General features: G+C 35.1%; 2 protein-coding genes across 3 annotated transcripts; both read right to left on the bottom strand.

Annotated features, from left to right (window-relative positions):
- Positions 1-19,376: 19,376 nt before the first annotated feature.
- On the bottom strand, positions 19,377-22,298 carry LOC131036279 (pentatricopeptide repeat-containing protein At4g02750). 2 transcript variants are annotated; one of them, XM_057968144.2, is made up of 2 exons: positions 20,311-22,298; positions 19,377-20,142 (listed from the first exon to the last, which is right to left on the bottom strand). In XM_057968144.2, the coding sequence occupies exons 1-2, from the start codon at positions 21,983-21,985 to the stop codon at positions 19,571-19,573; spliced, it is 2,247 nt and encodes a 748-aa protein (XP_057824127.2). In that variant the 5' UTR covers positions 21,986-22,298; the 3' UTR covers positions 19,377-19,570. The 2 variants fall into 2 exon arrangements, with proteins under 2 accessions (XP_057824127.2, XP_057824120.2); XM_057968137.2 differs by having other exon boundaries at positions 19,377-20,538; positions 20,677-22,298.
- A 3,891-nt stretch (positions 22,299-26,189) lies between these two features.
- LOC131036294 (UBP1-associated protein 2A) lies at positions 26,190-68,640 on the bottom strand. Its single transcript, XM_059212904.1, has 5 exons — positions 67,753-68,640; positions 46,039-46,323; positions 30,191-30,429; positions 27,063-27,195; positions 26,190-26,733 (listed from the first exon to the last, which is right to left on the bottom strand). The coding sequence occupies exons 1-4, from the start codon at positions 68,572-68,574 to the stop codon at positions 27,138-27,140; spliced, it is 1,404 nt and encodes a 467-aa protein (XP_059068887.1). The 5' UTR covers positions 68,575-68,640; the 3' UTR covers positions 26,190-26,733; positions 27,063-27,137.
- Between the last annotated feature and the right edge of the window lie 3,449 nt (positions 68,641-72,089).

The raw sequence follows: 72,089 nt of genomic DNA, 5'->3' as shown, positions 1-72,089 counted from the left end.
CTGATTTAGGAACTCATTTGAAACATAAATTTCATTTTCTAAATCTACATTCTAAGTGCTTGCATTGGTTAAAATTAAACATTTCCTTCTATTTTGCATGTGTTATCATTTGAAAGAGGAAAATTGTTGTCATGATGCATTCATTTCATAGATGTGATAATGGGTTAGCTTCCCTTGTTTCAATTTTTCCTTCTCCTAAAGAACCTCCCCCCATCTATAATGACATTTTAGTTTTTAAAAGAGTTGCTACCAATCCCTTTGAGACTCTCCCATGCTCTAAGGATGAAGACTTTAAGAGTGATCTTGACAATTCTCCTAAAATGTGCCCTTCCTATTTAGCTATCCTAGAGGAAGAGAATGATATCATAAACACCTTTCTTAATGTTACTTCACCTTCCCTACATGATGCCTCTCTAAGTGAAAAGGTATTGATGGACATTGACTTATTTTCTCCTAAAGTTGGTCCTTCCAATGGGGGCATGTTAGTGCAACAAGAGGTTATGAACACTTCTTTCAAAGATCTCCTTCCTAAGCATGAATCTTTGGAGAAATATGTTCATGTCCCTCCTAAAAAAAACTCCCTTCATGAGGATCCTTTTGTGCAAGAAGATGACATTATCCCTACATTTCCTAGTGATGGCATTTCCTTTTCCAACAAAATTCCCACTAGAGATGATGAATTAATGATAAATGCTTACCCTTCTCCTAAAGTTTGTCTTACCCATAAGCATCCCTTAGAGAAAGAAGATGAAATAATAAGCAATTTCCTTAATTCTCTCTCCCCTAAAGATAATATTGAACATATTTTGAGGAAAGAGGATGAGTTTAACACATCTATTGATGCTCTCCCTCCTAAGGATGAGGAATTAATAAACAATGTTATCTCCTCTCCCAAAATTGACAATACTTCAAGCATTCCTTTCAACAACTTCGCTATTTGGGATGAACCATTAGAAGAAGGTGTAGATTATTCTCTTCCCCATGAGAGAACCCTAGCCAAAGGGGATGAAATCAAGATTGAAAACTCCCTTGATAGTTTCTCACCTTCCTTGAATCTCAATCATTCTCCCTCTAAAAATAAAGCATCTCCCTCTCCTCAACTTGGTTCTACTCATAAGGAAACCCTAGTTCAAAGCAAGATGGTTAACATCTCTTTCAAAGATCTCCCTCTCAAAAGTGAGACTTTAGAGAGTAATGTTGATCCTTCTCCCAGAGAGTTTATTCCCCATGTAGACCCTTTGATGATAGAGGATGATATGACCTTTCCTAGTATTACTCTGCCTACTAGAACATCAATGCCTACCCCTTGTCTCTCTCCTAAAATTGATTTAATCCATGATGAGATTTTAGTGCAAGAGAAGACTATCAATAATTCTTCCAACACTTTTGTTCATTCCTCTAAACCATCCTCAATCAATTTGATACATGTGAATGAAACACCAAACAAACCTCTCTTCATTGTCCAAGGTGCTTGTCCTTCTCAAAATTCTCAACCTTTAAATAAGCCTATCTTAGTGGTTCAAGGTGGTTATGCTAATGATTCTTTTTGCACTCCTAAGAAACCTATTATTACTGTGCAAGGAGGTTATTCTACTAAGAGCCCTTATGAGTATGCTAAGCAACTGACTAGAGAGAGTTATAATGCGGTTGCTCATACCTATAATACTAGAAATAATAGGCAGCCTAATCCTCCTCTAGTTATCCCAACTTCACTTCCTCCTTCCCAACCTATTCTTCCTCAAGCTCCTCGTATTTCACAAGTTCTTGGTAAGGAATATGATCTCATAGAACAACTTAAAGCTACCCCTGCTAAGATATCCCTTTGGGATTTGATCCAAACTTCTTCCGCTCATCATGGAATGTTACAAGATGCCTTGAAAGATTTGAATGTTCCTCCACCTAATACATCTAGTAATATAGTGTCTTTGGTTAACTCTGTGATGAATCCTAAAGCTCAAATTGTGTTTACTCAAGATGAGTTGCCTACTAGTGAAATTCAACATCAATATGATCCCTTGATGATTGTGGTTATCATAAATGACATTGTTGTAAGACGAACACTAGTAGATAATGGTTCTGGCCTTAATGTGTGTAGCATTAATCTATTGCATAAGATGAATGTGGATACATCCCTTATTGAGCCTGACTCTCATCCCATTCGAGGCTTTGATAATGTGGCTAAGTCTTCATTAGGTATTATCACCTTACCCATCACAGTGGGACCTATTACTTTGCCTACTCCTATCCATGTTATGTCGGGAAATCTAACATACAACTTGTTATTAGGGAGACCTTGGATTCACAGTATGCAAGCTGCCCCCTCTACTTTGCATAGACAAGTTAAATTTATTTATAATAATAAGACATATACCTTGATAGGTGATACTAATTTTCAAGCTTGTTTGCAAACATCTACTTCCAAAGGGAGTTCTTCTAAGCCTTCCTCCTCTAGTGATGACTCGTTAAACAAGATACCTATGGATGAATCATCACCCTCTGATAATCAAAATTCTTTGGATGAGTCTAAAGTTCCTGAAGAAGATTTTTCTCAACTTGAATCTACACATGAAAAGGCTTTTAATCCTAAAAAGGTTCTCGCAGAAGACGATTGGGGACCTCTTGATTTTAATCCCACCTTTGTAGGTGAGTATAGGGTTCCTCCTAGAGAGCTTAAAGTTAAAAAGAAGGAAGAAACTAGAGATCAATCAGTCTTACCTGAACCTATGAGTAATAATTTTGTGGCCGCTTCTCAAACTTCTGCTCCTCACACCTCTAATTCTGAAGAATTTGATTCTTTGTCTTATGAAAAACCACCTTTTCTTTCTGAAATGGCTAATCGTTATGGTCGTGGTTTTCATATTTTGGCTAAGAGTGGCTATAGTGGAAATGGTTGTGGCGCAAATGAACAAGGAATTAAAGTTCCTTTAGAACATAACATGCATGAATATTCATTTGGACTTGGATATAATCTTTCTAAGCCCACCAAAGCATCTAAAAGACCATCTCTCAATGTGAATGCTATATTTAGTAGTGATGATGATCTCACTTCAACTAAATCATCTTCTACTTCTATCAACTCTCATTCCCCTCATGAGGGAATCTTGGCGATGAACAAATCTCTTTATGAATCCCCTCAAATTTCTAAATCCACTTATGAATCTTTATCTCCTATTCATCATAAAGTCCTTTCCTCCAGGGATAAGGCTCTAATAAATTACACTCATCTCTCTTCTAAGATTTCTCGTAACTTCCCTTCTTCAATTTTTATCATTTTATACATGTTTTTGATCTTACTTATAGTTGAGCATTTAGCATGTCATATTCAAATACCTCATTCAATCTATCATGTCTTTAAATAACATTAATGGCTATTATGTTGCTCATCATTATGTGACATTGGTAGCTCACTTACTGGGGGCTCATTGTCATTCATGATGGTACAATTTCAAGTGCAATCATATTTTTGAAGCAACATAATAGCCTAATTTTTCTATGTTATCTCATGTTCCTATGAGGTAATAGTATGGAAATATTGATCATCTTTTCTTTAGAATCCTCTTTTTCTAGATATGGGAGAAGATGTGTATTCTCTTTCTTATCCTACCCACTTCTTGTGAGGAGCATTTTACATACACTAATGTCTTGCTTGCATGAACTCATGTGAGTATGTAGTACATTTTGCTTATGTCTAAATCTCTCCCTAGAAGATTGTGTAAGTCCTTCTCATTGACCTTATCCTTGGGAGGCAATGATCTTTTCTTATTTTTATCTAAGGATCCACTTTTTCCTATTTTGTGGATGGTGTGAACTTTATTACTTGATGTTATTCCTTGTATGCATTTGTTGTTGTTTGTTAAAGGATTCTCTCTTACAAGAGGTGTAAGTCCTTGACTACAACCTCTTTCGCACTTGGTAAAATACATCCATAATGAATTCACTCTCCCAATTGGGTTAAAAAGAGCGTCATCCTTCATTAAGAATCACTTTCACCTCGCAAAAGAAGGAAGTATTGCATTCTTATTCTCTTCTTTGTCTTATTCTAGAAGATGTTATATTTGTCTAAGACAATTCCTCTCGGGGATAGGTGTCTTTTGTACAAAGATCTCTTCCCCTCTAAGGATCTCCTTTACACATACTACAAGATATCCCTTTTCAACTATCTTATCCTTGCTTAAAGAGTGCAAAACTCTCTTGCTTGGATCTATGACATTGTTGCATTTTTGGGGTATCTTCTTTTGTGATGAAGGTAGGTATCCTTGTTCTACTTTACTTATGACATAAACATTACACTTTTTGAGCAATGGGTCATTCTCGGAACCAGAGCACAAACTCTTAGAGCGAGATGTCTCCATTTTTCTTTTATGCAAGGTGATTATTCTCGGAACCAGAGCACAAACTCTTAGAGCGAGATGTCACGCTTTTTTACTATACATATACAGGTTGTAGCATACTCGGGCATAGACTCCTATGAGGTGCTTCTAACCTCACTTACACACACATGCATGAGGTTGAGTGGAACTAGCGGCATAAGGCTAGACTTTCTCACTCTCCTCCCTTACATGGATCACCTAGACAGACTCTAGGGGCTAGTTTTCCATGTACTTTTTCCCATGGATCACCTAGACAAGATCTAGGGGCGAGAAGTCCATGTTTTCTCTCTCACTATTCTTTTCATGGATCACCAATGTGTGTATTCATGTTTTTTTCCTTTCTTTTCTTCTCTTTGCATTTTGTTTCCATTTACATCCTTCATCTTGTGTTAGAGAACTCTCAAATCCTCACACTCTTTGTTGTGTTGGAATTGAGATTTAGTCCTCTTTCTTACCAAATGATTCTCCATTAGTTTTTTATCAAATCTTCTTGTGAGCATTTGTCATCAATATTCTTTAACAATTCCAAGTGGTAAACATGATACCCTGTTTCAACTCACTAAAATTAGCAAGCCGAAACAGGGGGGGGCATATAGCTACCCTCGAATTTTCATCACCTTCCTTAGTAAGCATTAGGTGATTTTGTGATCTAACATGTGGTTTTGTAGGTTGTGATTCTTAACTGAGTACTGCAGATGTCACTGGGGGCTTCATCCGACAACTTATGGATATATCCTTTTTCAAATAATGTTTACTTTTCTGTACTTTAGCTTGCATATGCACGTAGTGTTCATATGACCGCTAAAGTGGGGGCTAAATGTAGTGTCGTAAATTGTACGCACTTGCTAAAAGGGTACAATTTCACACCTAGTTTAGCACCCGCCTTGGCGCATTTTGCATTTTGCATTGCATTTTCCCTTTAGCACTTAATTAATCAAATTAATTAGGTCTAAGGTTCTATTTTATCATCTTCCACATCATAAAGTTGGGCCCTTTCATTAAAGTGTGCCCCTTTCACTTTATTCCTCCAATACATCATTTAATCAAAAACCCTAATTAGGTCCTATTTTGAACTTTGGGGGCTTGATTTCGGGGGTCAAAACATCTCAAAATCACCTGTAACTTCGGGATTCTCTCTAAAATCATCATATCCGACGGCCCTGAAAATTTGGTGAAAAGTTGCCAGGACCATGGCGCCCGGAGTGCACATGGTCCCGGACATTTTTTCTGAAATTTTAGGAGCGCGATCCAATCATAAAATAAAGCTTAACCCCAAGAAATTGGCGGGAAATTCAATCTCTAGGTCGGCCAAAAGTTGAAATTAAGACCTAGGGTTTTATATATAAGAGCTCTCTTTCTTCATTTGAAGGGATTGGAATTTTGGGTTTCAAGGACCTTCTATGCAGCGAAAGAGCAGATCTTTGAAGACTTCAACAACATTCAACATCCATCCATCAAGCATCTATCGATTTCATTCATCCATTTAGGGCTTTGAAGGCATTGAAGAACAATAAGGGATCACCGACTGAAGATTGGCTTGTACCCCTCCCTTGGGGTTGGGTATGATTTCATGTTGTTTTCATGTCTTTGCATAAGCCTCATTATATCATTTGTATTCATGCTTTAGATCACTTTGCATCTTGATTTGGCGCATTTACATTATCATTTGCAAGCAATTAGGGTTTACTTTCTAGGTTGCTCTAGTTTGCTTACTTTCATTTTAGGATCTTGCACACACACTACTTTTACAATACAACTTGGCTATTCGTGGAGGTGGAAATCACCAAAGCGGGGGTTTGACTAAGGCAAAACCCTATATAGCCGCCCACCATACCTTTTCAGATATAAGTGCAGATTTCAGGATTCGAACGACGCCACACATTGCAGATCCGACGGAAGCGGACCGAGACAGAACTTCACACCAAATTTCAGTGCAAAAGACCAGGACAGGGGCGTGGGGCGCCCTGGTCCTGCCAAGACAGGGGCACTGGGCGCCCTGGTCCCTGGGACAGGGGCGCTGGGCGCCCTGGTCCTTCTGTCAAATAACAATTTTTAGCATTTCCGACAATTTTCCAGGTTGTAAAACAGCAGTTTCAGGAGCAGTTTCAGGTGCAGAATCAGGACAGTGGCGCCTGCGCCCCCATCTCGAACATTTCCACTCAGATTTTAACCCCAGGTACACATCTGCATTCTCCTTTTATCCTTGTGTGTACAACTTTTCATCACTTAATCTCAATCTTGCAATCTTGTTACTAGTTCATACTTGCACTCTAGGGCTAGTAGTTGAATTTGCATCATTTTATCTATCATTTGCAACAAAGGAATAGAAATCCTAATAGGTAGCCCGTGGCTCTCTCTTCTACAAAAAGAAGTAGCCAATTGTGTGATACCTCTAGGCTCTTTCGTATTCCACAAGTGTGTGATTGAAAGTGAGATTAGGGCATGTTTGCTTAGTGTCTCGCTTTTTCCCCCACACAATATTAACTTGAATATCTGCAAATAAAACCAAAATATATCAGTACTCATATTGGACAACCAATCAAAACCATGATAGCCGACGCAGCAAATGGCAAAAACCCACCTCCCCAAGCAAAACTGACCTTATCCTATGTATTTTTCTACATTCGCAAATCATCCTATCTTGTAAAAACTATTGCATGCGCTAATTAAATTTGGCTACGCGCTAAACCATATCCACGCACTACCCTGTTTTCTCCACGCGCTATCCTATCTACCCTATGCGCTAGACTAACTCTACGCACTACCCTTTTTTATCCGTGCGCCAACTAATCTACCCTAAGTGCTAAACCCAATCCATGTGCTAACCTATCCCGCGTCTATGCTACCTATTTAACCTTATGCGCTAGGTCTAACCTACGTGCTACATCCCCCTGCCCATGCAACCCCCTGTGAACCCGATGCGCTAGGTTTACCCGATGCGCTACCCTTTTAACCCTAAGCACTACCATGTGTCCCTCATACGCTAACCTAAAAACTTCATGCGCTATCTTAAATATTTTTGGACGCTGCCCTAAATTACAACCCTATGTGCTACGAAATTTTTCATATGCGCTAAACTAAGACCCCTATGCGCCAAAACGTGAAAACCGGATTTCAAAATTCAAAAACTGACCAAAAACAATCAAATTAAAAATCAAAAAGGGGTCAAAAAGGTTGACTTACCAGTGGTCCATACGTGGTAGGCCTCTAATACCTCTGAACGCGCTTGAATCGATGCGTAGAATAGGGAATAGGCATTTTGTCTTCTCTCCAAAAGTCTCGTTCTCAAGGTCAACAAGCACAAATGAGACAAAATAATGCACTTTTTCCCTTTTATAGGATAAAATAAAATTAGGGTTAGGGAAATAAGCATGAAATTTGCTCGCAGTCTCCCTCATACCCTCGCACGCATCCATTATCGGGAGATGAATCAATTTAAACATTCCACCTAGCCAAAATTTTGAACAACAAACACAATTATCAAATCAAATTAAATTTTCCAAAATTTTGATTCATCTCCCGAGGGGGCATTATCACCATCACACATCAAATCCGGGGCATCACACATCAAATCTCGGGCACGACATGGAAATCCATAAAAACAACATTGATCATAAAATCGTAACGACACATCATTTTCTTTGAAATAACATGTGCACGCACGTCACTTCAAAGAGGGGCAAAATGTAGACGTATAAAAATGACTATATTCTTAAATGAATATTTTATGTTCATTTCTCTATTTAATTAAATCCAATTTAATTAAATTACCCGCATTCTTCTATTTAATTAAGTAAATTACTCAATTAAATTCACTATACCTCTTTTACCATTTAATAGAATAAATTCATTTTATTCAATTAAAGCCCCTATCCACTTTTTAATTAAATTCAAATTTAATTAAAATGTTTATCCTAAATTGAATAAATCTAATTTATTTAATTGCAACCAAATTGAATTAAATTCAATTAAAACCCATTATCCCTTCATCCACTTGCAAAATCCTACATCTCCCACTTGCATCCTAACCCTCTTCCTAATTTCTTCTAAAATCCATCTAATCCTAATCAATTAACCGAAACCCATTCATTATCCCCTTTCCCTAAATTTGAGGAGGTCACTTCTCAAATTTGGAGTAAAGTCTTCTAAAAGCATTAAAGTCTTTATCCATTCAACAAGCTAACTTGTTGAATACCCCCAAATTTGGAAGGACTCTTACAAATTTGTCCCCAAAGTCTTCATAACCATTAATGGTTAACTCAACCCTTTAGCATGGTTAAAGAATTTCCCTAAACTCAACCTCCATGTAACCCAAGGGTCTCATCAAGCATTTATTGCTTTGACCATGGTTATCCTTAATCCTTTGCACAAGAATTTATCCTTTGGATAAAAGCTTTATCCAATGGGTAATCTTAACTTAACTTTAACCCTTAACCCTTAGGGTAACCATGAGGTCTTCTCAAGCATTTAATGCTTCTTACATCTCCTCTCAACCAACCTTATGTTGAAAATTGTCACCATTTCATTGGTGCCAATTGTAAACATGGATTCCCAACTTTCAAACTTAGCCCTTGATTAACTCTTTCAATCCTGACCATCCTTGCCCTATTTTTTCTATAAATAGAGCTCTCATTCCTCCATTTTCAAAGATCCAAGTCTTTAGCATCATACTTATACTAAAATCTATCCAAGCTTTAATATATCATTTGTGCTCATCATTTAGCCTCTCTTTTCAATAGGAATTAATCTAAATATGCATGTTTAGAGTATTTTCTTTATCATTTAGCTTAATCATAGACCAGTATATCATGCTAGGATAGTCTTGCTACTAATATTGTCATCTTATAACTAGTTTATTGCATTTATAGGATCATGCATAGCTTAGGATGCATTTCATCTTAAAATCAAACAAAGCATCCCTCGTTCTTGCATTTGTCATCCCTAAACCACTTTGCTCGGTGATCTAAGAGCAAAGACATTGGTTTGAGGGACCTTGTGAGATAGAGAACCATGGAACCAACCGTAGGAAGCTGAGCCATACTTCATGACTCCATAGCTTGCACCAAGAAGTCATGTGGGTGTGTGAGCAAGGCTCCCTAGAACTCCATTTTTCACATTTCAAGTTCTATCGACCCGCTTCTCCCACATACAGCCGGTAAGGAAGAAATATATATTCTCACCATCAACCAAGGGTACTCTGCATGATTTTTAACTTTCTGCAATACCCCCAAAATGGGTTACTTCTCAGTTGGATGAAGAATCTCCTGTCGGTGGAGTATTACTTTGTTCTACCAGTGCAGAGACAGTTTCATCAACATTCAGATCTCTCTTTCTAATCCATTGTTTTGAAAATTCTTGCTTTACCTCATTTACCTTTTCTTTACCTTTCAAACTGGATCCTTTATTGTTTACTGGTGAAGTCTTACTTCTACAAAATTTTGCAATATGTCCAATCTTGTTACAAGCATAATAAGTTACATTATTCTGCTGAATAACCTTTCCATATCCTATGCCGGATTGTGTTCTGCATTGATTAGATAAGTGTCCAAATCTTTGAAAAACATAGCATCTCACATTCATTCTGTAGTTTTTTGAATTATGGCCAACTTTGTTGCATTTGGAACATTGACCGGTGGGTGCATTAATGTTCTGATTGTTTCTAAATCTACACTAATTTTCTCTATGACCATACTTGTTACAGTTAAATCATTTCCTATTAAATTTATAAGAACTAGGTGTCTTATCGGTTTACAGTGATCATGATTGTTTGCAGTATCAAAACTTTCTCCAACTTCAAATCCAAGTCCATTAGTATCTCCATTAGGTTTCTGATTTTTCAGCATATCATCAAGTTCCTCTGAACTTTTCTTGAATTTTTCTTTATGTTTATTTGCATTATCCAGCTCATTTTCATAATCCCCTTTTGTCTCATAAGCTCAGTTATATCATGTTGCATGTGAATTAAATCTGTCTTCAGCATATCATTTTCATGACTAAGTCTTAGATTTTCATTTCCAGCATCATTGAGTCTCCTAGTCAAGTCTTCTTCATTCTTCTTCCTATCTTCAATGTCTTTACATAACCTCGTAGTCATATCTTGCATTTTATTTTTCATGTTACCGTTCTTTATTCTCAACTTGTTCACTAGTTCATTAAGAGTTTCCTTTTCATCATCATCTTTCTGCATCTTCTCATGAAGTTCTTTTCTTTTATTTCAAGCTATAGTAAGATTCTCCTAAAGTCCTTGAATGAATTCCTGTGCAGTCCTCAGATCATCTTCAAGTTTGATATTCTTCAATTTCTCTACATCATAGTCTACAAGAGCTCCTTCCATTTGTTTTCTTAAGTTCTCCATCTATATCGATGTCAGAATCTTTCTCAAGATGTTAGGCTTTTGAAAATAGAGGACCGGACTCTAATACCAATTGTTAGGATTAATGATAGTCCCAAAGACACTGAGAGGGGGGGTGAATCAGTGTCTAACTGGTTTACAGAATATTTAAACTTATTAAGAACTTTGCATATCAAAACAGTGTACCGGTAAATAAGAATTAATGCAACAAATAGGAATAATAGAGACAACATAGAGAACACACCATAACACAAGATATTTAACGAGGAAACCTAGTGTGGGAAAAAACTCGGTGGGATTTGTGACCCACAATATTCACTCACTGGCCAATGAGTAAATATTACTTACAATGAGGGGCCAACACATGCAGGAAGGCCAACTGCCTAGAGCTCACTGCTCAATAAGAGTCACACTGACTACAAAAATGAATTATGAAATCCAATACAATGTACTACTTCAAATCAGCATCAACTATGCTAGGTTCAGTACCGGTTTAAGCTCAGTCTATAACCAAAACCTTACACAAAATTTTCCTTATGCATTCACATATAACATCCTTCCTTTTTCTTATTTTCTACATTCTCTCATCTATACCGTACATTATTTTCTCATATATTTGACTTGCAAGATCTCATACATATATGAGTCTTTTACAATATGCCATGTCGGTTTTACAAAAGATAATTACATTAAACACAATAAACAAAAGTTTATTCCCTATCGGCTGGAGTGTCGGTATGCATTGTTGCCATTGTCGGTGAAGTGCATGTCGGTGTATGTAGAGGTCCATTGTTAGTACCAGTAACTATTGGTGGCTTACCAGATGAATTCCAGTTGGTTGCCATCAGTGACAATATCAACTATTCTCATAAGAGTGTAGAATGCCAACAGGCATAGGATATTTTGTCATATAAACTTTGATAACATTGTTAAAGTGAGTAAGTCTAAGACAGTGAGAGGTTTGTCTCAATTAGACAAACCGGTTAATGCTCTTTGCAATGAATTTCAGTTAGGAAAGATGACTTCTTCAACTTTCAAAAGCAAATCATTTTCAACGGAGCACTTGTTAGATTTGGTTCATATAGATCTTTATGGACCAATAAGAACAAAAAACATTCAAGGTGACAGATATTTTATGATTCTCATTGATTATTTCTCAAGGATGATGTGGGTTACATTTTTTAAGGATAAGACTAAAGCTTTTGGTAAGTTGAAGTCATTCAGGGCCTTAGCTAAGAAAGAAAGCGGCAAGATGATAAAATTTTTGAGGACAGATCAAGGCGGTGAATTTACTTCTGAGGAATTCACTAGGTATTGTGAAGAGAATGGTATCAAACGGCAGCTTTCTGCATCGAGGACACCTCAACAAAATGGTATCGCAGAAAGGAACAATCGGTTAGTTGTTGAAGCTGCTAGGACAATGTTGATACAAGGAGGTATAGCGAAAACCTTTTGGAAAGAAGTTGTCAGCACAACTATCTACACAATGAACCGAGTTCTGGTAAAGAGAGGTAAGGAAAAGACTCCTTATGAATATTGGTATGGAAGATCACCTGATGTTAGCTATGTTTTATTAAGAGAGATGATTACATTAGCATATTTGAGGCTACGAGTGATGAAGGCATATTTCTTGGCTATTCCACCAAGAGTAAGGCCTACAAATGTTTTAACAATTGGACACAGAGAATTGTTGAGAGTGTTGATGTTCGAGTGGATGAATTTCCTGAAGTCTCAGAAGGAACCGATTCAGAAAAAAAGGATGAAGATCCTTGCATTTTATTTTTGGAACCAGAAACTGTGAAATCTGAAACTAGCAAAGCAAATTTTGATGCACCAGTCCAACCGAAATAGATAAATTCAGAAGAAGATGATGACAACAAAGAAGTTGAACCTGAAGATAATGATCATGTTATTCCTAGATATGTGAGACTGAATCACAATCCTGAGCAGATTATTGGAGATAAAGATGTTAGAGTGCTAACGAGAAGAAGAATCAAAGAGAATTCTTGCATGATCTCCACCATTCAACAAAGAACCTCTAAGGAGGAATTTGGTGATGATCATTGAGTTAAAGCTATGGAGGAGGAATTGGATCAAATTGAGAAGATCAACACTTGGACCCTAGTACCCCGACCGGTAAATAAGAATGTTATAGGTACTAAATGGGTATACAGGAACAAGTTGAATGAAGATGGTGTTGTAGTTCGTAACAAGGCAAGATTAGTCTGCAAGGGTTATGCATAAGAAGAAGGAGAAGATTATGGAGAAACTTTTGCACTAGTAGCAAGACTTGAAGGTGTCAGAACTTTACTTGCATTTGCAGCCCATAAAAAGTTCAAGGTATATCAAATGGATGTTAAGTCTGCATTTTTTAATGGGATATTGGAAGAAGAGGTATACATAGAGCAGCCAGATGGTTATGCTTTGACTGATGAGAAAGACATGGTTTACAGATTGCATAAGGATTTATATGGATTAAAGAAGACACCCAGAGCATGGTATGAAAGGCTTCATACACATCTAATGAAGATAGGCTTTTTAAGAACCAGTAATGATAGTAACATATATCTCAAGTCTAAAGGAGATGAAATATTGGTCAGTGAACTATTTGTTGATGATATTATATTTGAAGGTAATGATGTCATGAGCAACAGTTTTGTAGATGAAATGAAAAATGAGTTTGAAATGTCTTTAGTAGGGGAAATAAAATCTTTCATAGGTTTGCAGATACAACAAATGAAGAATGGCATTTTCATTACACAGTCTAAGTATGTGAAAGAGGTTTTGAAGACATTTGGCATGAGTGACTATAAACCAGTTGGGACACCAATGGTTACAGGTTGTAAGTTGTCCAAGGAAGATGAATCTAAGTCTGTTGATGAGAAGGAATACATGTCAATGATTGGCAAATTGCACTATGTTGTTCACAGCAGACTAGACATAGCCCATGCGGTTGGCATAGTTGCTAGATTCTAGAAGAATCCTAAGAAGACACACTTGATAGCAACCAAGAGAATCTTTAGATACCTGAAAGGTACTGTTGACTATGGATTATGGTATCCATATGGAGGAAAATTTGATTTGAAGGCATACATAGATGTTGATTGGGTAGGAAATGTTGATGATCGGAAAAGAACAACCGATGGAGCATTTTTTCTTGGAGGAAGGCGTATTTCATGGAGTAGTAAAAGAAGAGTTGTACTTCACAATCTACTGTTGAAGCTGAGTATGTTGCAGCTTATAAGAATTGTGCACAGGCTATTTGGATGAGGCACATTTTGGAAGGTTTTAAGATGAAGATTTTAGAACCTATAAAGATTTTATGTGATAATAAAAGTGCCATAAATATTTCCAAGAATCTTGTTTTGCACGCATGAACCAAACACATTGAATTGAAGTATCATTTCTTGAGGGAAAAAGTTCAGAGCAAAGATGTTATCTTAGAGCATGTTTCTACCAAGGAGAAGCTTGCAGATATTTTTACCAAACCTCTTCCTAAGACTACTTTTGAGTATCTTAGAAGTTAGTTAGGGGTTGTCCCTCTTCATGAAGTTAGTTGAACATGATGTTGACTGCATCACTCCCTGAATCACTTACAAAATTTTACAAGGGTTGATGTAGAAGTGGATGTATTCCACAGGGGGAGCATCAAGTTGTAGTATGTTGTTGATGCATGGTGAAATTTGACTTTACATATTTTTTTTTGGCATTGATGTCAAAGGGGGAGAAGAATTATGTGATTATGGGAATGAAAACCAGTGATAGACTAAAGACAGAGAGAGCATGTAAATACTTGGTAATGTAAACCAGGATTCCTATTCACAATCACAACAACAAAGCAATGGTGTTGATATTTGTATTGCCATCAAAGCCAAAGGGGGAGATTGTTGGCATTTGCATGAAGATTGCATTAATGATATGTTATGTTGTCATTGATGTCAATTAAATCGGTAATGATATTGTTGTTATTGTCGTTATTGTCTTATAACCGGTAGGAAGAGCTTTGTGAAGGTTATTGTAAACCGGTATGTAAGTTTGTGAGTTGAACCGATAATCAAAGTAAAAGGTTAAACCCTTTCTATGTTATGTAACCGGTAAACCCTACCAGTTGTTTTTGTTGAACCCTAACCGATTAAGGTTATTGAATTCGTTATGTTGGTTTATGATTTAATGTTGAGTGATAATGATGGTGACATGTATGGTCATTGTATGAAGACTAGTTCAAAATGTTTTGGCGTGATTGTTTGTCTAGGGAATGAATAAAGTGTATTGCATCTAATGCAAAACACGTGATGAGTTACTGAGCTCGATGAAGTGGTAATCAAGGAGCAATTGAGGTTTTCTTGATTGATGTGTAGAGATTGCTATGAAATCCAACGATCATACTTGTATTGACTTATTTGTAATCTCGATGAGAGAATTAGATTTTTGTTGTTTTACCGTCCTAATTGATTTGTATTTAAGGTCGACGAAGTTGTTTTATTTAGTGTTGGCAAGAATTGATAGAAATCAGCTGAGTGTGTGGTTGCCGAACGGGAGAATGAGTTTGCAGTTTGAGTAAAGGCAGATAGAAGCTTAATGGATCTAATCAAGCAAGTGTAGTGCTATTCAGACATATCAACAAACTCCTGTTGTTTTCTAACAATTACAATAGAATTGAAATCCCCTAACCGGGTAAGCTCTAACAGGCTTGGTTACTTATTAAATCTTCTAACATGGTGGTCCATTAGATTGGATTTTCAAATCCTCTACTAAGGTTACTCCTTACAAGGTATTTGCTTCTAACAAGGCATTTGTAGTCAATCCCTTAACTGGGTGATTCCTAACAGGATCATTTCTTAACAAGACTTTTGTAAAAGCTTTAACAGGATTGGCTCCTAACAGGATGAACTTCAGAAGAGTTCAAATATTATCTTGTGAGTCTCATCTCATTGTGGTTTTTACCTATTTGGGTTTTCCACGTATAAATACTTGTGTCATGTGGTGAATGTTTTTGTGGTTATGATCTTATTGTTGATTTGATTAACTATTTCTGATAAGGCATGATAACTAGAAGCATTGAGGAATGAAGCATTGGCATATGATAAAGCATTTGGATGTTTACAAGTTAAATGACGTTTAATGTTAAGTTGTTGTAACAGTCAACCAGTATTCTTATGAGTATCGATCTATTACTTTGTATGTTTGAATTTGAGTTTGGGAAGTTTGTATCAGTTTTTCTATTTACTGATTCAAGCCCCCCCCCCCCCCTTAGTAATCTACCAGATACTTATTCTTTCATCATACCGTCAGATTAATATTAGATACAAAGATTAAAACCCAAAAATGTGAGAACAACATAGAATCATAACAAACCCTTGAGAGGTACAAGCTAATTTCATCAATTAGTAATTCCATGTCATCCTCTAACATTCCTTGAAAATTCAACCATCTTTGGAATAATGATGAATGAATAATGTTGAATACTTTATGGTATAGACTTGCAAACCTATGTGATCAATTTAGTAGAGCTTCGCTATAATAAAAATCATGTATCCAAATGAGAGAGGATAATAGCTTTTATATGAGTCGCAAGGTTAATTTTTTATAAAATGACAACATAAAATGATCATAAACAAAATCAAAACCAGATTCTGTAATGTTTTTTATTACAGAAAAAGTAAGTTTTGAAGGGACCCCGAAACCCTTTACATCAAATTTACATAAGATAGATCAAATAAAGTCCTTTCATAATAAAACCCCATAGGGTTGAGAGACGGTAGAAATAAAGCAAAAAAGACCGCTCAGCCCACAAAAACAACAAACTAATAGCACAGACCCAGCAACAGAAACAGTAAAATCAACCCAAATTTTTAAGATTCTCTGCAACATTAGCACTAAGCCAATGCATCTTCTTCACAGCATTCTTCAATTCCATGATGTCTTGGGGCACTTCAGTGACTTTATTTTTCATGCTAGCCTGAGTACGCTTTCCTAGAGGACCTGAATCTTCTGCACCAGCAACCATTTGCTTGTCCACGTCCACCATAGTCCTATCCATATAAGCTTTCTCCAGCTTGCTAACTATAGTAGACATAGTTTCAACAGAAGCCTTGACAATGTTCTGACTGGTTTCCATTATACCCCAGAGGGTAGCTTCGCACTTGGCACTTCTGACCTCCATATCCACAATTTTTTTATTAGAAATCTCCTTCACTCTCTGGGTGGTTTCCATGTTTTTAGCCAGACAATCGGTCATGACTTGTTTTTCGCTTTATGTCCATAAAGCACTCGCTAAAGCCCCCTCAACCACCTCCTTGCCAATAACGGTAGGGTGAGCACTAACAGCCGCATGCGACATATCTCCAACATTAGCCTGCATAACTTTCATCTTGGAGGATAAAGACTGCTGCTTGAGATTAATGTTCTTAATCTCATAAAACACCCACCTAAAAAGACGGATGTAAAGACGTAAAACATTCTAAATTCAATAATAAAACGAAATACTCTTTATTCTTAAATAAACGCATAATTCCTTTAATAAGTCTATTTTATTCCATTATTCCATTCTTAGCTCAAAATGGTCATTTTCAATGATGTCATTATAAACACGAGATTTCTATAAGGAGATGTAGATTCTTTTTTTTCAGTCACCCAGGGTATCCCCGCGACTCAACCCAACGACACTGGTTTCCCATTATGGGGCAAGTTGAGGCGAGACTAGTCCTTGGAGATGAGCTAAGAAGCCCGTCAGCCAAGCCCATTGGTTGAGTCCAAGCCTCAGAGTCGAACCCGAAACCAATGGGAAGCAAACCCACGGTCCAAGCCAACTCTGATACCTGTTTGGGCTAGGAGATATAGATTCTTTATTCAATAAGAAAGTGTAGTATTATTTCAGTCATATCTACATACAATACTTAGGTCTTTCTAATGCCTTAAGTTCAATAACAAAAAATTATAAAGTAAAGGATGAGATGTGTCATTTGATCTGCAATCTAAGCTATCTTCAGTACAATCTTTAGAATGAAGACGAGAACAAGATTCAGGTGCTTTTTCCACCCAACCTTGAAGCTTACACTTCCCCGGAATTCTTGGTCAATCAAGAATACCCGACCCTGCACGAATTGCTTAGCAAAAATAATTCGATAGACAAGATGGAATCTAGTGCATGCCTAGAATGATACATGCATTTTCTATTTTCTAATCTCATTAAGAAACAAGCAAGATCAATCAAGGATATGGTAGAAATCATAAATAAATCCATCTATTTCAATGGTCAATAAGTTACTCGATCAAGTATAATGCCATGCATAGCAATAAAATATAGTTTGGAAAAACAAACTATTCTCTCTATGATTCCACAATCAGTACCCGTCCCAGAAGGTAACTTTCCTACAAACACAAGCCTATCTAGCTTTTTCTATGTTCATATGAAACTCACAATAAATAAATAGAAGACAATTTTTCATTTTTCAATTCTAGCTTCCTATTTCTCGCATGATAAAAATACAATATCAAAGAAGACAATCTTTTTTTAAATAGAAATAGAAAGAAACAATCTTTCGTTTTACAACCAATTATATCTGGCAAGAAAACAATCTTTCATGGGCAAACAAATATATATCCGAAAAGAGAACAATCTTTCACTTCTATCTTTTCAAGTAAATCAAATACAAGAATTAAAATAAGAAGTTGTAACACATGAATCTATATTTACATATGAATGAATAGAATATAAGTACACATTCTTTCATATTAAATTTGATACTAACATGTGTTTTCTATGATTTATGAATTCAACTATCTAAATTCAGTAAATTTTCTCCCACAAGTATTTAAATAAGATGACATTTCATAATGCACATACCTATATGGCTTCTTCAAAAGAAACCTCAAATAAATTATCATGTCTTCTAATGCATAAACTAATTCAAAGTTTAACTCTTTCTTCATTAGTGATCTAGAATTTAACTCTTTCTTCATTAGTGATCTAGAATAAACAATTCTCAAGATAATTCTATTCTTATTTATAAATATATAATAAACTATTGCTCGAATAAGAACCTACCTCTGAAATACGATACAAGTTGGATTATGATCAATGATAACCTTTCCCAAATCTGTCTACAATACATCTAAATTCTAATGTTTTTTCCCTCTACGCTATTTTATCTCATGAGTTTTCTCTTCTCTACTTACTACTCTATATTTCCATTCTCTATACTTAGTTCTATCTTTTCTATACTCATGCAAATTTCTCTCTTTTCCACAATATCGTCTTCTCTCCCTTCTATTATGTGTGTTTTATGTGTAGTAGCAGTCTTATTTATGCTATTTTTGAACTATAATTCCTCCTAGTTTTGGGCTCATCTTAACCATCATTGACCGTTTCTTGTGCCAACCACACAACACGTCCAAGTTACCATAGCATGTGGCAAACCGAACGCACCATGTGTAACAGTCCATATTCAACCCATTGACTTATTACCAATGCGGAACCCAGAAAATGCCTAGGACTCTTCTAATGTGACTCTATGCTTCACTTTTGTCAGCGGGGAATCCCGAAGGAACGATATCCATTCTTGAAATGATGCACGTATATCATTTACTACGACCTCTGTAATAAACATAGATACAAACCTTACTTAAATTTAGCAACAATAAAAGCCATGCCATAGTCAAAGTTTCTTGCCAACGTCAATAGTTGTTTTAGGAGATGTTTTTTCAATGGCCCAGAAATAACTGTTAGATTTTTGTCATTCTGTCTGAAAACTTTTTCAGTTTTGTTCTGTAAAAAGTTCAGCAGAACATTGTATGAAACAAGGTACATAGTAGGTCTGTACCATGCTAATCTTATAGGACAATATTTTTAACTTTGTAGTAGTGTTTGTGAGTGTGATTTGTCTTGTATAAAAACATGTACCTTTTTATTGACGTCAATCCAACTAGATCCAGGTTTCTTTTTAATTCCTCTATCTTTCATCATTTTGCGTACTTTTTCAATGTCATCCCACCTGCCTGCTGCAGCATAGATGTTTGAGAGAAGCACATAAGGTGCAGCATCGTTAAGGTCCAACTCAAAAAGGTGTTCTGCTATGCATTCTCCTAGCTCAATATTATTATGTAATCTACAAGCACTAAGAAAACAACTCCAAACAACAGAATCAGGTTTTATTGGCATGTTATTGATGAAATCTTGTGCTTCATTCAAATGCCCAATACGACCCAGGAGGTCAACCATGCATATATAGTGTTCTGTAGCAGGTTTAATGTTATGATCATCAATGTAGTTGAAGCATTGATATGCCTCATCCACTAGACCTGCATGACTGCATGCAGACAGAACACTAACTAAAGTAACATGGTCTGGTTGTATGCCAGAAGACTTCATTTGTTCAAACAGTTGGATAGCTTCTTTGCCACAGCCATGCATGGCATACCCTGCAATCATTGTATTCCATGAAACAACATCTCGGTCATACATTTTATGAAATGTTTCTTGAGCCTTGTGTATGCTCCCACCCTTTGCATACAAATGAATGAGAGAATTCAAAACAAGAATATCAAAGTGAAATCCACATCTGACTACTTTTGCATGGATCTCCATACCCTTTTCTAAAGCTGCTAGGCTTGCACATGTTGAGAGAATGCTGGCCAAAGTCTTTGAATCCGGCCACTCACCTACCAATTGCATTTGTTGAAATAGCTTCAGGGCCTCATCATGGCAACCATTCTTTGTAAGCCCTCCAATTATTGTATTCCATGACACTGTGTTTCTTTGAGGCAGTTCCTTGAACAGTTTAAGGGCTTCATCAGTAAGATCATTCTGTATATATCCTGAAATCATGATATTCCAGGTGAATAAATCACGTTCATGCATTTGGTAAAATAATTTGCTTGCCTTAACTATGTCTCCACATTGTGCATACATGTCTATAAGAGCAGTCATGACAAAAACATCAGATTGAAACTCACTTCTAATTACTTTTCCATGGATTTCCATTCCATGTTCTACAGTTGCCAGGCAGGCACACACTTGAAGAATACTGGTCAAGGCTTTGGCATCTGGCCTCACACCTGACAACTGCATTTCCTGAAAAAGCTCTAGTGACTTCTTAGGATGTCCATTCTGTGCAACTCCTGCAATCAATGCATTCCATGAAACCAAACTTGGTTGAGGCATTTCTTTGAAGAGTTTCAAGGCTTCGTCAACAAGCCCATTTTGTGCATATCCTGAAATCATTGATGTCCAGGACACATCATCTAGCTGATGCATTTTGTCAAATAGTTTGTGTGCCCTCCCTATGCTTCCACATTTTGCATACATGTCTATCAGGGCATTCACTACTGTGAGATCAAACTGAGATCCAGTCCTGACTATTTTTCCATGAATCTCCAAACCCTGTCTCGTAGCTGCCAAATTGGCACATGCTGGGAGAGTACAAACAAAACTTGTAGTGTCTACCCTCATACCTGCTAATTGCATTTGCAGGAAAAGTTTCAGGGATTCCTCATCATGTCCACTCTCTGCGAATCCTGCAATAATTGCATTCCACGTGACGACATTTCTCTGGGGCATCTTCCTGAAGAGTTTCAAGGCATCAACCACAAGCCCATTCCTGGCATACCCTGCAATCAAGGCTGTCCAGGAGACAACATCTCGCCAAGGCATCCTGTGAAACAATTCCAGAGCCTCCTCTACAAGCCCGATTTGTCCATAACCTGCAATCATGGTATTCCATGACACAATATCCCGATGAGGCATTTCTTCAAACAGTTTCAGTGCCTTATCCATTAGTCCAACCCCGGTGTATGCCGCAATAATGGAATTCCAGGAAACTAGATCCAGTTCAGACATTCCATCAAATATTTTTCGAGCCTTGTGACAACTTCCCAATTTCGCATACATATGTATAAGGGCATTCCCAACAACCACATCATCTGAAAATCCACTAATAATTACCTTTTCATGAATCTCTGCTCCCTGTTTTACAGATGCCAAACCCGCACAAGCTGAAACAACGCTGGCAAAGGTAAACTGGTTGGGTTGGATGCATGTCGCTGCCATTTGCTGAAACAGAGCCAGTGCTTCTTCAGCAAATCTATGCCTCACGTAAGCTGCAATCATGACAGTCCATGAAAACACATTTCGTTCAAGCATTTCGTCAAACACATTGCGTGCATCCACAACACTCCCACACTTTACATACATGTTGGCAAGCGCATTCTGTAAAGCAATAATTTCAGTGAGTCTCAACTTCGCGATCCGAGAGTGGATTATCATACCATTTGAAAGGGTTTTGTTTTAAACCCAGTCCTGTAAAAAGATAAATATGCAGAGGTTTGTGGTTTTTTGTAAAGCAATATTATTAGTCAATCACAGAGCCTGAAAGAATGAGATGACTGTATTATTTGCCTATGCTGATTATGTAAGGCTAGTGTTTGCCAACAGCCTAACATTCAAATCTGATTTAAGAGTTTTATTTTCCATCCTAACAGTCCATTAAAATACATCTTAAACAGAGTTATAAAAAAATAAAAAATAAAAAATCTTAAAGAGAGTTATTCAAAAAATTTTAGTTTAATTGGTTGAGTTTTTTGATTGTCCCATTCATCAAGGTTGAAATCTTACAGAAGTGCTATAAATAAAGAATGAGGTTGAGATCATGTCTTAGTGACTTCAACATAATTAAAAAGACGCATCTTCACTTGGAAGCATGACCCCTACTTGACTTAAGACATAATTAACAAGATGCTACTAAAAGAAACATATCATCTTAGTGCATGTATTATTGATATCTATAGAATAGATTTTATTCTTTACGTCATTACATAACAATAATGGTGGGTTATTCTTCTCTATATTTGGTTTCCTCCTCATGTGCAAAGCTACAATCAATTTCACCCTCATTTGTTAGCTCAGCCATGGATTTTATAATGGCTATGACCTTTTTAGTAGCATTCTTATATTGTTTTTTTGTTAAGTTGTTGGAGAATTTGATAATTTGGGAACACGTTCTTATTGAGAACCCTTCTCCCATGAAGTTGTTCAATAGTCATTTGTTAGGATTGATTACCCTCCAATCCTATGTATATTTTGTGTATCTCCAACGCTCTTTGAAAAGCGTCTTTGGACGTCTAGGATTTAATAAGAAAATTATTTGTAATTAATATTTCACAGAAATCTTGGCGTTAGTTTTTATATGCATTCATGAAGGTATTGGAGTATGTAGTGACAATTATGAAGCTATTTTAGCAATTTTTGAAAATTTAGTAGTGAAACATCTTACATATTGTTGGTGGGCCTCGTATGAGTTGAGTGATTATTTTGGATGCCTACCTTAGGATATGAGTCATCATGGAAGAGTTACAAGTCAAAGGTGTTATCTATTATGGGTATGGAGATTATTTTGCTATTAATGGTTCATTGGGAGTTATATTTACTATTCTAGAAAGAGCCTCTTTATTTTGAAAGTGAGACTTTTTGCATGTTACCATAATTCGAGAAAGGTACATAATTTTGGGAATCCGTTTGTGGTATTCCTCTCTCAATTATCTATAAAGTGGAGGTATGAGATTGTAGTTTTATAAGTTTGTTTTACAAGTATACTTGTTGCTAGAGTGATGTTAAAGTGATGAGAATATTAAAATGTTAGATGGGTTCATTATGTTAGATTGTTGTTAAAGTGATGAAATTATTAAAATGTTGGATGGGTTCATTATGCTAGATTGTTGTTAAAGTGATGAGAATATTTAATTCTAGAAAGGTACATAATTTTGGGATTCCGTTTGTGGTATTCCTCTCTCAACTATCTATAAAGTGAAGGTATGAGATTGTAGTTTTATAAGTTTGTTTTACAAGTATACTTGTTGCTAGACTGTTGTTAAAGTGATGAGAATATTAAAATGTTAGATGGGTTCATTATGTTAGATTGTTGTTAAAGTGATGAGATTATTAAAATGTTAGATGGGTTCATTATGTTAGATTGTTGTTAAAGTGATGAGATTATTAAAATGTTAGATGGGTTCATTATGTTAGATTTTTGTTAAAGTGATGAGAATATTTAATTCTAGAAACGTACATAATTTTGGGAATCTGTTTGTGGTATTCCTCTCTCAATCATCTATAAAGTGGAGGTATGAGATTGTAGTTTTGTAAGTTTGTTTTACAAGTATACTTGTTGCTAAAGTGTTGTTACAGTGATGAGATTATTAAAATGCTAGATGGGCTCATTATGTTAGATTGTTGTTAAAGTGATGAGAATATTTAATTCTAGAAAGGTACATAATTTTGGGAATATGTTTGTGGTATTCCTCTCTCAATTATCTATAAAGTGGAGGTATGAGATTATAGTTTTATAAGTTTGTTTTACAAGTATACTTGTTGCTAGAGTGTTGTTAAAGTGATGAGAATATTAAAATGTTAGATGGGTTCATTATTATCCATTATTATTACATTATTTATCATATATTATCCCTCATAATTATTTAATTAAATTAAATTAGCATTATCCATTAAACTAAAAAATTAGATTCTCAATATCCACATATTATCTACAAATTAGTAAATCAATTAATATTAAATTTCACATAATATACACTCATTATCCATTTAATTGATGATTAACTAGTTAACAAAAGTTCCAAAATAGTTTTCTTAATAAAATGATTCCCCTAGTCACTTGGTAGGCTCACCAAGCATCTAAACCGTGTAATTACACTTTCATAGATGAACTTAGTGGAATTTTTTGTAGAAAAATATTACCTCTACCTATTTTGTTAGATAGTAAAATCTTGTTATAATTAATCTTGAACAGGGTTTATGCATTGGGGCTTATTTTGTTAGATAGTAAAGTCTTGTTATAATTAATCTTGAATGGGATTTCTACATTGGGATTTTAATGATGTCAAATGTCGACTATTCTAATTATGTTGTGGCATAACTAGCTACAAAAGCATATAATCTCTTGTGGTAGATCTCACTACCCTCTGATAGGCATTACATGATCTCACATACATGTTAGCATCCTTAAACAATATAGGTTGTCACAAATCCTTAGATTATAGCAAAGTTTGCATACATGTACTTCAATAAAAAAATATTTGGTCCCATAAAAAAATATGAATCAAAAGTTATAATGTACCCATTAGATTTGCCATCACACTCCAAACAATCCCAAAATTAATCTCTTTTTTACAAGTTTTTGTTAAAAATATTCCTTAACTTGCCTTTATCATTCATGTCTTCTATTCATATATCCTTTTAAATAAAAAACCCACTTTCAAAATTAATTTCACCCCTTATAATTTCCAAACATTAATTTCTAATAGAATTAGAAATACTCTGATCCCCTTCTAATCTCATAGATTTCAACACATAAAATTAATAATATCATTTGCCCTAACTCGTAATAAAATCTACTAATTTGCCTTACCATTTAATTCAATGACCAATACAAATTTCTCCAACAACAATCAAAATCCAACTCCTTGCTAATAAATGCAATTGATTCCCCTTTGTCAATAAAGTTTTAAGGAATATAACAACCACCTTTGTTCTCCCTTGAACAAATCGATCATATTTACCCAACTAAAGTATAGATTTAGAATCTATCTATATATGACGAGCTACTTTGGAAGATGTCACCACACCAAACTCTATTGAAACAATTTGACATAAACAACACTCTTGTTTTCTTATTGGTTCTTAATCAAATTCTTCTTGCGTGCAATGGTTAGTTTGCTTAGTTGAAGAATTTTATTTAAGTTTGTTTTTTTAATTCCACATGAGCAACACCATGACATAGTGATCACACCCAGTACTTATCCTTGGTCATCTTTTTTCTTCATCGTCTTTTGTTTCTTATTTGTAAACTTACAATTCTCCACCTGCTATGCTCTCATATGAAATGAAGGTATAAAATAACATCAAACAATTTATATAGATGGTCTATAAATCATCAATATGCAAAAATTAGATATAAATACAGAGGATACAATAGAATTTGTTGAAATTCATTGAACCGAAATGTATATTTATATCATATGATTCACAACCAAATCCAATTAATGTGACCAACTACTCTCTAATAAATAATTAATAACTACAATATTCATTAGCCATTGAGTACTTTCAATCCTTCGACTTTTGTAATATAAAAATAATTAAATGGTATCATTATCTTTAATGGAATTCATTAATATATTGTAAAGATATTGAGAGCATTTGATATAGGTATTAAGAGCATTTGATATTGAATCTTATTTTTACTAATTCTGAAATATCAATAGCGTACTTCTTTCTTATAAATTGAAAAAGATAAAATTGAACAAACTTCAACATTTATAATTCTTTTATAAATTGATAAAATTAAAATTTAAAAAGCTCTGATAAATTGAAAAAGTTCGGCAACACATATAATTCTATATTATAATTTTTTTTTTAATTATTTCTTATAACCTGCTCTTGCAACGCATCCCAATATCAATTTAAGAATAATATCATAATTCTTCTTTTGAATAAGAGCAATTAACAATGTTAGCAATATGTTGATTGTCTAGTACACTAATACGTTTGAACCATATGCAATAAATAGAGATCTGACATTATTCATTTGCAATTTACAAAATCCAGATACAAAAAGCAAGGCACAAGAATGCCCCAGAAATGAAAGAAAGGGTGAAGGGGAAATGGATCTCCAAAAGATAGAAAACCAGTTGAAGCCATTTAGCAAAGAGCAGATGTCAGCCATGCTGTATGTAAGAAATGTCCCACTTTGCATGCATGATGATAGGCTTCTCATCTTCTTTTCAAGCTATGAATAACTGGAGCCAGGACCCATAAAATATGATGTGCAGACGGGGCATGCTCTGTTCATTTATGTGACTGTTGAGGGAGCCAGGAATGCCCTTGATAATCCATTGAAGACTCTTGATGGGCATCAAATGTTCTGCAGAATGGCCACTGGAGATGACTCTGGCCTCCACTGAAGTCATGAATTTCTCAATGCAATCAATGGGGGCACACCATGGCTTTCATCCACATGGGTTTCATGAATTAATACTTTTGAATTTCTTATAAAATTAAATGTGAATAATAAATAGAATGCATTAAATTGAATCTATTGATTGGTTTCGAGAAAGGAGAGCCAATGTAAACAGAGTGGCAATAGAGGAGTAATTTTATAAACCCCACCAATATATCAGATAGTTCTAAGCCTACTAAGAAAATACAAACAATGTTACTGATGCCAAAATTCACTCCAAAAGTATAAGAAAAATTGAACTAGCCTGCATAAGCTATTATATAAGAATCATAAATATATGATCGAACACAGCAAAAGAATAGTAAAGTTGCCTACAGGTAGTAATGAAGCTTGTGTATGGCTCATTAGCTGGCACTTCCATCTTCGCACTTGACTCTTTTGGTATTTCAGCTATAAAGTTGAAAACTCCATCCCCCAATTGCAATGGAATATCATGCCAAGGTGATATCTGTAAATTGCAAAGTGCAACAACAGTATAAACTATATGTATGAAAAAGAAATTAGTGAAAACAAATGTATAATGCATTACATTTTCATAATACATATGAAAATAAATATTCACCAAGAGAAAAATGATGTATATATTAAAAAATGCTACACTGTTAGATTATGAACTACAACGAACTCAGTTTCAAGGGGTTGTAAGGAGAAAAATTAAAACTTCAACTTCTCATGAAGGAAAAAAAGAAAGCAATTTTCCCAGCAATCAATGGAAGGTATCTTCTACAGGAACATGACATCAAAAGTATGCACCTAATAGCAAGGTTTTACCAACTCAGCTAGCAATGAGATAGACTAGCAGGAAAAGAATATCCAAAAACATTTGTTTTATAATTGGTTTAATCCATGCATTTGAACTTCTACTCTCCAGCATTTTGTTGTTATAATATCATCTGGATGTTTTTTCCATACCACTATTGCAACAACACTGCAGAGATGATGCTTAACTTTAGACCTTAAGGACAAATGTGTGTCAAGTAATTATATTTTCATAACAGTATTTTAGTATTTTTCCATAATTTCTCTGATTATTTAATTGCATGATGTGTGCTGCTGTCTTCAGATTTGAACATTAATGATAGAACAGAAGATGTGTTATACAGGTAACCAGGGTTTCTAGAGATGGATCTGACAAATGGGTCTTCCTCAATCACTAGAGGATCAAACCCAACTTTCATGGAGCATCAAAATATTAGCCTGGACATGCTGGTGGCAGTGAAGTAGACAGAGTTCATGTAGTTTGGCCTCATTGATTTGTTGTGAGGATTATGGTTATAGCAGCAACAAAATAGCTTAGGATGGACCTTGATGCCCAACCTTAATGGATTCCCTTTACCCTGTTTCTTATGAACACTTTTGATTTATTAAAAACATCTAATTGATCTTAATGGGTTTTAATTCCATCAGCATCATCACATAAAATCATTTTTTATAGAAGGGACAACCAATGGCTGCCAATGATTGTGATGCTTTTAACTTTTTAAGCCTTCCATCCCACTCTAGTCTCCCATTTTTACCCAGGTCCTCATCACAACTCTGAAGCAGATGGATGCAGATTTTTTTCTGCCAAGGCCCTATGAGAAATCTTTTTCTCAACTTTTATATGCTCTTTGAGAGAGTTCTCAGTTGAATCCGGGAAGAGGGTTCTGAAAATTAAAAGAATTTTTCAATTCTTAGCTGTGGAGGTATGTTCTTGCTCTATTTACTTCAGTGTAGTACTGTGCTTAAATTAATCATATGGACCACTATTAGATTGATATTTTACCCTTCTAGAAGTCTCCTACCGTTTACCTTCTCAAGCTCTTAAATTACCTACCTCCTTTTCCTACAAACCCCTACACAAATCCTGCAATTTGATTTTGATTTTGTGTATTCTCTCTTTCAATGGCAAGCCTTGTGGAGAAAAATAAACCCACTTAGCATGAGAAAGGAGAATTCTCTAGTTCTAGGAAGGATGGCAGCAATACAAAAACAAGTACAGTGAAAAAATCAAAGAGGTAATTTAGATGTAGACCCAATACCTTCTTCCAGGGTTTATAGCCTCTTTCACAAATCCTGCAATTCGATTTTGTTTTTCTATTCTTTCTTTTAATGGCAATTCCCATGGAAAAGGATAAACCCTACTGGCTTGAGAAAGGTGAATGCTTTAGTTCCTAGAAGGGCATCAGAATTGCAAAAATCAAGGACAGTGAAAATATCAAAGAGGTGCTTAAGTGGAGACCAAAAGCTTTCCTCACTTATATGCTATGGAGGATCTTCAGAAAGCATATTATGGCATGGTGGAGCATATTAAAATATGAAAACTCGCTGAGAAATATAGAAAAATAGCACTGCTACAGGCGTTACCAGACTCAATTTAGAGGTTGTTATGAACACTTGAAAAAGACTCCAGAAAGAAGGCATTGAGGACCCTGAGTTACTGAAATGAATTTGCACAAACTGATTCAGGTCCCAGTTTTCCTGGAGGCTGGGACTTTCTGTGTCTATGGGGCCCGTAATTCAGGCCAGGTGCGACCTAGGCCAATCATATCCCTGCTTGAACGTGATTAAGCAATATTTTTCTTGTGTGTACTGTTGATAAACGCCAGCATCACTTTGGTTATCCATGAGAGAACAAAGCAGGAAAAAAATGGTATATTTATACAGCTTGACAGGATTTGAAAGCTGACAAAGCTTTCTAGTTCTACCACCATGTTCAGCACCTTTGGAGAATGGCGATTCTTGGATTAAAGACCTAAGCTTAGATCAGGTAAAAGTGGAGATAAATTATCAGCATCCATCCCCCATTTTGAATAGCAGGCGTTGGCAAGTGCGAAGGATGTGTTATAGGCGAATTAAGACTCTCTTGATCAAGGAAACTAATTAGTTGCGTGAAAAGTAGCTCATCATTAGAATGGTCGATTTGGAGCCCAGATTGAGGAGTCACATGCTGGGGTCCCCAATTTAAATTCTGTAGCAGATTTCATTCTTTGTATTTATGATCATTAATCCCATCCTGGTAGCTTCCATTTCCTCCCTTTGTAGACCAATTGGTATCAATATTTTGAGAAATCATCATGTCAAGAAACGCTTTGTTACTGCCCAGTTGATAAAATCCATATGGATCAAAGTCATGGTGTGCCCCCATTGATGGCATTGCAAAATTCATGACTTCCGTGGAGGCCACAGAGCCATCTCCACTGGCCATTCTGCATAACATTTGATCCCCATCAATTCTTCAATGGATTAACAAGGGCATTCCTAACAGTCACATATATGAACAGAGAATGCCCTGTCTTCTCATCAAATTTTATGGGTTCTGCTTCTATTTCTCCATAGCTTAAAAGAAAGTGAGAAGTTTTTCATCACGCATGCAAAGTGAGACATTTCTTACATAAATCATTCGTTCAGCAACTTCCTAAACAAATTCATTTTCCTTACAACGAACCTGGCATCGAACATACCTAGAATCAATTCTCTGGCAGGGGTCTCTAAGGGCTCGCTTTAAGCCCTCCATGTGCTTGTAAGTAACAAATGCATAGCCTTTTGATCTCCCACTGTCTCTGTCTATGACCGCCTTACATTCTTCAAGCTCACCGTATAGAGAAAATATATATTTCAAAGTCTCTGAGGTGGCGTTTGGACCAAGGCCGCTAACAAAAAGATTTCTATGGGCAAGACTCTTAACAGAAGGGGATAATTGCTAACAGCGTGGCTGAGAATTTCAAACATCTGCTCTTTGCTAAATAGCTTCAACAGGTTTTCCATCTTTTAGACACCCATTTCCCCTTCTTCTTCACCTTTTCTTTCGTTTCTTGTGCCCTCCATTGCTGTGTAACAAGAAACTCAAAGTTTTATCTGGATTTTGAAACTGCAGAGAATAAGCTTGTCAGATCTCTATTTATTGTTGTAATGGTTCATAGTGTCCAAGTTGCGAATACAATTTGTTTGATGTGCTATTTTTAGAAAAGGCGTGAAAATTTTATTATTAATTTAGGACAACGTCCAGACATGCAGCAGATGATTCAAATGTGGTTAAAGTGTGCTATACAATCAATAAATTTCTTCAATTTTGCTGGTCTTCATTTCAGCTTTTTCTTTCTGCCTTTGCGCATATTCCTATTGATCTGCGTACCTGCATTGTTATTTTGGCATCGTTTTGTTATTTTTAACCTCCCAAACCTGCTTAAGATTCTTCTTCCGACATGCGTTTTCCGTAATTTCAATTCATTTTTTTTGCGTGCAATGTAACGTTTTGTTCGGAACTGCAAATTACCAGCACATTAATCTTTATTCCTCATGCTTTATCTGAGCGCCTCCTGTTTTTAGCTGCCCTCTTTTGCTTTCCTTTAACGGAAACGCCAGTTGCAGTAAAGAACGGGATGAAAGTTAAGCTGGGAGCCACCATAAATAGATTTTTTTCAATTTTTTCAAAACAAAAATTTTCAATTTATTCAGGGTTTTTTAATTTCAATTTTTACCAAGCATAGTAGGGATTTTATTTTTTTTCTCTTCTCCTAGTGTTTTTAATAGCTCGCTTATAGGGTGGTGTTTTATTTAATTTTTCGAAAAAAAATAAAAATTCAAACCCGTCTAATAAAGGAGGTCATTTTTTTCAAGCTAATTTCTATAAGTGTTTTGTAATCATGTCATGCAAAATAAAGTTATTGCTAATGTTAAATTTGACAATATGATAATCTGTTCAATTTTTTTGAGTTTTCTCATTTTAAATATGCTTTCTATTTACGATTGATATCAATATATTGAATGAAAGACTTGGTCATATCAACGCTAACAATGTTGTCTTGATGCCAAAATTTAATATGGTAGAAGGATTGTCTAGTATTGTTCAAACTAAACTTATATGCACAAGATGCATAGGGAGCCCTTTACACGAAGTCAAGTATGTAGGGCACGCCCTAAGATGCACCTCATTCATATTGACCTTTTTGGCCCATAGAGAATACTTTCATCCAAGTATCAAGGTATGCACTTACTTTTGTTGATGGTTGATGATTATTCTAGAAGAACTTGTATCTATTTTCTTCATAGCAAGAATCAAACTCTTAAAATTTTTCTTGAATTTCATAAATTTGTTGAAAGGCAATCTAGTTTTAAGCTCAAAATTCTTAGAACTAATAATTGTAAACAATACGTGAATAATAGTTTTTACACCTCAACAAAATGGTGTAGCTGAAATGAAACATAGATCTATTGTTAGATGAAATACTATGGTTAAGAAGATTATTTGAAGACTTGGGGCTACCTAAGAGACTCCTACACATTTGTATTGTAAAGGTAGAGTTGCAGATATTCTCACCAAACCACATTTTGTAAAGATAAATTTCTTCATCATTATAATAATCTTGAATTACAATTGGTTTGAGGGATGTTTGGAATTAATCTTTACTTGGTAAATTTTATTTCCTTTTACTTAGTTACTTGTTGGAATGTTTCTACAAGTAACTAAGTAAAAAGAAATTAACTCTACAAGTAAAGATTAATTCCTAACATGGAGCTTGTTCAATTTTAGCTTTCCTGGAAATTATAAGAAAGAATTATACTATTGAAGTTTTATTATTAGTAAAAATAAGATTCAATATCAAATGCTCTCAATACCTTTACAATATATTCATGAATTCAACTAAAAATAATGATAGGTATTTAATAATTTAATATTTTTATGTTACATGAACAAAAAAGTCAAAGCATTGAAAGTAATTAATGGCTAATGAATATTGTTAGTTATTAATTAATTATTTATTAGAGAGTAGTTGGTCAAATTAATTGGATTCATTTGTGAATAATATGGTATAAATGTGTATTTTGGCTCAATGAATTTCAACAAGAAGTTCTAATGTACCATCTATATTGGTATCTAATTTTTATGCATTGATGATCTATATACCATCTTTAGATTCTCGGATGTTGTTTTATACATTCATTATGCATTAGATCATAGAAGGAGTAGACTTGTAAAATTACAAATAAGAAATATAAGATGGTGGAGAGAGAGAAAAGATTACCAAGGACAAGTGGTGGGTGTGATCACTATGTTAAGGTGTTGCTCATGTGGAGATAAGAAGAAAACTTAAATAAAATTCATCAACTAAGAAAATTAATCAAAAAAATATTCATGGATATATACTTATGAATCTATCATCTAATGGGTCACTAGGTTTGGGCATTAACATATAAGAGATTTTTTCTTAATTTGCATGGATGAAATGTTTGATTAAGAGCCAATAAGAAAACAAGAGTGTTGTTTATGTCAATTGTTTTAATAGAGTTTAGTATGGTGATATCTTCCAAAGTTGCTCATGATAGTACAAAGACGGAAGCTAAATCTATAGTTTTGTTGGGTAAATATGGTCGATTTATTCAAGGGAGAACAAAGGTGGTTGTTGTATTGCCTAAAACTTTATTAGCAAAGGGGTATCAATTGCATTTATTAGCAAGGAGGAGGAGTTTGATTGTTTCTAGAGACACCTATTTGGTCATTAAATTAGTTGGTAGGGCAAGTAAGTAGATTTTATTAAGAATTAGGTAGATGATATTGTTAATTTGATGCGTTGAAATCTATGGGATTATTTATAGTTGTATTAGAAATGAATTTTTGGATGTTATAAGAGGTGAAATGTATTTTGAAAGTGCTTTTAAAAGAAAATAGAGGATATATGAATACAAGACAAGAATGATAGAGGTAAATGAGAATTTTTTATAAAATATTACAAAAAGGAGATTATTTTTGGGATGTTTGGAGTGTGAGGGCAAATATTGTGGGTACATTAAAACTATTGATTCTTATTTTTTATGGGATCATATTTTTTTTATTGGAGAACATGTATACAAACTTTTCTAAAATCTAAGGATTTATGGTAAATTATCTATGTGAAATACAAGAGAATATTAATATATTAAACAATAATTAGAAAATTGAAGCATTATTAATAATTGAATGTGTTTTAAGTCAGTCAACTTTTTCTACAAAAATGGGGTTGTATATTCAAAATAGGTATGGACTATTCTTGTAAGTGCATATCAATGTGCTCATACAACAAAACTATAAACACTAAGAAGTAATTTTAGAAATATTGAAATGGGTCAGAACTAATGAATCAATAACCTCTCTACCTCTACCCCTACCCCTCTTTAGGTCTCTCCCTATCTCATTACCCAACTCTCTCTCCCCCTTTATCTCTCTCACCTCTATATATTCCCCTAGGTCTCTCACCTCTCTCTCATAGGCTCTACGTCTCGTACCTCTTTTTCTTTCCCTCCCTCTCCACCTCTCTCCATCCCTCATTGCCCCTATTTCTCTCGGTGTAAACTTATCTCTCATTTTTTCTCTCTCCCTCACCTCTCTATCTCTCCCCCTCTCTAGATCTCTCTCCCTCCTTTACCTCACAACCTCTCCCTCTCTATCCCATTACCCGCCTCTCTCCCCATCCTTCTATATCTCTCACCTCGATCTTTCCCCCTATTAAATATTCGAGCAATTAAGAGGGGAGTGAATCAGTTGACAACTAAACTTTTTCTTCACTACTTTCACAGATTTGGAATAACCAACAAAACTAATTAAAATAGATATAACATGAAAGCACATACACAAAATAGATCATACAATGAACACCAGATATGATGTGGAAAACCCAAGAAGGTAAAAACCACAGAGAATGTTAGTTCTCAATATATAACACCAGTTAAGGTGATTTTTACAAGTTTTACAAAAGGTGGTACACTACCCAGAAAGGCTCACTATCAAAGGAAGAAGAAAGAAAAGAGAATCCACGACTAAAACATAAACTGCAATGTCAAAATTTCTTTCGGTGCCACTCAACAACACACTTCACATATCATCATTAAATGGATTTATCCTTATCAATCTTGCATATCTTCCATACTACAACACAATTAGATCATCTTCCTATATGGGTGGGTGCAAGAAGTTGGGTCCCAATTATGTGGAAGTCCGCGAGCAAAAAAATTTGCCACTAGAAACGGGCACTCATTTTTTAATAAATGGGCACCTGTTTAGCTTTGGGGCCCCGACCCATAGAAATAAAACGGGTGCATGTTTTGAAAAATGAGTACCCATTTAGGATCGAATCCTCGCACAAAACGGGTGTGCGGTTTTTAGAAACGGGCACACGTTTTTAAAAACGGGTACACATTTTTAAAAATGGGTGCATGTTTCTAAAAATGGGCACATGTTTCTTAAAATGCTATAAATTTCAAAATGGGTGCCCATTTTTTGAATTTCAAATAACGTGCACCCGTTTCATAAAAGGTGGAGTGAGAAACAACCCTATGTCTCGAATTTGGCTTCGGGTTAGGCTTGGTGGGACCAAGCCTATGCTTGAACCTCCAAAAAATGGCAAAGGCAAAAGAATATCATATTTTTGCCTTGCCCAAATTTTTTGAGGGCCTTCCTGATCGAATTTTTTGATGAAACGAAAACCCATTAAAGTTATCAGTGTCCTAATTTAAAAATATAAATTTCATAGTGATAAGATTATTTTTACTATTTTTTCATTATTTATTAATCAAAAGTGGTACCTAAACCTAAAATACCGAGGTTCAATAAAACTTTAATAACTTTTTTGTTTTTAAGTTTTTAGAAAAATAAACTATATGACATCAATCTACATACAATTCTTTTGAAGATAAAAAAATATGAAATTTTCATCAAATTATGGTGGTCGTACACCTGATGTTTTGAAAATGTACTTTATAGTCAATTAAAAATTAATAAAAATATATATATTCAATAAAAAAATAAGAAAAAATATTCTCATCAATATTTGGTGTCTTAGGTATATTTTATCGGAAGGATTTGCAAAAATTCATTTATTTGCATCAAAAAATGGTGGTCGTACACATGTGTGGTATGGTCCTGAAACAGGCATTTTGAAAAAGTGGTTTTAAAACATGCCTATTAAAAAGCAATTTCTACCATGTGGGTATTGAAATAAATTACATATTTGAAAAGTAGACTTTATACACTACATTTTCTATTAGTGAAGTCTTTTGAGATTCAATCTCTAAGTGCCTCAAATTTTGACATCAATCGACAGAAAATTTGAAAAACAAAGAAAACACTTCCACTTTTTGCCCAAAAGTGGGACTCAACTTCTTGCAGCCACCCATATATACTATATCTAAATCACTTAATCTTTTATGTCAACCAAACAGAGATTTGAAATAGGCCATCACTAAACATTCTGGTGATGGAAAGGAATGAGAAGTAGACCATACCACAATACACTTCATCGATCAAATCAACACATTACATCCATAAAAAATACCAAACCCAAATCATGACTCATATGCTACACAAATATCGTTTCTTATTATCCAATTTCGGATTGAACCGAACCCAAAATAACACTACCAAACTTAGCAAGAATAAGAATGAAACCAGAATACTCATGAATATGATCAATCAATACCATATTCGATAAATAGAGAAATATGGATCACCATCATCACAATCAATGAGCACTGAATATCAACTATAGCACATCTTTCAGAGTACCAAACATTTCGAGAACACATCTTCTGAATCACCAACTTAAGAATCAATCCCAAAAATAATATGTTGACATCAATGACAATCATTAATGACAACCATCAACATCACATTTGCAATAATCTCCCCCTTTTTCATTGATGGCAACATCCATCAACAACAAACACACAACTTACTTAGCATCATTAAATCAACATATCATCTCATCACATCTCTCCCTCTTTGACATCAAGGACAAAAGAGGGAAAAACTCCCCCTATAAAACTCACTTCTGCTCCCCCTAGGAGGAAGCACCCAAGAATTAGTCCAAATAAGAATATTCGAATAGTTCACTAGACCAATGCACATTTAAATGTACATCAGTTCAAACTAGGAAGGGATAATACCCCTAGCTTCTATTGGAGATACTCAAAAGTATCTTTACACAATGCCTTTGTGAAGATATTTGCCATCTGGTCTATTGTAGGTACATACTCAAGCTTTACTTAATTATCCAATGCCTTTTCCCTTAGGAAGTGATACCAAATAGATATATGCTTTGTCCTAAAATGTTGTATTGAATTCTTAGAAATGTTTATTGCACTAGTGTTATTACACATGATTGAGATGGGTTCATTAAATAATACACTAATATCCTTCAAGGTCTACTTCATCCAGTATTCGAGTGCAAAATGAAGATGATGCAATATATTATGCTTCAGCTGTAAATAAAGACATAGAATCCTTTTTCTTGCTTGACCAAGAAACCAACCAGGAGCCAAGAAAGAATGCTCCACCACTTGTACTTTTCATGTCATCAACACTTCTAACCCAATATGCATCTATATAAGTTGTCAAAGTGAAATCTGAATTTATGGGATACCACAAGACAAACTCTTATGTTCCTTTTAAATTCTAAAAATTCTTTTTATTGTCATGCAACATGTGATTCTTTTAATTCTTGATAAAATCTAGCTGCCAAACAAACTGCATACATGATATCTAGTCTGGTAGCAGTCAACTATAACAGTCCTCCAATCATTGATTTATATTGACTTGCATCAGCTTTAGGAGATTTATCATCTTTTGTTAACTTGCATCTGGTGGTCACAGGTGTACAAACCAATTTATAATTCTCCAACCCAAACTTCTTCAACAATTCCTTAATGTATTTAGACTGAGAAATTAAAAATTCCTTTGTTATTATGATTTACTTGCAAACCAAGAAAGAAATTTAACTCACTGATCATGGACATCTAAAATTCCTTCTGCATCTCATTAGAAAACTTTCTACGCATGCCTTCATTACCTCCAAATATTATGTCATCAACATAAAATACAACAATTAAGATTTTGCCTAAGTCAATTTTGAAATAAATATTACTATGAGCAAATCCCTTCTAAAAACCTTGATCAATCAAATACTTATCTAGCCTTCCATACCAAGCTCTAAGAGCTTGTTTCAATGCATATAAAGCTTTCTTCAATCTGCAAACAATGTTGAATCATTTTTCAACTTAAATCCTTCCAGTTGTTCATTGCAAACTTCATCTTTCAAGTCTCCATTTAAAAATGTTGATTTTACATCCATTTGATAAACCTTGAAATCCTTAAATGTTGCAAAAGCCAAAAACATCTTGACGGATTCCATCTGGGCAACATGAGCATATGTCTCCTCAAATTCAATACCTTCAACTTGTGTGTAACCTTTACAAACCAACCTTACTTTATTTCAAACAACTTTTCCATCCTCATCCAATTTATTCCAGAATATCCATTTTGTTCCAATTACATTCTTGTTTGTTGGTCTGTGAACCTCATGTTTGATTTTTGTCAATCTAATCTAGCTCTTCTCTCATTTCCTTTATCCAAATCTAATCATTTCAAGCTTCTTCTACATTTTTTGGTTCAGTCTTGGATAGTAAACATAACATAACTTATTTTTGAGTTGTTTTGCTTCTTGTGATAATTCCTCTATTCTTATCTCCAATAATTTGATCCACTGAGTGATTCTTTTTGTAAAGCGGAAAATCGCGATCGAACTCTAGTTGCTCTCCCCTCTTCCAACTCCAAGGAGAGAGAAGGGAGATTCACTAGGGTTGATGGTTTTCACTTAGGGGAGAGACTTTACATTCAAAAGAGGGGTTGAAACCCACAAGATCCAATCCCACACAATGCAAGATTGGATGCTAAATGAGTTTCAAGGGTTATGACAGCAAGGCTACCCTCTTTTGTAAAGAATGTGCATAGAAGAATTAAGCTAGGAATGCATAGAAAGTGAGAAAGATTCGCTTATAAACTGAGATAGGAATACAGTATGAAGCTGCGGACTTGGAATTAGCAGTAAAATGTCGATACGGCGCTGTCCTGCAAATTTGAGCGAAAGTTGCCGGGACGATGGCGCCCGAGCGCCACGGTCCTCCGAAAAATCCGCGAAACGAAGGGGGATCTGTTCGTCTCTGCACAAGGATTCCAGATCTTCAATTTCAGCCGCGTACCTGCAACCTACACATAGAAAAGCGAAGATGATTGGGGGGTTAGGGATTAGGGGTTTGCCTTTAGGTCAAACCCCGGTTTTGGAATTAACCAAGAAATGAGCAAGTGTTGTAAATGTAAATGACTGTAAAACAAGTACTAATACCTTGTTCTAAGGATGTTTGTATCCTTATGTGCGAAGGTTAAGATGTTGTTGTTTGTTGTATGTTTGTATGTTGTATGTAGCATGTAGTATGTGATCTCCTCTTCAATGGTTGAATCCTTGTCTTGAATGCAACACTTAGCCTTGAATGGAGACTTGAAATGATCAATTGCTTGAAGGAATGCTTGAATGCTTGAATGCTTAAGTATAGTTTCCACGCTTTTTCCATCATATCGAATGAAAGAGGAAAATGTAGTTTATATACTTGTCAATTAGGGCTGATAGACTGATTTTCCCGACCTTAGGCCGACCAGGAAAGTTTATTTTCCAAATTGCAAACAAAAAGACCCGAAGTCCAAAGGAGATCGGGCCCAAAATAGGACCCAGGGACCAGGGCGCTGGGCGCCATGGTCCTGGGGGACCAAGGCGCTGGGCACCCTGGTCCTGAAGGACCAAGGCGCTGGGCACTCTGGTCCCACCTCCCAAGACAGCAGGGTGCAAGGAGGTTCAGGCCAGGGTGCTTGAAAAATGCAGTTTTCAGTGTCGTAATCAGGTTTCGGGGTCTCCATTCAAGTTGCGTGTTGCATCGCCATCGTGAAGACCCAAATGCAGTCGAAATTGCAAGTGTCACAATTTTAGGACGCTACATTTAGCCCCCACTTTAGCGGGAGTATGTATGCTCATACTTCCGGTAAAGTACAAGGAAACAACATTGAAAGACTTTCACCACGTCAAGGAGGCAAGATACACCAAGCCCCTAGTGGACTAAGGATCTTACAACTTCGATTGACAAAGTAAAAGGGAAGATCACGAGGGAGAACCATGACTGTCAGTAGTAAGGTTCTCTCACTATGAGTCATGCAAGAAAGATATCAAAAATTTTCAAGGCAAAGCTAAATTTGTCAAGAAATTTTCAAGTATCTTGAAAAGATATGAACGAGATGTATGCCCCCCTACGTTAAAGCGATCGCACACGCCTCACCGGGGGTGATTGCTTTAAGGTAGTGATACATATAAGAAAATGAGAAGGGAAAGGAGCACGTTATCACAAGGATTTAGCCCCCAAGTGTGAGATAAGCCCAAGGATAATAGACACAAAACACAAAGCACAAGGTGACTTCGCTTTCCTCGGGGTCAGTATGCTGTATGATAATTCATGTATATATATCATATGTATGTATGCATAATTGTTCTTCATTCCCCAATCAAGGAAGGTCACCTAGAAGAAGGGAACACATGTGTCTTTTGAGTCAACATGAGAGAGATCGAGAGATCTCAATGCTTTGCATCGTCCTCAAGTAGACAACACTAAGGACAACAAATAGAAGAATGAGAATAACATATAGAGGAAGTAACACAAGAGAGGAGGAGAGAATCTGCTATGCTAATGTAATTAGTCTAGCATGTCATCTACCCCCTGATCTTGCTGATCAATGTTTCGAGAAAGCAGGGAACACGCTAGAGGAGGAACATTCAACACAGCAGATGGAGCTATCACAAGATCCAAACAAGGGCTATGTTCATGTTCCAAGCCACGTTGTTCTTGTCTAGGAGCTAGGATAAGTGCTTTAGAAAATTCATTAGATAAATGGTTATCAATATCAACAAGTTCATATTCACTATCAGAAGCAAGAGGAATAACATTTTCATCATGAATAACATTTTCATCTATATCATCATCAAGATTTATAAAAATAGGATCTTTAACTCGCACAGGATCAAGACCATCATGCATCTTATGTTTAGGAGATTTCGGCTCAATTTCCGGCTGAGGAGAAAATGGAATAATGCTTGTTGAAGGTGTTTTTGGAGATTGCAAAGTTTGAGAAGCAGTTGCTTGAGCTCTAAGACGACGCTTTCGTCGGCGTTCATGTGCAGAATGATTTCGTCTAGTCTTAGTAGGAAGTGAAGAAGATTGAGGAGGAGGAATGTTCTCATCCTTATTACTTGGGTGTTTAGGTTGTGGTCTCTTAGGCTGGATAATAGGAGAAGAAGAAGGTCTCTTCTCTCTATAAAAAGAAGGAGGAGGAACTGCTCCATATAAGGGAGGAATTTTTGGTTTAGGAAGAAGACCAAGTCCATCATGACGAGGAGGTATAGGTCTACTTTTAGGAAGTTTATTAGATATAGACATAGTCACATCCATAGGGATGGGTTGGGAATCTTCTTGAGGAAAGACATTAGTTTTATCTTTCAAAGGAAGAACTTCCTTCTCAAGAATGATAGGAATGTCAAGTTTGGGTGTTCTAGGTTCACTTAGAGATAGGATCATATCTGTTTTCCACTTTTGATAAGATTTGAAAAGATGATCACTTCGCGGAGGAAGAGATTGAAATTGTTTAGGCCAAAAGTAATCAAGAGGAACGCTAGAAGTTCTTTCAGCTGGTTTAAAGAGACTATGATTGACAGTAACAACTTCACCATTATGGGGAAATTTCAAACACTTGTGAATAGGACAGTAAGAACACACTTTTCAGATTTAGGATAGTAAGAACACAATTTTGACACAAAATTTTAATTTCAATGATTTTTGAATGATTAGAAGTGTTAATCCAAGCAATCCCTAGACCAACTTTGACTTTAATTTTGAAAGTGTTATAATTGATAAAATCAGCCAAAATTCTGGATTTTAGCAAAAAAATACAGTAAGATCTAGCTCCCGAAATTTCGGAAAAAATGTCGGGGACGATGGCGCTCGGAGTGCACACGGTCCTCGCAACTTTTTTCCAAATTTTCAGGGATGAAAGATATTGTGATTTTATTGCGGAATCCAAAGTTACAGCTGATTTGGAGATGTTTTGATCAGTGAAATTGTCGGACAAAGGTTGAATCAAGAGGGTTTCAAAAATTAGGGTTTTGACACTTAACCACTTAATTTTCAAAATCAAAGCACAAATATGAATTGATAATTTGTAATAGAAGGGCAGATCTGAAACAAGCATTAACAATTAAATATTTCACAAGCTTAATTACTAAAAAGAAATTTTAGGGTTTTTATGCAATCACCTCTAAAATTTTGCAAAAGATCAAACATGGAAATGTAATCAATTTTTTCAGATCTAAGCATGAAAAATCAGAAAGGATGTTCACGTCGGGTTCACCAAAATGTAAAGCGGAAAATCGCGATCGAACCCTAGTTGCTCTCCCCTCTTCCAACTCCAAGGAGAGAGAAGGGAGATTCACTAGGGTTGATGGTTTTCACTTAGGGGAGAGACTTTACATTCAAAAGAGGGGTTGAAACCCACAAGATCCAATCCCACACAATGCAAGATTGGATGCTAAATGAGTTTCAAGGGTTATGACAGCAAGGCTACCCTCTTTTGTAAAGAATGTGCATAGAAGAATTAAGCTAGGAATGCATAGAAAGTGAGAAAGATTCGCTTATAAACTGAGATAGGAATACAGTATGAAGCTGCGGACTTGGAATTAGCAGTAAAATGTCGATACGGCGCTGTCCTGCAAATTTGAGCGAAAGTTGCCGGGACGATGGCGCCCGAGCGCCACGGTCCTCCGAAAAATCCGCGAAACGAAGGGGGATCTGTTCGTCTCTGCACAAGGATTCCAGATCTTCAATTTCAGCCGCGTACCTGCAACCTACACATAGAAAAGCGAAGATGATTGGGGGGTTAGGGATTAGGGGTTTGCCTTTAGGTCAAACCCCGATTTTGGAATTAACCAAGAAATGAGCAAGTGTTGTAAATGTAAATGACTGTAAAACAAGTACTAACACCTTGTTCTAAGGATGTTTGTATCCTTATGTGCGAAGGTTTAGATGTTGTTGTTTGTTGTATGTTTGTATGTTGTATGTAGCATGTAGTATGTGATCTCCTCTTCAATGGTTGAATCCTTGTCTTGAATGCAACACTTAGCCTTGAATGGAGACTTGAAATGATCAATTGCTTGAAGGAATGCTTGAATGCTTGAATGCTTGAATGCTTGAGTATAGTTTCCACTCTTTTTCCATCATATCGAATGAAAGAGGAAAATGTAGTTTATATACTTGTCAATTAGGGCTAATAGACTGATTTTCCCGACCTTAGGCCGACCAGGAAAGTTTATTTTCCAAATTGCAAACAAAAAGACCCGAAGTCCAAAGGAGACCGGGCCCAAAATAGGACCCAGGGACCAGGGCGCTGGGCGCCATGGTCCTGGGGGACTAGGGCGCTAGGCGCTCTGGTCCCACCTCCCGGGACAGTAGGGTGCAAGGAGGTTCAGGCCAGGGTGCTTGAAAAATGCAGTTTTCAGTGTCGTAATCAGGTTTCGGGGTCTCCATTCAGGTTGCGTGTTGCGTCGCCATCGTGAAGACCCAAATGCAGTCGAAATTGCAAGTGTCGCAATTTTAGGATGCTACACTTTTGTACATACCTTGGGGTCTTAGATGAAGATGAGAGAGCATCAGGAGTTTCCTTTTCTTTCTCTTCTTCTCTTGTTTCCTCTTCCCTCTTTCTATTAGCGGGCTCATTAGATTCCTATCTTGTCAATTTGTTAGATTCTTTAGAAATTTCTTCATCAACCTTCACATTTGCACTTTCAATGATCTTGTTCAATCTTTTGTTGTAACACTGATATGCCTTTCTCTAGGAATATGCCTTCATCTGCTTTGTTGTCAAATTTTCCAAGATTATCTTCATCTCTCTGGATATAACACTTGCTTCCAAATACCAAGTGAAATATTTCATCGTTGGAGTTCTATCATGCTATAGTTCATATGATGTCTTTTCATATCACTTCTGATATAGAATTATGTTAAGGGTGTAGATTGTTGTGTGAATTTCTTCTCTCCAATAAACTTCTGGTAGTTCTGCTCCTTTGATCATTGTCATAGCTAGCTCTTGTATAGTTTAATTCATCCTTTCTACTACACGATTTTGTTGTGGTTGTAGACACCCAAAATTAATTAAATTAATATTTAATTAATTTAAGCATGTCAACATAATTAACCAGTTTAATTGTGTTAATTATCTTCTTCTTAAGGTTAATTAAATCAAATTTAACCAATCTTATCACTATAGTCCAATAATTAATTTATCAATAAATTAATTATTTCACTTCTTCTAAAGTCACCTCAACCATTATTTCTTCTAAAACCTACTTAGTTAATTAATTTTAATTAACCTAGCTAAAGTGATTCCTACAAATCACTTTCCCTAATCTCCACTCAGCCTAATTAATTATTCCTTAATCATACTTATCATTATTCTCCAATTTCATATCCCGCAACTCATTCTCTCTCCTCAAGTCACATCCTCCTAACTTTACCACTTGCACTCTAATCCCTCATTAAGCCACCTAATCAATCCCCTTAATCATTTACACATCCCTAATCACCTTCATCCTTTCAAATAAATTCAAATTCTTTGAATCTCCCCATGCATCCTCTTCCCAATGAACTTTTAATTCCTTTATCCATTTAGTCTTCCCATGCATCTCTTATTTTGGAATTTTTAACTCCTCCTCCCTCCCCCCAAGGAATTTTATATTCTTTTTTCTCTTCCCAATGTACTTGGGAGCTCTTCCTCGTGTACCTTGAGAGGTGTGGAGACAATAATTCCTTTATGGCATATCTCTTTATCTCCACACCTTGTCCTCTCAATCCATGTGCTCCCTCTCAAATCAATCTCAACCCTTCATCCCAAAGTCAATCTTGGCCCTTCATTTTGGCCTCCTCTAATCTATAAATTGGAGTCTCCTCTCCTTGCAAAAGGGATTTTCCATCCAATCTTATGTTGTCCATTTGAGAATCAAAATCCTTCATCATGTCATCATAATGCCCAAATATTCCCTTATCTAAGATAAATCTCTCTCATCCATCATCATCATTCAAATCAAATCCAATCCAAATCCAACCAATCTTGTTGCATGTGGAGAGAAATCCACATCCCAACCATAGAGCTAATCCAAACAAGTCAAGGAGGGATGCATCCTTGGTTTCACCAATGGCTCAATCGGAAGAACAAGAGAGAACTCTCTCTTGCAAGGTGGAAGAAGTTTGGTTTATACTTTAATTGGTTTTCTATGTTTATTTGGGTTTAAACTAACAGCCTAACCTTGCATTAGTTTTCCCTTGCTTCAGTGGTGTTCTCAAGGCAGATAACTATCTTCTAATACTATTTTTTTCACAAAAATTATTAAACTCATCATAAACAAATTCTCCTCCTCTGTTAGACCTCAAACACTTAATCTTTCTATCAACTTCATTTTCAACTCTAGCTTTGAATATCTTGAATTTTTCTAGTGCTTCTAACTTCTCTCTTAAAATTGCAACCCATGACATTCTAGAATAATCATCAATTAGCGACATGAAATACCTCTCACCTTGTATACTCCTCATTCTGGTAGGACCGCATAAGTCTGTGTGCACCAAGTCCAACAATATAGGGGACGATTGTTCCTTTCCTTTAAATGTTTCTTTCATTTGCTTTCCTACTTGACATTCTTTGCAAATATTGTTATCCGGTTTGGTTAGCCTTGGTAAATCTCTCATTGCACTTGAAGAATTGATTTTTACTAAATTGTCAAAGTTGATATGACACATCCTCTGGTACCAGAGGAAGCTGTCATTAATCCAAGATAACAAACAATGTCTTGTAGCTCCTTCTGGCTAATACATGTTTCCACCGGTCATTTTCCTTGTTGCAATAACAATTTTGAATCCCTTTTGGATCTCACAACCATCATCTTGAAAAAAAACATTGTAACCATTTTCACACATTTGCCCAACACTCAAGAGATTATGATGCAAACCCTTCACATAGTAAACATTTTCAGTAATATGCTTTCCATCAAAAGTAATAGAAACAATTCCTACAATTTGTGATGTCTAATCATCTCCGCACCTAATAGAACTTCCATCATACTTTTCAAGATCCATTCATTTCTATCTCTTCTAGCATGCAAAGCAGTAGCAACAGTCTTAGAAACATCAATCTTAGGTACATTTTTTTTCTACCAAAAATAGACAGTCCCCATCTTCATAATGTGAAATACTAGCATCAGCTTTAACATAATAAACTTTCTTATTAAACTTTCATTTATTTTCCCTAAATTTGTCTTGATCCTTTTTATAGATATATAGTAGCTATATGACCAATCTTTCCACATCTAAAACATTTAAGAGGTAACGTACCTTTATATTTGTCGGTGTCTTTCTTCAATCTCCTTACAAAATTTTCTTCCATCTCATCCAATATTTCATCTTCCGTATCTTCCTCAGAGGCTTTAAAGGCAGTCTCAGGTTTAGCTTTTTCTTTTCCAAACTTCCTTATCTCAAATGTAGACAAGGTTCCATATAGTTGTTCCCTAGTAAACTTCTTCGGATCATAGATTTCTTCAATAGCAGATGTCTTATCATTGTAGCTTTCTGATAAAGACATCAGAATCTTCTCAATTATGTCTTCATCTGTCAAGGTGCCACCAAGTTCTCTGATTTTATTTACTACACTGTCAACCTTCTAAAAATAGCTTGTTATATCTTCTCCTTGATCCATTTTCAAGTTCTCATATATGTGCTTAGCTGTTAGCTTCTTTGATAACTTAGCTCTATCATATCCTTCATAGCTATCCCCAACTTTTCCCAAACCTCATAAGCAGTATTCAATGAAATGACCTTTGTTAATTCAGAATTTGATAAAGCACTAAAGATAGCAAACCTCACCTTTTCATTTTCTTCATAGGCTTGAATTTCATTTGGAGTGGTAAGACCATTTTCCGCTTGTACATACTTAGTTTCCATTGCTTTCCAAGTGTTGTAGCCCAAAGAGATCAATTAACCTCTCATCTTCACTATCTAGAAGCCATATTTGGATCCTTCGAGAATAGGAATGATTAATTTGTGTGTCATCAAATCAAGATCTACCTCAAGTGGTTAAGCTCTTTTCCAAGGAACCAAAGCTCTGATACCAATTGTTAAATATTCGTGCAACTAAGAGGGGGGCGAATAAATTAGCAACTAAACTTTTTTTGCACTAATTTCATAGATCCAGAATAACCAACAAAACTAATTAAAATAGATATAACATGAAAGCATATACATAAAACAGATCACACAATAAACGCTAGATATGACATGCAAAACCCAAGAAGGAAAACCACGGAGAATGCTAGTTCTCAATATATAACACTAATTAAGGTGACACCAGTTCAGGTGACACTGGTTAAGGTGACATAGATTAAAGTGATTTTTACAAAAGGTAGCTCACTACCAGAAAGGCTCAATGTTGGAGGGTTCACTACCCAAAAAGGCTCATTGCCAAAGGGCTCACTACCCAAAAAATCTCACTACTAAAGGAAGAAGAAAGAAAAGAGAATCAACCATTGAAACATAAACTACAATTTCAGAACTACTTCCACTGCCACTCAACAACAACACACTTCGTATATCATCATTAAAAGGATTTATCCTTTTCAGTCTTGTACATCTTCCATACTACAACACAATCAGATCAGCTTCTTATATATACTATTTTTGGATCACATAATCATCTATGTCGACGAAACAAAGATTCAAAATAGGTCATCACTAAACATTCTGATGGTGGGAAGGAATGATAATTTGACCATACCACAATGCACTTCATCTATCAAATCAAAACATTACATCCATCACAAATACAAGACCCAAATCATAACTAATATGCTACACACATGTCGTTGCTCATTCTCTAATTCCGAATCAAACCAGACCCAAAATAACACTACCCAACTTAGCAAGAATAATAATAAAACCAAGATACTCATGAATGCAATCAATCAATACCATATCCAGTGAATAAAGAAATCCAGATCACCATCATCACAATCAATCAGTACTGAATATTAACTGTAACACATCTTTCTAAGTACCAAACATTCTGGGAACACATCTTCTGAACCACCAAATTAAGAATCAATCCCAAAATAATATGTTGACATCAATGACAATCATTAATGGCAACCATCAACATCACATTTGCAACACCCCCTAGTCATCTCTCTCTCCTAGGCTCTAGGTATCTCACATGTATATCTCCCCCCTCTCTAGTTCTATCCCTCCCTATATACCTCTCCTCCTGCCTCCTTACCCATTTCTCTCTTTGTGAACTTATCTCTTGCATTTTCTTCTCTCTCCCTCACCTCTCTACCTCTCACCTTATCTATGTCTCTCCCTTGCTATCTCTCTATCTCTCAACCTCTCCCTCCCTATCTCATTACCCACCTTTCTCTCTCCCCCTCTATCTCTCTCATCTATATCTATCCTCTAGGTCTCCCACCTCTCTTTCCCAAGATCTAGGTATCTGGCCTCTATATCTCTCCCCTCTATAGTTATTTCCCTCCCTCTCCACCTCTCTCCATCCCTTCTTACCCCTCTTTCTATCTTTGTGAACTTATCTCTCCCATTTTGTTCTCTCTCTCTCACCTCTCTACCTCTCCTCCTCTCTAGGTCTCTCCCTCCCTCCCTCTTTACTTCTCAACCTCTCCCTCCATTTCTCATTACCCACATCTCTCTCTCTCCTCAAATATCTCTTGCACCTCTATTTATCCCCCTAGGTCCCTCATCTCTCTCCCCCAGGCTCTAGATCTCTTGCCTCTATATTTCTCCCCTCTCTAATTTGATCCCTCCCTCCTTACCCCTCTTTCTCTCTTTTTGAACATATCTCTCACATTTTCTTCTCTCTCCCCCTCACCTCTCTATCTCTCCCCCTCTTCTCCATCCCCCCAATTTACCTCTCGCTCCATATATGATTATCCACCTCTCTCTCTCTTGTTGGCAATATGTTTTGTCATTAATGTCAACTCAATGTGTGTTTCCATTTATGTCAACTTGAGGTCATTGGTGAAGTTGAAGAGGCTAATAAATGGTTAGAGATAGATTGGTAAGATAGTGGAAGATTTGAGAGAGATGGTTTGACAAGGATTTTGATTTGCATATGAATGATGATGAAGACATAAATGATTGAAAAGTATTTTGTACTCAAGTATGATGTAGATGAGGAAATAGATGTTTTATTATGTGTTTTATCCTCCTACAATAATAATATGTCAATTTGATGTTCCACATGCAATGGAAGGTTCAAGATTATTGGCTAAGTCATCCGTAGTGATTTCTCTAAGGTGGAGTCTTTGTTTTTTTGGTCTGCATTTATCTACAGAGAAAGATTTCTTCTTACGGTAATATAAATGGGTTGATATAGTTATAAAAAAATTATTTATAAAGTATTAGGTTATGTCTACCTCATCAGTAAAAGATATAAGTTTCTATGTACTGGATAATATTGTGACAATGTTATACAATTAACAAAGTCTAGTGAAATGTTTCACACTTCATCATTTAGATAGCTTAGATCATGTGGTTTTTATGGTACATTTCTTGATGATCTAAGATTGACATGTTTGATTTTTAGTTGGTTTGGTGGTTTGCAAGTGCAAATTCCAAGGTAACAAGATGACATAGTCAAACTGGGATGCCCTATTTCTATTAGTTTTGTGGGGTTCTTCCTTTGCACCGACATATAATATTCCTTTAATTTAGGAGATGGTTGTGTAGTGGTTGTAGATGGTCCACATTGTTTTCATTTTGGTCAGCATCATGTTTTTGGTTTCTCCCTAGTGGCTTGAAGATGAATAGTGGTGGTGTTGATGTTGATTGGGTTGATAGATTGGGTTCCTTCATGTATCATTGATCTTGACATATCTTATTTTCTTTGAAGGATGTGTTGATATGTGTTCAGTGTTTATTTATGCTTTGGGTTGATCGACAACCTATTTTTTTCATGATACATGTGTTTGAAGCCAACGTATATTGCATCACACAATTCATTAAAATGGGTCTTTTGGTATCGACCTAAGTTTTACATTTTGAAGTATTGTAGAGCGTATTTAAATAGAAGAGCAAAATATTTGTGAAGGTGATGAGGCAAATAAGAAAGATAATAGTTGAGTATGAACTGTGTGAAGTTAGTATGGATTACTTGTACTACAAAGGGAGTGCAACATTAGCATATGGCATATGCTTCACTTATAGCAATTCAGTTCATGTTTCTCATTCAATATCTCATGTATCCTGCTAGCAAATAATGTATCTCATCAACAGGTCCACTTATCATTGTATCTTTCTACTGGCAAGTCCATTAGGGAGAAATCGACTTCCTTAGGTAGTGAGTGTTAGAATTCGTGAAATGTGAATCCCACAAGCCCAGTTATCTTCTGCAAGAATAATTGTCACACATAAAGAGAAAATTGAATAGAAAAATAATTGAAGACAATAACAATGAAATTCATTGAATTTCTTGTATTTCTTATTGTTTATTGCTTATTGTTTTTTGCTTGAGTTAGAATGAAGGATATTACATCCTTATAAAGAAATATAACTCTAAAGATAGAAACCCTAAATGGTGGAGTTTACAAGATAGATTGAGAGTTAGAATAGAATGCTTGAATCAATCATGTATGCACAAATAGCATAATAGACTAATTAAATGCATGAAACTCTCAAAATCTAAACATAGTTTGCTTTTCCTAATTTGTATTATGCATGGGGATAAATATTAATTAATTGTCCTTAATAAATTAATTAACTAAATAATAAATTATTTAGTGAATTAATGCAATTAAGTGAATAATTAATTAATTTATTCCAACAATGAGCCTTAAGAAAAAACATTGCAACTTTTTCATATTATATTGTGAGATAGCTCTCACTATGGGTTTTCCACATAAAAATATTGGTGTTCTTGTGTGATGCATGCTTTGTTTCTAATATTTATTTTTGTATATTTGATTTAATGCTTAATTTGATAATAGATGTTTAAGTTTAAATTAATGTTGATTCACCCCCCTCTCAACATCCGAGTACATTCAACATCTCTCAAAATACATCTCTCTCACCTCTATCTACCCCCCTAAGTCTCTCACCTCTATATCTATCCCCTCTCTAATTATATTTGTCCCTCTCCAACTATCTCCCTCCCTTCTTACTCCACTTTCTCTCTTTTTGAACTTATCACTTTCATCTCTCCCTTAACTCTCTACCTCCCCCCTCTTTAGGTCTCTCCATTCCCCCTTTCTACATCTGAACCTCTCCCTCATTGTCGCATTATCTCTCTCTCTCTCTCTCTCTCTCTCTCTCTCTCTCTCTCTCTCTCTCTCTCTCTCTCTCTCTCTCTCTCTCTCTCTCTCTCTCTCTCTTTCTCTCTCTCTTCCCTTTATCTATCTTACCTCTATCGATCCCCCTAGGTGTCTCATTGCTCTCCCATAAGCTCTATGTCTCTCACCTCTATATCTCTCCCTCCCACTCCTATATCTCTCCCTCCCACTCTACCTGTCTTCCTCCTTAACCCTCTTTCTCTTTTTGTGAACTTAACTCTCTCATTTTCTTCTCCCTATCCAACACCTCTCTACCTCTCCCCCTCTCTAGGCCTCTCCCTCCCTCTCACTTTACCTCTCAATATCTCTCTCCATGTCACATAACCTACCTCTCTCTCTCTCCCTCTTTATCTCTCTCACCTCTAACTATTCCCCCTATGTCTCTTTCCTCTCTCTCACAATCTCTAGGTCTCTTAGCTATATAGCTCTCCCCTCTCTATTGCTATCCCTCCCTCTCCACCTCTCTCCCTCACTCCTTAATCCTTTTTCTCTCTTTGTGAACTATATCTCTCTCTTTTATCTCTCTCTCCATCGCCTCTCTACCTATCCCCCTATCAAGTTCATTCCCTCCCTCCCTCTCTACCTCTCAACCTCTCCCTCTCTATCTCATTACCAACCTCTCTATCTCCATCTATCTCTCTCACCTCTATTTATCCCCCTAGGTCTCTCACATCTCTCTCCCAGGCTTTAAGTCTCTCACCTCTATACCTCTCCCCTATCTAGTTATTTCCATCCATCTCCACCTCTCTCCATCACCCCTTATCCCTCTTTATAATCTTAATGAGCTTATCTCTCATTGAGGAGCACAATATCGCTCTTTTATGGCGAGATTCTATGAGGGAAAAATATGTGGATGGCTTGTCCTATAAGAAGATCAAGGATATCGAGATATCCAAAGCCGATATCACTGCATTGTTTGTGAATCCTTGCACTGGTCAACCCGTAGACCCCAAAAAATAAAACTTTCTATTAAATGGTGCACAAATGATGATATTGTGAAAAACTTTTGGGATCGTTGGTGGATAGTTTTCGATAAACCACCCAACAACAATCTTGATGTCCTCTTCTACTTCATCAAAAATTGTATGTTGAGTTTGTTTTAGGAAAACATGTGAACTACTTTGACATCCAACCTTTCCAGGGTGTGGGTTTAGGTATGCCCCAAAATAGACCTGGGGTAGTCAAAGTAGTCCAGGGCCCATATGTCCCCCATCCTCTTGTTGATCCCCCACCTCCAGTGTAGCATCCAGATATCATCTGTGAGGTGGCATCATAAACCATATCGGCTATTTACTCTTTGAGTAGCCTTTTGGTTTCTCAGGTCAAGGCAGTAGCTCAACCTTCTTTTGATGGTAGCGGTGCATCTAGTGGCACTAACACGTCCTCCTCGGCTCCACAAATTTGTGTACCCCATAGTTGTTTCATGTGTGGGCACCTATGCTTGGGTTTAGTTGGACAACCTATTGATCCTCATGTGCACACTGCAGATTATGAGGTGCATGAGATGCACGATGCACCAGATGTTATGATAGGGACTGAAGGATACCCTAGAGAGTCCTCGCATGCTAGACACGAGGAGGCACCTTCATCATATGTTGATGATGTAGTGGTAAGATTTGTATTTTCACAGTTCATTCTATATTTTAAATGAATATTTATAATCTAGATAATATTAAGTACTAATGTTTATTTACATGGTCTATTTAATAGTTGATGATAGAGGAGGAGTTGACATAGATCCAGGAGGGCACCTTGACGACCATTTCATTTAGCCTTGATAGTTTTATGGTACATATGTTATTGCACCTAGTTGTTTGTATTATATTATACATACATGCTCATCATTTATATTGGCATTAATTAGATTATGTAGTAACTTGCATGTATATCTTATTTTACTCTTGTAGGGCACAAGTAGTGCGAGTGCGAGGTTGTGCGATTCGGGATCTGGTAGTGCAGCTGGAGACAATGGAAAGGTAATTGAATGCAAATATGATTGAATGAATAGTTTAAATAACTTATAATGATTATACACGTCTAGACATAGATTGATAGTTTCACATACTTGTTGTGTATATGTACAAAAAATTCTTGGCTAAAGAAGAAGAGTTGCCTCGAGTACATGTGTTTGTTTTATTTTGTGTTTAGCAGATATAATTCATTATAATCAGTGACAATTATATGCTAACTTGTATCAATGCCATGTTTGTGAACATATGTAGGTTGTGTATGAAAATATTGAAAACATACCTCCTCTGTCAAAGACATACATCAAGAGTCCTCCAAAGCTGAAGAGAAAATGTGGAGATGAGGTAAACAAGAATAGTTAAATTATAGTTCATTTTTATGTTAAATTTTCAAATGTGAGTTATATAATATAACTAATCTTAATCGTGGTTTGTTTTTTCTTGTGGAGGATCCTTCAAAGCCGAGTAGTACAGCGAAGAGGATCGATTTTGATGACCCATCAGTAGCTTAGGATGATATAGATAGTTTTGGGATGCTTACATGTGTAGTTGGCATGTATATTTTGTATATGGACATACATTCACGTATATAGACACACATTTTGTTTGAGTTGGCGTTTATGTCATATTTGTGAATAGACACACTTGTAATCATTTGATATTTTCATATATACAAAAGTTGATATTTGATCATATAAATTGTTGCTCATGTGTGCATGGTGTTATCATTTTAAACTTTAATCTTCAATCCAATAATTAACAATGGTTAATAATGGTTATTTAATGAACAATAAAATTCATTTCATTTCATCGTAAGTGTTATTTGTATAATCTTCAGATTATATACAATTCATTTCATCTAAATCGTAAGTGTTAAACTTGGTTGCCTTTAGCAACTTCACCAAATTTAATGACCTCCACGAGGTCAAATTTGGAAGACAAGTGTTTTGATGAATTCTCAATTTAAATAAGGTGAAATATAATCATTTTTAATGTAATAAGGTCATCTAGACCAATATTTGTTATGTCTAGTCATAGGTTATTCATATTGGAAAAATTGCTCAAGATTGCTCAAAAGTTGTAAAAAGTTATCAATGGGGGATTCATGTGTTGAAATAATTCATTTCAGTTTTTCAAGATTCCCTATAGTTTTATTAGGGTAGCATTTTTTCAGTTGGTGAAAAAATCATCAATCTCATTCAATCAAATATTGTCGCGTGACCAATTTCTCATTTTGCTCGTCATGATCAGAAACCGTCAATTTTGACATGTCTAGATAGGCATTCTAACCCCATGCATGCTTTTATTTTTTCCCCCCACTTGGTCAAATGCTCGAGGTCATACCCTACCGACGTCATCCCTTGAGTGTCCTAAGTGCTAAAAATTGTCAAACTTTGACAGGCCCTAACTCAGAATCCATGGCACGTACAAATGATCCATTTGAACCTACAAGGCCATGAGAGGGGTCCCTACAAAATCCTATCTCAGTTTTTCAATATTTCCTACGGTTTTATTAGGGAAATATTTTTTTAGATGGTGAAAAAATAGTCAATCATTCAATCAAATGTTGTCACGTGGCCAATTTCTCATTTCGCTTATCGTGATCACAAACCGTCGGTTCTGACATGTCCAGTTAGGAATTCTTAGCATGCTCCTATTCCCCCCCAACTCGGTTGAACACTCGAGGTCATACCCTACTGGTCCCTTGAGCGTCCTAAGTGCTAAAAATTGTCAAACTTTGACGGGCCCTAGCTCGGAATCTATGGCACCTGCAAACAATCCTGTAGTGTCGTAAATTGTACGCACTTGCTAGGGTGGTACAATTTCACACCTAGTTTAGCACCCACCTTGGCACATTTTGCATTTTGCATTGCATTTCCCCTTTAGCACTTAATTAATTAAATTAATTAGGTCTAAGGTTCTATTTTATCATCTCCCATATCATAAAGTTGGGCCCTTTTCATTATAGTGTGCCCCTTTCATTTTATTCTTCCAATACATCATTTAATTTAAAACTCTAATTAGGTCCTATTTTGAACTTGGGGGCTTGATTTCAGGGGTCAAAACATCTCAAAATCAGCTGTAACTTCGGGATTCGCTCTAAAATCATCATATCCGACGCCCTTGAAAATTTGGTGAAAAGTTGTCGGGACTATGGCGCCCGACGTGCACATGGTCCCGGACATTTTTCCCGAAATTTTAGGAGTGCAATCCAATCATAAAATAAAGCTTAACCCTAAGAAATTGGCAGGAGATTCAATCTCTAGGTCGGCCAAAAGTTGAAATTAAGACCTAGGGTTTCATATATAAGAGCTCTCTTTCTTCATTTGAAAGGATCCAGAATTTTGGGTTTCAAGGACCTTCTATGTAGCGAAAGAGCAGATCTTTGAAGACTTCAACAACATTCAACATCCATCCATCAAGCATTCATCAATTTCATTCATCCATTTAGGGCTTTGAAGACATTGAAGAGCAATAGGGGATCACCGACTGAAGATTGGCTTGTACCCCTCCCTTGGGGTTGGGTATGATTTCACGTTGTTTTCATGTCTTTGCATAAGCCTCATTATATCATTTGTATTCATGCTTTAGATCACTTTGCATCTTGATGTAGAGCATTTACTTTGTCAATTACAAGCAATTAGGGTTTACATTCTAGGTTGCTCTAGCTTGCTTACTTTCATTTTAGGATCTTGCACACACACAAGGTCTGCACACACACAACTTTTACTATACAACTTGGCTATTCATGGAGGTGGAAATCACCAAAGTGGGGGTTTGACTAAGGCAAAACCCTATATAGCCACCTACAACCCTTTTCAGATATAAGTGCAGATTTCCGAATTTGAAGGACGTCGTAAGTTGTAGATCCGATGGGAGCAGACTGATACGGGACAATACACCAAATTGCAGAGCAGAAACCTAGGACAGGGGCGTGGGGCGCCCTGGTCCTGATAGGACAGGGGCACTAGGTGCCCTGGTCCCTGGGACAGGGGCGCTGGGCACCCTGGTCCCTCAGACAACAGCAGTTTTCAGCACTTTTCGACAGCTTTCAGGTTGCCAAAAGGAGCAGTTTCAGGTGCAGAATTAGGTTAGTGGCGCATGCGCCCCCATCCCGAACATTTCCACTCAAATTTTAACCCTAGGTACACATCTGCATTCTCCTCTTATCCTTGTGTTTATAGCTTTTCATCACTTAATCTCAATCTTGCAATCTTGTTACTAGTTCATACTTGCACTCTAGGGCCAGTAGTTGAACTTGCATCATTTTATCTATCATTTGCAACAAAGGAATAGAAATCCTAATAGGTAGCCCGTGGCTCTCTCTTCCACAAAAAGAAGTAGTCAATTGTGTGATACCTCTAGGCTCTTTCGTATTCCACAAGTGTGTGATTGAAAGTGAGATTAGGGCATGTTTGCTTAGTGTCACTTTTTCCCCCACACAAATCCATTTGAACCTACAAGGCCATGAGAGGGATCCCTACAAAATCCTATCTCTGTTTTTCAAGATTCCCTATAGTTTTATTAGGGAAGCATTTTTTCAGTTGGTGAAAAAATCGTCAATCTCATTCAATCAAATGTTGTTGCGTGGCCAATTTCTCATTTTGTTGTCATGATCACGAACCATCAGTTCCAACATGTCTAGTTAGGCATTCTTACCCTATGCATTCTCCTATTCCCCCCCCCCCCCCCACTCGGTCGAATGCTCGAGGTCATACACTATCGACGTCATCCCTTGAGCGCCCTAAGTGCTAAAAATTGTCAAACTTTGACAGGCCCTAACTCGAAATCTATAGCACCTGCAAACAATCTGTTTGAATCTACAGGGCCACAAGAGGGGTCCCTACAAAAGCAAATCTATGGTTTTATTAGGGCAACATTTTTTCAGTTGGCGAAAAAATTGCCAGTCTCATTCAATCTATTGATGTAAATAATTATTCATGGATATTATTACACCTTACTTAAGTTTACTTAAGATAATGCATTTCATAGTAGTTTGGGTATGAGACACTTGGGTGTTTATGCCACATTGGGATAGTGTGTGTAGGATAATTTCCACCTTTTATGGTGTTGATCTTGTTATTACTTTATCATATCCACTTATTGTGGAGTGATAATTCCACCTTCGGTGGATGATCCACCTCATGTGAAAAATTTTATTGTTTCTCCTACCTACCACACCTATTTCCTACCTACCCTTGTTTCTTATTGAGCCATATGTCATGTTTGTATGCTCACATATCCATATAGCCTTGCCTATATATGCAGGCTCATCTACATTGTATGAACAACTATAGTTTTTTCTCTATTGATGAGAAAACATTTCATTCTTGTCCTATATTTGTTTCTCTATTTTTGTACATTTCATTGAGCTCTTGATCTTGGCAAAATCTCACACAATCAAATGTTGTCATGTGGCCAATTTCTTGTTCTTCTCAACATGATCATGAATCGTTGGTTCTGACATGTCCAGTTAGGCATTCTTACCCTATGCATGTTCCTATTTTGCCCCCCCCCCACCTTGGTCAAATGCTCGGGGTCATACCCTACCGGCATCGTCCCTTGAGAACCCTAAGTGCTAAAAATTGTCAAACTTTGACGAGCCCTAACTCAGAATTTGTGGTGCCTGTGAATAATCTGTTTAAACCTACAGGGCCATGAGAGGGGTTCCTACAAAATCCTATCTTGTTTTTTCAAGATTCCCTACAGTTTTATTAGGGCAACATTTTTTCAGTAGATGAAACAATCATCAGACTCATTCAATAAAAAATATAGATAAACAAGCATTACACTATAGACACATAATGATCATCGATGTTTCCATGTATTGCATACACATGATTACCATTACACTTGCATGTGAGATCCATAAACGAATATGCAAACATGATTTTTCATCATTATCAATACAACTACACCAATGTACTCATGTACAAATACATTATATATCATCAATATAACTAAACCAGTTTGCTCATGGACATCGTATATAATCATAAAAAAGTTACATGAATTCACATCCATATAAAAATACAACATCCCACTTCATCTACATCAAACATCCTCATGTCCTAAGAGAAAAGCTTACGTAGAGCAATTCCTGCATATAAATGAAGACCAAAATAAGCAACCTTTTTATGCGGAATGAATGTGCTACAAGAAACAAATTATAACAGTTAATACAAATTATTTTGTCAAATTATAAATAGATCATTTGAAACATTTTTTAGACGTACAAGATTGTATAATTACAAAACTTACCAATTTCTCTGCAAAGTCTACAAGCATAACTTTGAAGAAAGACACATGTTGATTAAAGCCCTTCTCACTGCATTTCTCACTACATTCTCTGCATGGTTGAAGAAGATGATAGATATTGTTATTTTTGAATGGCAATACATTCACTTGACATAGTGTGTGAAAGTCTACAAAATTTAATCACATTGACAAAGTGAGGGACTTAGTGTCTACACACAAAATTTAATCTCATTAATGCACACAGAGCATACAGTATTGTGTTTGGCTGTAAATTTTTGTAGTTCTTGGAAATAAAACTTAAAAGTAGCTAAATATTGATAACCCAAGGAATATGTACCATCACCAAGAGTAAACTACTCAACGGCGAATGATCTAGCATGAACCTGTATTTTTAAGAATTGTTAGTCTACACATAAAATGCATGCATGAACATAAAGGCTTTATGATAATCACTTCAACTAAAATGAATGATAATTTAAATGAAAAGGTTGGATTATATACCATAAAAATACGTCCCTTCGAATTATATCGACTAAACCCACTATGTTGACCTAAAAATCATAATGTGATAGTGTTGTATATCATCAAAAAGACCTACATGAGCATAAAGGTTTTGCGATAATTATATCATCAAAAATTGTCAAATAGTGTTGTCTATTATCAAAAATTGTAATGCTCATCAAATGCATGATAATAATCCATGTTGCAAAATATGTCCCTTCGAATTATATTGAGTGTGCCAGCTATATGCATGCAAAAACCATGTTGCAAAAAAAAGCGTTCATCAATAGACCTGCATTTTGAACACATCCTTAATATACATGTAACAAACTTGAACATTAAGGTTTTATGATCATTGTTTAAAATGAAATGTGTGATAAAAAAAAATAAGACACCGTTAAAGAACTACTACTCAAGTGTGTCTGAAGGGTCATCTCTTTGCTTAAGAGTATCCGGTATTGCTTCATGATCAGAAGTAGTCGATGTCCATAGCTCTTTGGTCTTTGGTTTTGCTTGATGCTTCAATAACTTGACATTTGTAGCTATAATAAGGTGTGAATACATGAGAATGGTTTTGTGTCTCTCATAGTCTTCAAATGTAGGTATGTCATTCTTTCTAATCATGTATGTTCGCAACCAAGTTCCCACAACAACAACTGAACCTGTAGGATATGTGAACCCATCATCATCTATCACTTGTTGTGTTAGCTTCCATTTTCCCTATACACATCATGCCAACCAATATTCTGATCTCTCTTCATTCTCTTGTGGTGCAATAACTGCAAAAACATCACCTGGTTATACAAGATCTGATAGATGATCATACTCAAGTGAACTTTCCATGTCATCATTTGACAAGGATACTGTTTGAGATAAATGAGTTAGATATTGTGGAACCCACGTATCAACCCACTCACTTGACTCACATTGATCCCAATCACACCGAACACAACTTTGACAAAAACAAGCCAATGCTCATGTCCAAATGGTCTATGTACTTGCATCTGCGCTGGGAAATGAATGCATCTTTAAAGAATCTTAATTGTTTGACAATCCAATATGTCTCCCAATGTGCCCTCCTCAACCAACCAAAAGAATTTGGTCACTTTTGAATCAAGAGTACCTCCATGTGACAATGTTGAACTACACCAATCAACAATAGAACATGCATCAGAGAAATTTGCACCTGAAATCCTCAATTGATCCTTAACTAGAGCTCTCTTCAAACATGCACCTTCTCCATCATGCTCCCCCTTCCCATGCTATGCCTGAAAAAACACCAAATATGAGGTATACACCTCTCTACATGAATTCTACTCAACCAATAAAACATGCTGGCATTCTTGAATTGACCCATATAGTTATTGACCATATGACATGTCAATCAATTGCAATATCTTTCTCATGCAAGAACTCAAAAAAAATCTTGAAAGAATGTTGCACATACTCGGAGGAGTGTGATCTATCATCACTCATAAAAATGATACTCCCTGATTATCTTCTTGTCCTCTTCTGTACTATCAGGAGCATGTGTATATGTAATGTTAACAAAATAGCAATCTAGATTGAATTGTAGTACTGAGACTATATCTCATTCTGTGGTTGCAATGTATAGTTCTCTGCAAAATCAACCACCGATATAATAGTGCCAATCGGGAAAGAGTTCTTACACATCCTAAACTATTGATCCAACCACTGAGACCTATGGGTGTGCCTTGCATACTTGTAGAAAAGATTTTCCTTAAAATCCAAAATAAAATCAGAAACACTCACTTCTCTTGAGACTAATTCGCATCTAAAACCTTCACCTCCACTCTTCAAAGTATATTTCATTGTCTCATATCTTTTTTTCTCAACATAAATATTTCCAAACTCGTACTTGTTGCCCTCACGAAAACATGAAATAAACTTTGACAACCCACCACATTGTGAGAACTTCTCATTCAAACAATCATTTCTATAGAAATAGCAGCCATCATCTCTAGGGCATAAAAATAGATCTTGCAAGTCTCTTGATGATCTCAGAAATATCATTGCACCACACTCCTGCAACATCTCATTAGTATGCATCGTAGAACGAATATGGCATAAAAGTTCATGGTACATTGAAAACTCCACATGGTACTTTCAACAACAAGTATTACGAATCTTAAGAGGTATGCGATAAAATGACTTCAAAGATTCAAAGGCCCTCTATGATTTTTACAAAGTTGGATGTACTTCACAAAATTTTTTATACAACATTGTTTGGCTTGATTCCAAGAAATGTTTGGGATGCGGTGTGCAGTCTCGATTGTTGGTTCTTAATTTCAAAACATCCTTTACATTGGGTGATACTCTAGAATTAGAGTGCCAAAATTGTTGAATCTCCTCCTTCACATTGTCAGTCAACTTTCTATCAACACGTGGAAGCCTCCCACCAAAATCCCATGTATCATGTTGAAGTGGATCGTCAAGTCTTTGTCTTCGTGCAAGTGATCTATCCAAAGTTTTACAATTTATGTTCAAATCAACACAAGTTTGTCTCATTTGATGAGCCTTCCTCAATTGATGTCTTACTAAGGAGGTTGTAATCACTCTTCGAGTGTCTCTCTTATCTCTTTCCTTGGTATTCTTTCCAATATAATTGAGAGCATTAGATACATTTTTGACAATATTTGAATTTCTCTCCATCTTCTTGTTCATACGAATCTTCAATTTGTTTAGAAATGGTCTCATATTTATCATATTTAGCAATTGAACAAAAAGTTGGCATTGCTCAGTCAATGTCGTATTGCTAAAATTTTGGTCAAAAATTTGTATAGCCCACAATCGAACGTTCTTGTTGACATCTTGCCTTCAAGATTCACAATAATGTTTTCATCAATTTCAAGTAACCATTTTGGGGTTCTTGAAGGTCTTGAATTTGGAATTTGTATTTCATCCATGAGAGGGTCTTCATCTTTTAAGTAATTAGGTGTTACATATTGTTCACTTCCTTGAGCAATTCTACCTTCAATGTCAAAGTTTTCCACATTTTCACCTCCAATGTAAAAAAAAATCATATTTACACCAAAATTATGGACACCTTCATTGTCAACTCCCAAATTTTCACTTTCCATTCTCACATCATGTTGAGCATTTTTATTATCACTTTCAACATTTTCACTTTCAAAATCTACATTTTCATTTCAATAACTTTTTCAACATTTTCAAATTCAATTTCCTATTCACTTGAAGTAACATTAGCAATATTTAGCATACCTTATCTTCTCCTCCTATGACATTCTCTATCTCTTTCTCTATACACTTCAATTTGGTCATTTGAAGGCTTTCTTTTGCATTTAGACTTCCGACGACTACTACTCCTCATTGACCTCCACAAAGATGCTCCTAAATGATTGACAGTGTAAGATTTGACTTTAAGAATCCCTCAAAAGCACAAATTTGTCTCATCCTGTTTGAAAACCCGTGATTGTCGATAAAATCCAGAATGTGAAGAATGTGGGTTGTTGGAATCCACAAAATGGTCCACAAGGCTCTTTTTTATTTATAGAAATCAGATATCCAATTTTAATGCATAAATTCGAGCTCCCAAAAATAATTCTCATTGCCACTTTTTTTACTTTTGCCACATTAATGGTAGTGGCAGAAATCGGATATTCGATTTGAGTACTCATATTTTAGAGAGAGAGAGAGCGCGAGAGAGAGGGGGGGGAGGGGAGATATATATATTAGGGGAGAGGGAGAGGGAGAGACTAGGGGAAAGGGGGAGAGAGAGATATTAGGGGAGAGAGAGAGAGAGAGAGAGATTAGGGGAGAGGGGGAGGGAGAGATTAGGGGAGAGGGGTCATATGACCCCTTAGGACCCATATGACCCCTTAGGACCCATAACAACCCAATATGGTGTCATAAGGGGTCATATTGTGTCCTAAAGGGTCATATGATGTCTTAAGGGGTCATATGACACAATATTGCCCCTTAGGACACAATATGACCCATAACAACACAATTTGGTGTCATAAGGGGTCATATGTTATCTTAAGGGGACATAGGACCCAACATGACTCCATAGGACACAATATGACCCATAACGACACCATATAGTGTCCTAAAGGGTCATATTGTATCCTAAGGGGTCATATGGTGTCTTAAGGGGTCATATGACACAATATGTCCCCTTAGGACACAATATGACCTATAACGACATAATTTGGTGTCATAAAGGGGTCATATGGTGCCCTAAGGGGCCATAGGACACAATAGGACCCCTTAGGACACCATAGGACCCATAACCACCTAATATGGTGTCATAAGGGGTCATATGTTGTCCTTAGGGATCATATGGTATCCCATGACCCCTTAGGACACCATATGACCCCTAACGACACCATATGGTGTCATAAGGGGTCATATGACCCATAACGATACCGTATAGTGTCATTAAGGGTCATATTGTATCCTAAGAGATCATATGGTGTCTTAAGGGGTCATATGACATAATATGACCCATAACGACATAATTTAGTGTCGTAAGGGGTCATAAGACACAATATGGCCTCTTAGGACACCATAAGACCCATAACGACCCAATATGGTGTCATAAGGGGTCATATGTTGTCCTTAGGGGTCATATGGTATCCCATGACCCCTTAGGACACCATATGACCCCTAACAACGCCATATGGTGTCCTAATGGGTCATAGTGTATCATAAGGTGGCAAGATGAACCATTATTACAATATAAAAAGCAGTTCCAATATTGCTTACAAAATTTTGACACCTAAGGGGTCATATGGTGTCCTAAGGGGTCTTAGGACACAATATGACCCCTTAGGACACAATATGAACCCTTCCCCCTCCCTCTCTCTATCTATCTCTCTCCCTTCCCCCTCCCTCTCTCTCTCTCTCTCTCTCTCTCTCTCTCTCTCTCTCTCTCTCTCTCTCTCTCTCTCTCTCTCTCTCTCTCTCTCTCTCTCTCCCTAATATCATATACTAATATATTTATAAATTAATATATTGTATATAATATATAATATATTAATAAATAATAGACTAATTATGTGCAAATTAAGTTATTGAATTTACTTATTAAAATTGGATATCCGATTGTATCAGATATCTGATTTCTGTTGTACAAATTTCAAATTTTAAATTTTGGCTCGGATTTGGCTTGGAAGTGACAAGCCTAGAAAGTCAACTGAAAAAACATGTTTTTCAGTATTCCTTAATTTTCCAAACTTTACACTGGTGACTGACAACTTTTTTTATAGCCAAAATTGATAAAACGAAAAGGGTTTTTTTAAGGACATTCTCAGCTTTCCAACAATATAAGGCTTGTCTTATTTTTACTTTAATAAATAATTATTATTTATTTTCTAATTGAATTCTGACAAAAGTCATGATTGATTGACGGAGTGCTAAGTGAATCTCCCACAATACACGCAGAGCAAACCCACCACACTGCAATGAACTCTCTGACCAAACACCTTCATGTTATGTATATTATTTTAAGTTGCAAGGAACTATTGCAAATAGTAGAATTTCAATAAAATACAATTACAAATTGAGCATGCAACCAATATTACTTAGTGTGATGAGGAATGGTTTTCTCTTTTTATTTAAATTCATAGCTAAGTGAGAGAAACAAAGAACAAGCCCAATACAATGACAAATACACAAATTATAGACATTGAGTGATCATGACGATAATTTAATCACAATTTAACCTACAACAAGAGAAAAAATGGAATACTAGAAATATTGAGAAATAAATAGAAGCAACAAAGGTGGAACAAAAAACACCACTGAAAACAATTCCAAATAGGATACCAACCATTAGCTCAATGGTGTCGCAATGTAATCACTAGTAGCCAAACAAAATAACCCTAACAACTAAGATGAAACAATATGTGTCCCAAACTAAGAACCAATTTGAAACCTAGAGAGATTAGAGTCAATTACTAAAATAATAATAAAACCTCATGATAGATTGCAATCTTGAAGAAACCTTTAGAGAGTATTTGGAGTGCTTTAAACTTCATCAATTTTCTATAGCTACAAGAAAGGTTATGATAAATAAGTTGAATACAAATTTAAAACCTTAATAAAATTGGTTATATTAAATATAATTATCTAAAAATATTAATATTAATTTTATAATTAATTAATCCATATAAAAATTATTTAAACAAATTAATATAATAATATTTAGCATTCGATGTTTCTAAATTTGATTGTGTAAGTTTTTTCTATCAATGTTTAGGATTTCAATCCAAAATGTAAATAGAAAAAAAAACTCACTATCAAATCTAGAAACATCCAATGCTAATAGAAATTGGATCATGAAATTTGATCCAAAACAATAATAGAAAAGGCTCACACAAATGAATTTTAAAACATTTCATAGTAATGCACATTTTTTTGAATAATAATTTCTTTAAATTCTTTTCCTTAATGAACTATGCAAGAAGTCAAGTCATCATGCAAATTCCTCTATCTGTATCGTTTGGAGTCATTTTAATCTAGATAAAAATGGATCAATTTATAGTCCATCATACCCAACAATGTATTTTTGAATTTACAAATGACATAAAATAAAAATGATCATGTTGTAACTAGGAATTTGAACAAAGGATTCAAAACCTAACATTAGCCAACCACGAAAGCTAACAAGCTATGAAAAACATTCATAATCCAATCAATGAAAGAATGAAGACAAAATTCAACAAAAATTAAATGCAAACCATAAAATAGAATCTCCTCCATGTGATTCCATTGTCCTTCTTTCACCTTCAAATGTGATTTTGTGGGTTTCACCTACAAGTTCAAATGCAAGTGGAAGCAAGATTGTGAGATGAAAATGACAACATAAAGTTACTCCAATTGTGGTTGTTGAAAATGAGCAATGAGAGCTCGATTTATAGAAAACTGGGATTGATTGGATGACTAAGATTGAAAAGATAGTCACATATTAGAAGATTATTTGAGCTCACCACAATCTTGAATATTAAATATAACGAAAAATGAAATAAAGTTAATAATAATATTTTATTAGATATAATTTATATATATAATTAATTACATAGAAGGTGTATTACTCTCACATAATGGATGCACAAATATGTGTTAATCAAAACTAGAAGTGTGTTTGTGACACTTAAAATACATGAAAAGTAAAAAATAAAAATAAAAATTATTCTCTCCTATCAACTACCATTCACTTTGAGTTTAACTATTAATCAATTTTGTCTATCTCCAGGCACAAATATGTGTTAATGTTTGTGAAAAGTTTAATAGAAATATAAAAATATTAAAAAATTATTATTATTGATTACAATATCATAATATAATAATAATTTAATATTGATTGTAATATAATAATATAACTATTTTTTAAGTGAAATAATGAACAAATGTGATATCTTTCAGCATACTTTAAGATTATCTTATTAAAAAATTATTTATATTAATATAGAAATATTGAATTCATTTGAAGTTATGATTAATTATCTTATTAAAAAATTATTTATATTAATATAGAAATATTAAATTCGTTTGAAGTTATGAATGGGTGAGGTCACAATCAACACCACCACAACAACCTAACCATCACATTGTACCAATATCCACATTTGATTTTAAACATTGTTAAATATATTTGTGAATAATCCATTAATTATTTTATTTGTTATATCTATTATATTTTAAGAAAAATTATGTTTATTAAACACTCCAAATTTTTGCATGCAATTTTAAGCTTAAGGAACACTCCACATGTTAACAATAAAAGAATATTAACAAAAATAAAACTTTTGAAATATAAAATAATAAAATATTAAGTCTAAAGATACATGTCCATAATTTTTTATATAAATTTCCTAAAGATATATATGCTAGTAATACATATCTTTAATAAACAACTATTAATAATAATAATACATACATACAAATTTTAAATATTATTGTAGAACCACCTATAATTAATAAAAATTTCATGGATACAAATTAAAGTTCTTATAAAAATACAATCTACTAAATGAAATAATAGCAATTACATTATAAAAAACAAAGCTCAAGTCTAATTAATTCTATTAAAATTCATACCAACAAATCTAAAATCAAAAAATAATTTAAATTTTTTTTTTAAAATAGTAAATGAATACTAAACAATTCAATAAATTTCATTTAAAATTATACTTCCATTTCATTTTCAAGAGACCAAACAACTCAAACCAATAAACACAACTCAAAATGAAATTTTGTTTGAACACAAAATCTCTAGTAAATGGTATAACTTCATAAAATTTTAACAACACTTTAAATTTTGCATGTAACTTTGAGCTCAAGAAACACTTCACATATTAACCCAAAAAAAAATGAAATATAATATAATAAAATATTAAATCTAAAAATGTCTACATTTTTCTATAGATTTCTTATATATATACTAGTAAAATATTAAATTGAAATATAATATAATAAAATATTAAATCTAAAAATGTCTACATTTTTCTATAGATTTCTTATATATATACTAGTAAAATATTAAATTTAAAAAATAATTATTAAAAATAAAAATACATAAATAAAATGTAAATTTTATTGTAGAACTACATAAAATTAATGAACACACAATCTACTCAAATCAATATCTATTAATTTTTTTATAAAAACACAATCTATTACATGAATTAATAGCAACTAATATTAAAGACTGTAGATGAATCTTCAACAATTGGATGAACACTATACTCTCATTTCATTTTCAAGAAACCAAACAATTCAACCCAATAAACACCACCAAAAATAAAATCCTGAATAAATATAAAATCTTCAGTAATAGTATCTAAAACTTTCATGGAATCAAACAAATTAGATATCCAGTAGTTGTGTTTCTGAATATCAGAAATGTGATCGTGGATGCCAAAAAAACTCACACAATTGAATCCAGAAACACAACTACTATCATTGAATACTCCCTAAAATAGAAGAATTAAAACTCACATAGAATCAAACGATCCCACTCTGAAAATCTCATTGATGCTCCACGTTTGGTGAGTCATTATGGGGAATTGACAAAAGACCCAAGCTTAGATCACTATCTGGTAAAAACCCAAACTGAGGTCTCCTCCCATTTGAACGATTTGGTCTCCAATTTGAACTCTGCAGCTGACAAAACTCATGGTGTGCTGGCATTGTTACTTGCAGTCTGAGCAACATTTGAGTGTGAACAAGGCCTTTCCGGGCTCCCTGCAGAGTGTTAACAATGGCATTCCGGGCACCCTCAACAGTCACACAAATGAACAGAGCATGCCTTGTAACCCTATCAAATCTTATGGGCCCTGCTTCTATTTCTCCATAGCTTGAAAACAAGGTGAGAAGCATTTCATCATCCATGCAACCTGGGACATTTCTTACATAAATCATTCGTTCAGTAACTGCCACTGGCTCAACAAATTCATTTTCTTCACAACAAACCTGACATACAACTTTTCTGGAATCAATTATCAGGCAGGGGTTTTTGAGGGCTCTCTTAAAGCCCTCCATGTGCTTGTAAGTAACAAATGCATACCCTTTTGATCTGCCATTGTCCCTCTCTATCACCACCTTACATTCTTCCACTTCTCCATATACAGAAAATATGAATTTCAGATTCTGTGAGGTGGTTTTTGGAGCCAGGCCGCTAACAAAAACCTTTCTGTGGGCAGGATTCTTTTCAGCAAGTTTTTCTGTGTACTCTAACAAAGAGGGGTAATTGCTAACAGCATGACTGAGAATTTCAAACATTTGCTCTTTGCTGAATGGCTTCAACAGGTTTTCTATCTTTTGGGCATTCATTTCACCTTTTCTTTCTGTCTCTGTGCCCTCCATTACTGTGTTGCACAAGCTTAACTCTTTCTTTCTGTTTCTGAATTTTGAAAACTGCGGCAGAATAAGCTTCTAGATTTCTGTTTATTGTTGAATATAATATTGTTCATAGCGTCTAATATATAGGTAGTTTGATGTGCTATTTATAAAAGTATGTAAAATTTTAGACTGAGTTAAGACTTCTCTTATTTTTTATTTTATTTTTTCTATATTTAAAGTATTTATTTATTTTTAATTATTTGAGTGCTTATTTTTTCTTTTTTTTTAAGTTGATATTATAATAGATTGTAAGAGCCCATTATAAGATACATTAATTTTTTATTTTTATTTTTTTAAAAAATTATAAATATTGAATCTTTTTTAAGTTGTAAGAGGAGTTTTAAAATATAAATTTATATTTAAATTATAAATGTTGCATTTTTTTTCATTTTAACTCTTTCATTTTTTTAATAGAGAATATTAAATGTTGGATCTTTTTCAATTTTATATTTTTCAATTTATAAGAGAGAATTATAAATTTTGAAGCTTTTTCAATTTTAGCTTTCAAAAAAAAATTCAAGAATTAGTAAAAATAAGAGTTAATATCAAATCATCTCAATACCTTGACATTATATTTATGCAAATTTTTATTCTTAATTTAGAACAGTGTTCATACCTTTTATTTTATTTGTTCATACCTTTTATTTTATTTTATTTTATTTTATCATTTTTATCATTCATATAAAAAAAAAAAGACATGCATTATTCTTTTAATTAAGCGCCAACTATTAAATATAATTATAAATAAATGCTAGATTTTTTTTAATATAAACTTTTTCAATTTATAATTCAAAACTGTAAATATAGGAACGTTAAAATGAAGATGGAACTCTAACTTTCAAATTTGAGAATTACTAAAAATTAGATTTAATGTCAAATGATCTTAATAACTTACAATAGATTCATGAATTCAACTCAAAATAATTATAACATTAATAATCGGTTGATTTTTTTTGCTATAAAAATTAGAAGCATTTAATTTAATATTTAAATGTTTGAAAAATAAATAAATATTTTATTATTATGAAATAAATATAATAATATATTAATAATAACAATTTAATTTTAATTACAATATCATAATATAATAAAAATTAAATAATCATTAGAATATAATAATTTTTTAAGTAGAATAATGATCAAATATGATATCTTTTGGAATACTTTACTTATATTCCTCTAAAGATAAGTATGTTAGTAATTATCAATACTAATAACACTTTCAACTCTCATAAGCATGATGGCATGGGGTCATTCTTTTCACTTAAGCAACACCAACCTTACCTCAACAAACTTATTCTCTAACCGAGTTCCTCACTAAAGTAGACTAAACTTGTAAGATGGATTGTCAAGCTATCTCCCAAAATTACATGTGAATACATGAAGGGGGATGGATTCTTGTAGGGAAATTTTGCATTTTTTATCATCATCATTTATGTCCACTTTGTTAGGTTGGGAAGAAGTATTTTCATCATCTCAAGCTTCATCTCTATCTACTCAATGTTATGTTTTTTATTAAAAAAGCAGCGTTAACTAGGGCATTGACCCTTCACATTGTCAAAGGCTATCAAATTTAAACAAACCAAGCAAGGGTGCAAACCCCAAAAGAACAAAGTAGGACGGGTCAAACCAACCTGTCAAACCATCAACAACCCAACCCAAATCAAGAGTGGGGAGAAAAACCCGAAACTTGACAAAGGGGGGGGGGGTTGGGAAAGGGGGTTAGATTTTCCTTTCCATCTAATCAATGTTATGTTAGGTGACATATCATGAAGGAAATTCATAACATCGTCTTGTCTCAAACCTGATGATGGCTAAGATAAGCCTTCGGAGAATGAAGAGGATCTAAAGTGATAGAAGTGTGAAGATTTTGATTATCAACATGTTTAGCTCGTCTCTCTTGTACCAAAGTAACCTTGTGAGAAGAGGATTTATCATTACTCTTCAATGCTACATCTTCATTGGAGAGATCATTGATAAAAGTATTAACTATTTCCTCGTGAATAAGAGATAATCTAGGAGAGGTACAAGTATGATTCATTTCAATATCATATCTAGGAGGATTATCAAAGGTATTAAACTATGCTTGAGACATCCACTTAAGCTTTAATGAAATTCAAAAGTTCTATATGAACTTCTTTAAATATACCACCATCTAATAACATGGAACATGTATGAAAGCTTTGAGAAATGAAGTGAATGTAGGAAACGTCTTTGAAATCCTTATTATGAAATACATTAGAGTGTTATGGATGAATGCAAGTAACATGAAGTGAAAGAATTCATCATGCAAAACATAATTTTGATAAATATAGCTAATAAATAATGTAATCACATGTGAAATTGCAAACCAATCAAATTTTACCAAATTCATGCTAAAAAAACAAATTTGAAAACACCCAATCAAAATTATGCAAAATGTAAGAAGCTTTGGGTTCACCAAAAATTTAATGTGGGTAAATGGGATCCAATAGGCTAATTATGTAAACTAGAAAGCAGACTCACTTACCACATCAATAAATGCAATGATAGTCAATAGGCCCAATTCCAAACCTATTGAGGGTGAGCTACACACTAATGATTTGATCATTCTTTGTGCTTAATGATTTGAATTTGATAAAGATGTGAGAACTAGGTCTAATGATGAAATATTGAGAGAAATCAACATAAATAGTAAGTTTCAAAATAAATATACAAACTTTGAGTACAAATTTGGAAATGGGAATCAGAAAGGAACATGTGTCTATAATTTGAGCTCAGAAGTGTTGGACTACAAGGCTAGATGACCTAGACCTAAAGCTCTCAGATGCAAATATATCAAAAACATATTCGGGATTAGAATGTCACTCAGAATCTCCTCTTGAAATTTTGTCAAAAAAATGTCACACTATTTAGTGATTGCAACTATCTAGGGTTTTCCGCTTCTTCAAAATCCAGTTTTCTTTGTCTTAGTATGCACTTTCTAGATATGTATTCCTTCTCTTATGAATATAAAATCTACATACACAAGAGAGGAAAATGGTGTTGGGTTGATAGGGGTTTGCCTCAGTCAAACCCCGGGTTTAGAATTAAACCTTTAATGAAAATAGATATTAAGAAAAGCTCTGAAGTAAAATGTTGGATCCATAATATTATAGCTCAAGCTTGATGTTGTTGTTGTTGATGATGCAATGCTCTTTGAATAAGACCCACAAATGTTGATGTGATAACATGATATGACAAGGCATAAAAGACTCAATAATGAAAAACATTTGCATGAAGATTGTTGCAACTTGTTGCTCTATAATTCTCATATTTGAATAAATTATCTCATAATATTTTCTCTAGGATGTACTTGAATGGTGATGGATGATAATGAATTAGGAAATATGCTCTTATATAGGGTTCCCAAGTTATTTCATAAATTACCTCGACCTGCAACTCTCATATTGAAATATTGGGATCAAGACTCAACTAGTGGGAATCGATACACTGACATA

Source organism: Cryptomeria japonica, chromosome 10 (genome assembly GCF_030272615.1).
Source record: "Cryptomeria japonica chromosome 10, Sugi_1.0, whole genome shotgun sequence".
Classification (NCBI taxonomy): domain Eukaryota; kingdom Viridiplantae; phylum Streptophyta; class Pinopsida; order Cupressales; family Cupressaceae; genus Cryptomeria; species Cryptomeria japonica.
This window is presented reverse-complemented; position numbering and strand designations above follow the sequence as displayed.

Bases quoted from the DNA above. Each gene is read 5' to 3' on its own strand.
- LOC131036279 (XM_057968137.2), bottom strand. From the start codon at position 21,985: ATGATAATCCACTCTCGGATCGCGAAGTTGAGACTCACTGAAATTATT. The intron at 20,539-20,676 runs GTGAGTTTCAAT...TCATGATTTCAG, and splicing joins CCATGGAAAAGTAATTAGAA to GATATATACAGAATGATCTT.
- LOC131036294 (XM_059212904.1), bottom strand. From the start codon at position 68,574: ATGGAGGGCACAGAGACAGAAAGAAAAGGTGAAATGAATGCCCAAAAG. The intron at 46,324-67,752 runs GTGGAGCATCAA...TATTTTTAGAAG, and splicing joins CCCATAATGACTCACCAAAC to GTTGACAGTGTAGTAAATAA. The intron at 30,430-46,038 runs GTAAGGAGATTG...CCACGCTGTTAG, and splicing joins ATGAGATGGAAGAAAATTTT to CAATTATCCCCTTCTGTTAA.